Below are 72,089 nucleotides of genomic sequence, written 5' to 3'. Positions count from 1 at the left end.
TGCAAATGTGTACATTTGGGGTTTTGACAAAAAAGCTAATTTTTGCAACAATGTTTCTCCGTCTCTCGCACCATATCAGGGAATTTCTCATGTCGATTGCAAACCCCGACAAAATCCTTTCCCCTCATCATTTTAATTCTCCTGCGGCCACATAAATGGAACAATAGCTGGACTCCTTGTCGGTGCCGAGACAGAGAAAATATTGCTTTATCTTTCTATATTTGACTAATATTATTTCACAGCTTCCAAATAATACGAGGCACTGTCTACTTTGTTGTGCTTTTCCCTTCTGCAGAGGACAGGCGGGGCGGTGTCTCAGGGCGAGGAGGGAAGCAGACCGCGGGGGGTGCTGTTTCTCCGGCCGCAGAGATCGTAGGTCCCTTGGCAAGGACCTGGATAGAATAACATTGGGCAGCTTGTAAAGAACATTGAGTCATATCATTGTAACAAGCGGGGCTTTGTGTGACAGCGGCGCCCAGATGTACAGCGCACTCCACTCTCCTCCACTTATTTTCTCTCTTTTCTTGTTTTTTTTTTTTGTTGTTTTTTTTTGCTAATTTGGCAGGGCAGTTGGCAGCCCCTTGGTGATGGACCCCAACAGCATCTGCAGGAAAACCAAGCGCCTGGCCGGCAAGCAGGCCGAGCTGTGCCAGACCGAGCCAGAGATCGTCAGCGAGGTGGCCAAAGGGGCCAAGATGGCCGTGCGGGAGTGTCAGTACCAGTTCAGGTCCAGGCGGTGGAACTGCACCAGTCACAACAAGTATTTTGGAAAGATCCTGCAGCAAGGTAACCAACCTCATGTCAGCCTTCCCGGAGGTGTCGAAGATTAATTGCTGGCTTGTAGGGCGCCCCTCCCCCGTCGTAGTGACTTACAGTATTTCATCACTGTTTATATCTGACCCCGGGCTGGAATCATTCTCACTATTTCTGGAAGTGTCTATTATTATATTATTATGGTAATTATGAGCTGGAACAGACGGCGGTGACTCAGGATGAATAGGAAAGACAATAAGTGATAAACAATATACGAAACAACCGCTTATATAACAAATCCCTAAATGTATTATCACTATTATTAGTGCTCGTGATCACCAATGTGCGGCTCGCCAGCTGTGCCAACACCTCCCCATGCCCTGACAGCCTGCAGTAGTAACATCGGTGCCATACACCATATACAATGTAGCTTTAGCTAAATAATATTGTAACAACAGAATATCAGCAGCACAATGGAGCTCATCATATAACAATATGGAGGATGAGGAGATGTAGTGATATCAGATAAGGAGTGCCGGGGCCAGGGGGCTTAAATGGGGCCAAAGTTTTCTCTTACACATAAGGAGACCTCAATACAATAAATGGAAAATGGTAGATGGGTGGGGGTTTGGTATAGATTTTCCTTTGGGTGCAATACAATACAATAATGCACACAGTGATGTCACAGTACAGAGATAATACACACAGTGATGTCACAGTACAGAGATAATGCACACAGTGATGTCACAGTACAGAGATAATACACACAGTGATGTCACAGTACAGAGATAATACACACAGTGATGTCACAGTACAGGATAATACACACAGTGATGTCACAGTACAGGATAATACACACAGTGATGTCACAGTACAGGATAATACACACAGTGATGTCACAGTACAGGATAATACACACAGTGATGTCACAGTACAGGATAATACACACAGTAATGTCACAGTACAGGGATAATACACACAGTGATGTCACAGTACAGGATAATACACACAGTGATGTCAAAGTACAGAGATAATACACACAGTGATGTCACAGTACAGAGATAATACACACAGTGATGTCACAGTACAGAGATAATACACACAGTGATGTCACAGTACAGGATAATACACACAGTGATGTCACAGTACAGAGATAATACACACAGTGATGTCACAGTACAGAGATAATACACACAGTGATGTCACAGTACAGAGATAATACACACAGTGATGTCACAGTACAGAGATAATACACACAGTGATGTCACAGTACAGGATAATACACACAGTGATGTCACAGTACAAAGATAATACACACAGTGATGTCACAGTACAGGATAATACACACAGTGATGTCACAGTACAGGATAATACACACAGTGATGTCACAGTACAGAGATAATACACACAGTGATGTCACAGTACAGGATAATACACACAGTGATGTCACAGTACAGAGATAATACACACAGTGATGTCACAGTACAGAGATAATACACACAGTGATGTCACAGTACAGGATAATACACACAGTGATGTCACAGTACAGAGATAATACACACAGTGATGTCACAGTACAGGATAATACACACAGTGATGTCACAGTACAGGATAATACACAGAGTGATGTCACAGTACAGAGATAATACACACAGTGATGTCACAGTACAGGATAATACACACAGTGATGTCACAGTACAGAGATAATACACACAGTGATGTCACAGTACAGAGATAATACACACAGTGATGTCACAGTACAGGATAATACACACAGTGATGTCACAGTACAGGATAATACACACAGTGATGTCACAGTACAGAGATAATACACACAGTGATGTCACAGTACAGAGATAATACACACAGTGATGTCACAGTACAGAGATAATACACACAGTGATGTCACAGTACAGAGATAATACACACAGTGATGTCACAGTACAGAGATAATACACACAGTGATGTCACAGTACAGAGATAATACACACAGTGATGTCACAGTACAGGGATAATACACACAGTGATGTCACAGTACAGGGATAATACACACAGTGATGTCACAGTACAGAGATAATGCACACAGTGATGTCACAGTACAGAGATAATACACACAGTGATGTCACAGTACAGGGATAATACACACAGTGATGTCACAGTACAGGGATAATACACACAGTGATGTCACAGTACAGAGATAATACACACAGTGATGTCACAGTACAGGATAATACACACAGTGATGTCACAGTACAGAGATAATACACACAGTGATGTCACAGTACAGAGATAATACACACAGTGATGTCACAGTACAGGATAATACACACAGTGATGTCACAGTACAGGGATAATACACACAGTGATGTCACAGTACAGAGATAATACACACAGTGATGTCACAGTACAGAGATAATACACACAGTGATGTCACAGTACAGGGATAATACACGCAGTGATGTCACAGTACAAAGATAATACACACAGTGATGTCACAGTACAGGGATAATACACGCAGTGATGTCACAGTACAGAGATAATACACGCAGTGATGTCACAGTACAGGGATAATACACGCAGTGATGTCACAGTACAGGATAATACACACAGTGATGTCACAGTACAGAGATAATACACACAGTGATGTCACAGTACAGGATAATACACACATTGATGTCACAGTACAGGATAATACACACAGTGATGTCACAGTACAGGATAATACACACAGTGATGTCACAGTACAGGATAATACACACAGTGATGTCACAGTACAGGATAATACACACAGTGATGTCACAGTACAGGATAATACACACAGTGATGTCACAGTACAGGATAATACACACAATGATGTCACAGTACAGGATAATACACACAGTGATGTCACAGTACAGGATAATACACACAGTGATGTCACAGTACAGGATAATACACACAGTGATGTCACAGTACAGGATAATACACACAGTGATGTCACAGTACAGAGATAATACACACAGTGATGTCACAGTACAGGATAATACACACAGTGATGTCACAGTACAGGGATAATACACACAGTGATGTCACAGTACAGAGATAATACACACAGTGATGTCACAGTACAGGATAATACACACAGTGATGTCACAGTACAGAGATAATACACACAGTGATGTCACAGTACAGGATAATACACACAGTGATGTCACAGTACAGAGATAATACACACAGTGATGTCACAGTACAGGGATAATACACACAGTGATGTCACAGTACAGAGATAATACACACAGTGATGTCACAGTACAGAGATAATACACACAGTGATGTCACAGTACAGAGATAATACACAGTGATGTCACAGTACAGAGATAATACACACAGTGATGTCACAGTACAGAGATAATACACACAGTGATGTCACAGTACAGAGATAATACACACAGTGATGTCACAGTACAGGGATAATACACACAGTGATGTCACAAAACACTAATAATGTTGCCATAGACCTATAAAGGACACATGATGCAGAGTAATACATATGATAGTATTATTTTAGCACTCCGTGTTAGTAGTAGTTTTGCACCGTACAGTTCTATTATATAATAATTATTTGACAGTATTTCGGGCACTATATGATATATTTTGGTATCATTTAGGCATTATGTGGCAGTATGACAAGGGCACTACACAGTACTATTATTTAGGTATGGTATGACAGTAATAATTTTGTATGCTATGGTGTATTGTTTATTAGGCGCTGTATGGCAGTATTATTTATGCACTATGAAACAATATTATTTAGGCACGGTTTGCTAGAATTATTTTTTTAGACACGACATAGCAGTATTATTTTGGCGTTCTTTGGTGATACTTTTTAGGGTCTGTGTGGCAGTACTATTCTTAGGGGGAGTTCACACGGAGTTACGTGCCGCGAGATTTGGCACGTAGACGCCGCAGGACCCTTTGCATTTATTCACGGCCGCAAACTAGCGCGGTGCATACGATCCCCGCTCCCATTGAACTCAATGGGAGCGTGTACGGCACGCAAAGGGTCCCGCGGCGTCTACGTGCCAAATCTCGCGGCACGTAACTCCGTGTGAACTCCCCCTTACACTGTTCAGCACTATTATATAGCCATTATTTGACAGTATTATGTTGGCACTATATAGTAATACTATTTAGACTCTATATGATAGTATTATTTTGTATTCTGTGACGGTATTATTTATGCACCGTACAGCACTATTATTTAGGCACAGTTTGACAATATTTTGAGCACTATATAGTAGTATTGTTTATGTACTATATGATAGTATTATCTTAGCATTCTGTGGAGGTATTATTAATGTACTGTTTAGCAGTAGTAATTGAGTACTGGATGGCGGTACTATTTAGTCACCATATAATACTATAATTTGGGAAATGAATGAGAACAGATCTCCACAGTTTATGCTGAGGGGGTCTCCTCAGATCTGGACCCCTCCCTAATACTATTGGCACGCTACTGGGCATCATTACCAAATCCTGTTCCCCATAGAGATCAATGTTCAGACTGATACAGATTCTGTTTTACCTTGAGTAGCGGTGACATTAGACTCACCCTGGGCAGTAGTACTGGACACATCAGGGTGGTCTATCCTAAATCTGTCCAGTAAAATCCTTTAAGGAGAGGGTTTCACCTTTAGGTTCAAAAGTCAATTATTAAGACTTTACAGATGCGAATCCCAAATGTCTGTGATGTAGAAATGATGGGTGAGAGTCCACGACAGACACCTCTCAGTGTCCTCCGGGATGTCAACTGGGCCAAGATGGAGCCCACAAGAGAGGAGCGCCACACGCCAGATACTTGTAACCCTTCCTCGGGGGATCAGTAAATCACACGGCAGACAAGAAAACATTCTTTTTCTTTATTAAACCCGCACATTGTCTTGGAGCATTCGTAATTACTTCATTACACCGGGGGAACATGTCTAAGCAGTAAAGCCGAGGACTTATGTAAAATGGAGCAATAATCGTATTCCTGCCTGCAGGGAAGAAAGACGCGGCAGGGAGGAAAACTCCAGAAGTGCCGGCAGCTCCTGCATCCAGCTCAGGACAGAAGTAACCTTGGGATTACTTTGTATCAATCACATATTATGCTCTAGTCACATCCAGAGCTGTACTGAAAATGCCTGGATGAAATTCCATAATGCAATGTACTGTTTTGCAAGACGCCTAATGAGAAGACGGCCACTGCTGTATTTAAAGGAGTTTTTTAGGATTTACATATTGATCATCTGTCCTTAGGCTCGGCCATCAAGTTGATGGGGGTCCAAGCACCAAACACAGCGCAGTACATTGTATAGTGGCTGTACTTGGTATTGCAGCTCAGTCCTAGTTAGGTCATGTGACTGGTGAATGTGACATCACTGGACCATAAGGCGGTGGTAGTAGTACGCACCTGAGCACCACTGCCCCTTCAAGGAGCTGCTCTGCGGGGGACCAAAGTAGATATTAGATATTCATGACCTCAATATTTAATTCCCAGAAACCCCCCATAAACACTACATTTCCCAGCATGCCAGTCAGCAGGACATGTTGCTTCTAATAGGAAGAAGCGAGGGACATTGAGATCTTGAGAATAGTGAATACAGCTCTAGATGGGAATGTACCCTGTTTCTCCAAAAAATAAGCCCTACCCAGAAAATAATCCCCGATCTAGTATAGACAGCTCACTACGAGTTACAAAGCAGCAGTGCAACTCTCTGCAGGCACCATATAGCCATCATATACACTAATACATTATGAATGGAGATAAATAAAACCTCCATCCAAGGGTTTATTAAGGATACCATGGACCCCGGGCTGTTCAGAAAGCTTAGTTCCTCCGATCCTTGTGACACAATAATGTCCCATAGTGGCCCTCTGCGCAGTATAATGTTCCATAGCAGCCCCCATACAGTATAATGTCATCTCCACAAACTATAATGTCCCATAGTGGGCCCCATACTGTATAATGTCTTGTTTTTGTATGTCAGTGGCCCCCTACATACCGATCTTGTCTTCTGTACTGGGATCATTGGCATCTATGTATATAATGTGTATAACCGCCTATATACTGGTGTTGCCTTGTGCGTCGCACCGCGTGGCTTCCTCGTTGCAGACGCCTCCTCACTGCTATTTCCACATTTAGATGTAATCAGTCTCCACTGAACATTTTTTCTTTTATTTGACGGACATAAAAAGTGAGATTGTAAAGTGAGCATGATGCGAATGGAATGTCCCTGACGCCTTCCTATACGTCTGATCCGTGAGTTATAACTTTGCCTTAGGGGACCTGCTGAAGGATTCCTCAGAGACTGCAGACCTTATGGAGAAGCTGTAGAGCAGCCACTGCCAACCTGAGGCTTCCCAGCTATTGCAAAACTACAAATCCCAGCATGCACGCTAAGCCTCTGCCAGTCAGTCCGAAATATTCCAACCGATAGGATACTTTGTGTTCTATGTAGTGCAGGACCTTAGTGGGCAGGGCAGGACGTAGGTCCTGCACCACACATAACAAGTCACTTCACTTTGGCATGTTCTCCTACTAGCGCTCCCTCATGTTACTGATCTAACTCCCATTATCCAGCGCTCCATAAGATCTATAGTTGGTGTCTGCAATAATTTACTTTAGTGGAAATGAAATAGGACATTTTGATATGACTCTTATTATTGCTTCCAATGACAAATGTTCCGGGTGTCAGCACAAGTCATGGTTAACTGCGCCCAATAAATGCGGCTGGATACGATCGTCATTAAATGTCCGGGGTAAGCGATGAATCCGATCGCCGTAATTGTCATAGACGTTCATTCATATTTGGAGCGATGTGACAGATCCTATTGTCTCCAGAGGACGGGCAGGGCAATTATTAGGAGATGAAATAAGTCTAGCGATGCCTCTGGCCGTATCCCATTACCCCCTCTGTATATTGTGACTGGCAGCGCCCCCTCTTTGGCAAAACTGTAAAATACAAACTTATGAACATTGGCCAAGAGCGGAAGACTGATAGCGTAACACGAGGAGATACAATTTGCTACAGTTTAGTTCCGAGCTTGTATAATATGTATCATTTCCAGGGGCTGATTTGGCCTGGAAAATATTTAGGAAATTATTGGGATCTAAACATGGAGCTAATGGTTGGTTTTATTCCTTGCAGATATCCGGGAGACGGCCTTTGTTTACGCCATAACAGCGGCCGGGGTGATCCACGCGGTGACACAAGCCTGCAGCATGGGCGAACTGATGCAATGCGGTTGTGAAGTGACGCGGAACTGGGCGCCACCGCCGCCTCTTGCTATTGGACCAGGGGCAGATGGATCCGCGTGGGAGTGGGGAGGCTGCGGCGATGACGTGGAATACGGCTATGAGAAGTCGCGACAGTTCATGGATGCAAAGAGGAAAAAGGGGAAAAGTGACATCCGAACCTTAATCGACCTTCATAACAATGAAGCAGGAAGGCTGGTAAGGATTCTCTGCAGTAAAAGCAGAAGTACAGAAAGTAGTAACAGAACCTCAGTTGGAGATTCTTACAGTAAAGGCTACAATTACTTCTGACAAGACACGATGGGACTTGTAGTTCTATAACAGAGAGAGATTTGCTGCGCCAGTTTGTCAATCTATATAACAATACACATAGGTTGGTAAGGATTCTCTGCAGTAAAAGCAGTAACATAGAAAGTAGTAACAAGATGGAGATCCTATAGCTCCCACTGTTTCTGAGAAGACACAATCTGTCTTTTTATGACTTTTAGTTCTACATAGAAAAAATTGCAATTTATTGACGACAAAATTTTGGGCAGTTTTACAGTGAGTTCTGTGTACCCATGTTGATCAGATGTTCGTGGCTTCTCCTAGTAGCATCATATTTTGTTGAAGATTATTAGAAAACATATCTGTTTTCTTCCAAAACAGTGCCGCCCCTGTTCCCAGGTCGTGTCTGGTATTGCAGCTCAGCACCATTCACTTTAAGGGAGGAGAACAGCAAAACCAGCCGCAACCTATGGACAGATGTGGTGCTGTTTCTGGAAAAAAAAAAAAAAAACAGCCATGATTTCTAATCCTGTATATACAATTCCTTGACTTCTTAGGTAGCCACTGGTCCATCCTTTTGCCCCACCATCAATTAAAGAGGCATGTTGTGGCCTACAGGGGGAGATATAACAAGTTGGGTATTATTTGTTGGTCTACTGATTGTTTATGCCCATTAATTGTGCCCTGGTCATATAGAAGTACAAGTCCCAAAGTCCATATAGCACATGGTTCTGTTGGTGGACTGTGCTGCAGATTCTGCCGCTTTATACTGGTGACCCGGAGGGCCAGGCTTCAGCTCTGACCTTCTAGCACCATAGTGCAATCCCCACCCACTCTGCTAATCCCCCCCCCCCCCATGTAGCTGTAGTTTCTGTGCAATATCCCTTTAATTACATCAACAAGAAGAATAGAATTTTGCTCCCAAAAATGTGAAGTGCCATATAATATGATGATTTATGAGAATAGTCTAGGCCGGGCTGTCTGCGCTCATTCTCCGCTGTCACTCACAGCTACTGAGGAGCAGGGAGGACAATGGATTTTGGCGTTGTGCTCCGAGACCTGTGGTTTCCTATCCAACATCATCAGAAGTATTTTAATTAAAGAGCGAAGAGAAGGAAGAAGCTCCATGAATCACGAATTAATGAGCAATGAGCGATGGATCAGGGAGGCAGAGGCAGCCGTGTGGCCCTGGAGAATTCCTGGGGGTGGTGGGTTTTGCCTGCAGGGGATCCAAGGTGCATTCCATGAGAGAAGCATCTAGGTGTTATCTCACCAATCTATCTCTGCACCTCCTCCCTGTCCTCTCCATCTCTCACTCCCTTTTTTTCTGTGTCTTCAGCTTAATTTACATTTGATTTTCCTATACATTAACACATATGTACAGCATAACACCGTATATACTGGGCAGTTATGTTTAATATATAGATAAATATAACCTACAAAGATCTGAGTCACACCATATATACTGAACATTGTATATTACTTATTCCGTACAGATCCTGTATTATACTCCAGAGCTGCGCTCACTATTCTGCTGGTGCAGTCACTGTGTACATACATTACATTACTTATCCTGTATTATACTCCAGAGCTGCGCTCACTATTCTGCTGGTGCAGTCACTGTGTACATACATTACATTACTTATCCTGTATTATACTCCAGAGCTGCGCTCACTATTCTGCTGGTGCAGTCACTGTGTACATACATTACATTACTTATCCTGTATTATACTCCAGAGCTGCGCTCACTATTCTGCTGGTGCAGTCACTGTGTACATACATTACATTACTTATCCTGTATTATACTCCAGAGCTGCACTCACTATTCTGCTGGTGCAGTCACTGTGTACATACATTACATTACTTATCCTGTATTATACTCCAGAGCTGCGCTCACTATTCTGCTGGTACAGTCACTGTGTACATACATTACTTATCCTGTATTATACTCCAGAGCTGCGCTCACTATTCTGCTGGTACAGTCACTGTGTACATACATTACATTACTTATCCTGTATTATACTCCAGAGCTGCGCTCACTATTCTGCTGGTACAGTCACTGTGTACATACATTACATTACTTATCCTGTATTATACTCCAGAGCTGCGCTCACTATTCTGCTGGTACAGTCACTGTGTACATACATTACATTACTTATCCTGTATTATACACCAGAGCTGCGCTCACTATTCTGCTGGTGCAGTCACTGTGTACATACATTACATTACTTATCCTGTATTATACTCCAGAGCTGCGCTCACTATTCTGCTGGTGCAGTCACTGTGTACATACATTACATTACTTATCCTGTATTATACTCCAGAGCTGCGCTCACTATTCTGCTGGTGCAGTCACTGTGTACATACATTACATTACTTATCCTGTATTATACTCCAGAGCTGCGCTCACTATTCTGCTGGTACAGTCACTCTTCAGTACTGATTATGACCAGTAGGAGACTAGGAAATTCCAATAGATATTCCTTAGCCAACAATGTTGTAATACCTCTTAAGGCCTCTAGGGGAACAATGAGTTTGCAGTCCTGATTACAGTCATTAGGGGGCTAGAGAATTCCACTGGATTTTCCCTATGGCGGGCTGTGGATCTTCAGCAGATTGTCCCCAGATATGTTACTTCTGCACCTGACTCCATGTTCCTCTCTTCCCATTCGCACACTATCTCCCTGTAGACCTGATTTTCCTAATCACATGAAGTGCTAGCTGTCTCCACTCGCTGTCAGCGCCAAGCTGTTGATCTGCTGACACATTGCTTTAATATTCCACAGTCAGCACTTTGCTATTCCAGAACACAACCGTTCCAACATGTGGCTTCTGCTACCATCTAATTCCTAAAATAAATCGCCATTTCCTTATTGTTTATTATGTTTGAGGACACTTGAAGTAACGGGAAATGAATACTCCCATCATCCGAGGTGGCCGAAATCCTCAATGCACTGGAGGCTGAAGTCATAAACCCTCATGAGCGGGGGCACAATCTATAGGATTCCATGGAAATTTCCTGACTTTCCATCATATGGATACCATGTATCACCGCCAGATGTTAGCTGTCAGCAAGAAGTGTCGCACTAGTTCACAGCACAGCAAAAAATGAAGAGACCTTAGGCAGAGGTCCCGGAGTTCGGACCCCCGTGATCACAGCGCTGCCTGACATTATAGAAGGGGAATAACCCTGTAATGTTCATACAGCACTTTTCTCTCCGCATGTTTCTTGCGGAAACCACACGGACCCCAATATAGTCTATGGGTTCTGCAGGTTTCCTTGGGTAACCAATTTTTTTATTCCTATAGGTTTCTGTTAGAGGGGTTCCCCAACAGAAACCCAAACACAGATGTGAATAGGATCTTACATTTTACCTGAAATGATACATTGTATCAGACTGGTGTCCAAAGGCTGTACCAGATACAATTGTAACAAATTCTATCGATATCTATCTATCTATCTATCTATCTATCTCCTATCTATCTATCTATCTATCTATCTATCTATCTATCTCCTATCTATCTATCTATCTATCTATCTATCTATCTCCTATCTATCTATCTATCTATCTATCTATCTATCTATCTATCTATCTATCTATCTCCTATCTATCTATCTATCTATCTATCTATCTATCTATCTATCTATCTATCTCCTATCTATCTATCTATCTATCTATCTATCTATCTATCTCCTATCTATCTATCTATCTATCTATCTATCTATCTATCTATCTATCTATCTCCTATCTATCTATCTATCTATCTATCTATCTATCTATCTATCTCCTATCTATCTATCTATCTATCTATCTATCTATCTATCTATCTCCTATCTATCTAGAGAGGAGCTCCCTGTGTCTTGTGTATTATTCAGACAGTGCAGATTCTCCTTCTGTAGACCTCATACTCTTATGCTGTATAACATCACCCCACAGACCTGATACCATTTTGTCTAGATACAGTTTGAGTAACGACACTTGGCACTGTACCCGAACCCCTCCAGGCCGTCAGATTTGCAGGTTGAGCATTTATATGTCAGGATAATTGTAGGTTCGAAATGTTTCGACTTGTTTGACTGATAATATATATTGTGCAGGGATCCAGCGTTCCAATGTAAAGGATAGAAATCTATATCTCATTGCAGTAACGTAGGCAAGGAAACAACCGGGGGCTACAGTAATAGGGAAAAGTCAAGAGCGCCCCCTGTGCTCGGGACCAGAGAGAAACTGTAGTCAAGGTTCTACAGGATTATGTCTTAGTAATCATGGCATCTAGAAAGCATAACTCTAAAAAGTGATTATTCATTTATAGGGTTCCTATAGAATTAACCAACATAAAAAGTGCAGTCACTGTGTACATACATTACATTACTTATCCTGTATTATACTCCAGAGCTGCGCTCACTATTCTCCTGGTACAGTCACTGTGTACATACATTACATTACTTATCCTGTATTATACTCCAGAGCTGCGCTCACTATTCTGCTGGTACAGTCACTGTGTACATACATTACATTACTTATCCTGTATTATACTCCAGAGCTGCGCTCACTATTCTGCTGGTACAGTCACTGTGTACATACATTACATTACTTATCCTGTATTATACTCCAGAGCTGCGCTCACTATTCTGCTGGTGCAGTCACTGTGTACATACATTACATTACTTATCCTGTATTATACTCCAGAGCTGCGCTCACTATTCTGCTGGTACAGTCACTGTGTACATACATTACATTACTTATCCTGTATTATACTCCAGAGCTGCGCTCACTATTCTGCTGGTACAGTCACTGTGTACATACATTACATTACTTATCCTGTATTATACTCCAGAGCTGCGCTCACTATTCTGCTGGTACAGTCACTGTGTACATACATTACATTACTTATCCTGTATTATACTCCAGAGCTGCGCTCACTATTCTGCTGGTACAGTCACTGTGTACATACATACATACATTACATTACTTATCCTGTATTATACTCCAGAGCTGCGCTCACTATTCTGCTGGTGCAGTCACTGTGTACTTACATTACATTACTTATCCTGTATTATACTCCAGAGCTGCGCTCACTATTCTGCTGGTGCAGTCACTGTGTACTTACATTACATTACTTATCCTGTATTATACTCCAGAGCTGCGCTCACTATTCTGCTGGTACAGTCACTGTGTACATACATTACATTACTTATCCTGTATTATACTCCAGAGCTGCGCTCACTATTCTGCTGGTACAGTCACTGTGTACATACATTACATTACTTCTCCTGTATTATACTCCAGAGCTGCGCTCACTATTCTCCTGGTGCAGTCACTGTGTACATACATTACATTACTTATCCTGTATTATACTCCAGAGCTGCGCTCACTATTCTGCTGGTGCAGTCACTGTGTACATACATTACATTACTTATCCTGTATTATACTCCAGAGCTGCGCTCACTATTCTGCTGGTACAGTCACTGTGTACATACATTACATTACTTATCCTGTATTATACTCCAGAGCCGCGCTCACTATTCTGCTGGTACAGTCACTGTGTACATACATTACATTACTTATCCTGTATTATACTCCAGAGCTGCGCTCACTATTCTGCTGGTACAGTCACTGTGTACATACATTACATTACTTATCCTGTATTATACTCCAGAGCTGCGCTCACTATTCTGCTGGTGCAGTCACTGTGTACATACATTACATTACTTCTCCTGTATTATACTCCAGAGCTGCGCTCACTATTCTGCTGGTGCACTCACTGTGTACATACATTACATTACTTATTTTGTACTGATCCTGAGTTACATCCAGTATTATACTCCAGAGCTGCGCTCACTGTTCTGTAGTCTTTAGACTTGTATATTTATATTTTCCATATCTTGTCTTTCTGCAGGCTGTAAAGAACTACATGAGGACGGAGTGTAAATGTCACGGTCTCTCCGGTTCCTGCACGCTCCGTACCTGCTGGAAGAAGATGCCTCACTTCAGGGAAGTAGGAGACCGACTGCTGGAGAGATTTAATGGAGCCTTTAAGGTTATGGGAGGGAATGACGGCAAGACGATTATACCGGTGGGGCACAACATCAAACCTCCTGACAAACAAGACTTGATTTATTCCGCCGACTCTCCTGATTTCTGCCAAGCAAACCGAAAAACCGGTTCCCCAGGGACGCGGGGTCGTGTTTGTAACAGCACCGGTCTGGACGTTGGGGGATGCGACCTGCTCTGTTGCGGCAGGGGGTACCGGGAGGAGACTGTGGTGGTGGAGGAGAGCTGCCTGTGCCGCTTCCACTGGTGTTGTGTTGTAAACTGCAATAAATGCACTGTCAGAAAAGAGCTGAGTATGTGCCTATGAGAGGGACGGGGAAGAGGAGGGAGCCCCGGAACGGCTCTCGTCATACGGAGGCACCTGGACGTCGACCAAAGACTGTGGCATAGACGCCCCCTCTAAAACCAAAGCTGGTTGACTAACGTGACATGGGAAATATGTCAGCTCTGAGACTGGACCGGTCACATAATTGTGCCTTATAGCGGATGTATATGGATACGTTTCAAGGGCGCGTCCTCAAAAATGACTCAAAGGGGCAAGAAAAGCAGTATCATGTTATAGATAATATATATATATATATAATTATGTATGTAAATGTATACACAAAAGCGTCATATGGTATTGCCACAAAATGTTGAGCATGTAATCCTGTGGAATTGTCTTCGAGATTTGCTAATGGGGAACCTACACTGGCCCCGACACCGAGGAGCATCTCCCCCATGAAAACAGAGCCAGATTCCTTCTTCTGCTCCTAAATCTGCAATGTAGGGGTCACCAGAGACCCATCTGTGCACAACCAGATGAGGGGGCGACATGGGGCTAATGTTTGGTCTCACCTTGGCACTATAGGAGGTTCCCAATTTCTTGTAGGGTCTTTCCCATAAGGTGGCCATAGAAGAACTTCCATAGTGAGGTATATGGAGGGATTGTTCGACTCCAGGGGGTCCGGCAGTGACTTACACTGTACATGTGTATGAAGGCCGGAGGAGCTGGGAGCAATGCTGGTCTAATGTGCATGCCCAGCCTTAGTCATGGCCGCCATTTTTGGTTGGTAGGTCAAACATATCAGCTTACTATCACAGCCAGTCCATAGGGTCAGCACAAAAACTCACTTAGCCCCCAACTGTCCATGGCAGCCATCAGATGTCGCTCCTTTGTGGTAGTGGGCTCATAGAATGTCCAGAAGGACTGCGAAATGTTAATATTAAAAGGATATTTCACCTTCATGTTGGATCCAGCGGCATCTCCACTAGGATAGCTGTGACCAGCGAGACACTTCTCCTTGTAGGGCCACCATGTAATAGAAGGACGTCTTAAGTCCTCCAGAGCAGGAGCCACTGTTACAGGGTGTGTTTTTGTAACATTTAAAGGGATGTTTCCATCTTGTAAAGTGAGGACATATTGCCAGGATACGTGATCCCTTTATGATCTAGGGCCCTAAGAATGAAGGGACCAAAGCACTCGCTTTAAGTCTTGTCTCGTCCACTGCTCTCCTGGGTAGTTCAGCACCGCTGTGCAGTGGGTCTGGCTGCAGTTTGGGAGCGCTGCTGTGGAGGGAAAACTGTGGAGACGCAGCCTAAAACTGTGAGGTCTCAGAGGTGAGACACCTGGTGATATGTTGTCACTTTACTAGATGGGAACAGGGTCAGGTTAGCCCATCAGTGTAACAGGATCCTCCGGGGGGCCAAGGCTCTAACACAGCAATGGTCCAGCAGAAGACGCCCACATGTGAAGGGTACTACGGTCCATTATCAAGGGGATGTTGGAGTGGACCCCCAGAATCATTTTATTTGTTGGTCTGACACTGGATGGGAATATCCCTTTAAGACTGAACATGATGGACATCGTTACCGGCGTGGGCTTTCAGCAATCTTCCAGTCCTCCGGTGAGCTGAGCCGCCATCTTTGGACCTTCTAGCCTCAGAGCCCCTTTCTATATACTCAGCACTTGTTCTCCAGGTAAGGGGTCTGGCTCAGAGATCGGTCACTGTGACATCTTCCATCTTAAATGTGAAAGATAAATTTTAAGCATTTGCCCTTAATCTTCCAATCTGAGAGCCCGAGGGGTTGGTCTGGTTACAGCAGGGGCATCCTTATTAATAGGGGGGATCTCTGGTTTCATGACCTTTAATTGTACCATGAAAATGTCTGCAGCTTTCTAATTGACTTTGTGCTCGAATTTCTCAAGACCTCTGCTTGCTGTCAATCAAATCCGGAATCCGAGAATGGATTTGCACCGCACGGCTCTGACCATACTGGCATCATGGCCTCCATTATCGGGGACCACTGCAGGTTAGGATATGACTAATTCTAATAATGTAGCAGACTATTATGTTCATCTTCATATCTACAGCAATGGAACAGATACTAACGCGATTATGAACAGAGATGTAATGCTGCTACAGCTGACAGTTTGCTACAATTGCATCTGATCCAACCGACAGTGCAGCCCATGAGGGGTTCTCATGCGCCATTATGTTCCGAGTATTATGGGACATGTTCTATCCAGCTCCATGATAACAGATCAGAGCGGAACTGATACTTTTGACCTGCACTGATACATTGTAACAAAGTATCAGAGCAGGAAACAGGATGCACTTAGGACAGGACATCAGGAAGTTGCCACTCCTGGGACATTTGGCAAGTATGTTACAAGTATGATTTAGAACTGTTTAGATGGGATACAATTGTAACAAACCCTCAGATGCGAGAAGTATTAGGCCTGGATGTTCCCATTCACTGACAACAAGCAGAGGTCTTGACAATGCAGAGGATCGAAAATACAAAATACTACAAAATTGTAAAATTTCCATCCTGTAACGTTCGAGCTTTGTTTTGGGGTCACAATGGGAGATGTTTCGTATATTCGCACAGAACATGATCCCGGGCTCTATATACACTGTGTATATTATGCCCTCACCACAGGAGGGCGCTGCGATTGTTGCTTATTGTACAGGATTTCATTGCGGTCTCGGTTTCATGTAATCGCCATTACTCTCATTGTACAGACGCCATCGCTACCAGAAATGTGTGTATTATAATCCTGTATTTTTAATAATAAAGTTATTTAAGATGTTCCTCTTGTTACTGGATGAGAATATAAAGAGGTAACAAAGAAGTTATACAATGTCGAAACATTCTCCATTCACAGCTAAAGCTGCAATTAGAATGTTAGGGAGTGGAACTAAAGTGTTGTCTCTTTCCAATAGGATTTTGAATGCAGCTCTGGAGGTAACTAAAGAAGACATGATCAAAATCGGCGTCAATTTTGCAAAGTTACTCAAGTTTTGATGCAGAGGGAAGCTAACTAATGCTGAAAGCAGAATTAGCCAAGGGCACAATATATTTACATATAAAGTGATGCATTATGGGAATAGGTAAAATAAGACTAGTTGTGTATAACTCATATGTAGGTATAGTGATGAGGATAGTGCCCCCTGCTGACTGTACCATACAGCACCATACTGGGCAGACAGAGAGCTACATCTGTGGATTGTAGTGTATGGTGGTATCTGTGGATTGCAGTGTATGGCGGTATCTGTGGATTGCAGTGTATGGCGGTATCTGTGGATTGTAGTGTATGGCGGTATCTGTGGCACAAGGATCACAAATGTGGTCATAATTTATTGAAAATACAGCAGCATACTGTCACAGTCATACCGCATGCACCAAATACCACCATTCAGAGCCAAAGCATGATATATTGTCCAAACTAATACCGCCATGCAGCATCTAAATAAAAGTGCCATCATTTACTGAAAATACGGCACCATAAAGGTATTACTGTCCATTACCAGGATCACTGATAGTACAGTACTTAACTAATACCACCATAAAAAAAATTATGATTGTCATAAATAATACCGCCATACAGTGTCCAAAGTGCCATCATTTACTGAAAGTACAGCAGCATAAAGCAGCACAGTATTATTATACATTACCAAGGTAACACAATTTTCAGCTCTCAGCTATTTGCAGCATTCAGAGCCAATACATACTGTCTAAAATAATACTGCCATCCCGCCCTCCAAATAACAATGCCCTAATGTACTGAAAACAGCACCTTAAAGCACTACTATAATACTATAGGTGGAGACACAAACCGCATTATACTCCAGGGTCTCTTCAGCTCACCCGTGTTCCCTGGAGTCTCCTGGTTTGCAGGTCCCCTCGCCCGCTCACCCTGTAGTCGCCATCATTCAGCTGCCGACTTATTAGCATTCACTGCACTGTGTCAATATTAATGACGAAATCCTCGAAACATGAGCTGCAGGGGGGAAGGAATGAGCCCCACAACATACTGCATACACTAAGCTGTCACCCTACTGACTGAGCCACAAGCTCCAAAGCATTCAGTATTTTCCTCTTCTCTCTCCATAGATTTATTTCCCTGTATTATGTATCAGTCTGTAGAGAATCTCTATATGTCAGTACATTATATGCTGAAGTAGATATTTATACAGAGATATCTCTACATAGTAATACATTATACAGGGAAAGACAAATAGGAAGTTTCTATCTCACCCAAGTGCTTCAGTCTTATCAGTCCAGGTCACTACTTCTCTATAATGTCCTATATGATCTCTAGGATCCCACTGCAGCCTCAAAAGGAATGAGAAATACAAAGTGCTTATTATTGTGCGGCCTCAGGCTAAGGGTGCGCGTTGTTGGAAAGGAATATTTTTGACAGATACAGAAACTTTTGCTGCATTTCAAGATGGTCTTTAATGCATTTTCCCCCTCTGAAATTCCGCTGTATAATTTCAGCTGTGTTTTACTATCTGTGGCCTTCAGCTCACCACTAACCACAACCTGAGGCTTCTCTGATGGAGTGCGAGGCAGGGAATAAACCCGTCACATGGTGCAGACTAATAGTGAGCTACAAGTCGTCTTAGGTTATGTGAAAAGATTTGCCCTCTTAAATATTTTCCTATTTCTTTCACTACATAATGTATAGGTGTGTATATATATATATATATATATATATATATATATATATATATATCATATTCTCTACGTGCTCGCACATTATATGCTTAAAAATATATTACTAAATGACAGTCACAAAACATAGAAAGTAACAGACGTACTTGATTTACTGTAGCACACAAAATGGATACAATGTTTCACATGAGCACTAAATAGCTTTTACGTTATGGAACTATTAGCAATCCGGGTGTAATATTATTATTGGGAGTCTGAATTTATGCAGCTATCCACTCTTTTTAAAGGCCGCACCTTGAAAAAGCCCCTCCCACTTTTGATGAAAGCCTCAATTTGCATATCACCCTGTGAAGGGCTCTCTTATGTTCCTAGGAGCCCTGACAGTGTCATACACTATGTATTATAGATATATATAGTCCTAGGAGCCCTGACAGTGTCATACACTATGTATTATAGATATATATAGTCCTAGGAGTCCTGACAGTGTCATACACTATGTATTATAGATATATATAGTCCTAGGAGCCCTGACAGTGTCATACACTATGTATTATAGATATATATAGTCCTAGGAGCCCTGACAGTGTCATACACTATGTATTATAGATATATATAGTCCTAGGAGCCCTGACAGTGTCATACACTATGTATTATAGATATATATAGTCCTAGGAGCCCTGACAGTGTCATACACTATGTATTATAGATATATATAGCCCTAGGAGCCCTGACAGTGTCATACACTATGTATTATAGATATAAATAGTCCTAGGAGTCCTGACAGTGTCATACACTATGTATTATAGATATATATATAGTCCTAGGAGTCCTGACAGTGTCATACACTATGTATTATAGATATATATATATAGTCTTAGGAGCCCTGACAGTGTCATACACTATGTATTATAGGGATATATAGTCCTAGGAGTCCTGACAGTGTCATACACTATGTATTATAGATATATATAGTCCTAGGAGCCCTGACAGTGTCATACACTATGTATTATAGATATGTATAGTCCTAGGAGCCCTGACAGTGTCATACACTATGTATTATAGATATATATAGTCCTAGGAGCCCTGACAGTGTCATACACTATGTATTATAGATATAAATAGTCCTAGGAGTCCTGACAGTGTCATACACTATGTATTATAGATATATATAGTCCTAGGAGTCCTGACAGTGTCATACACTATGTATTATAGATATATATATAGTCTTAGGAGCCCTGACAGTGTCATACACTATGTATTATAGATATATATAGTCCTAGGAGCCCTGACAGTGTCATACACTATGTATTATAGATATATATAGTCCTAGGAGTCCTGACAGTGTCATACACTATGTATTATAGATATATATAGTCCTAGGAGCCCTGACAGTGTCATACACTATGTATTATAGATATATATAGTCCTAGGAGCCCTGACAGTGTCATACACTATGTATTATAGATATATATAGTCCTAGGAGCCCTGACAGTGTCATACACTATGTATTATAGATATATATATATATATACTCCTAGGAGTCCTGACAGTGTCATACACTATGTATTATAGATATATATAGTCCTAGGAGCCCTGACAGTGTCATACACTATGTATTATAGATATAAATAGTCCTAGGAGTCCTGACAGTGTCATACACTATGTATTATAGATATATATAGTCCTAGGAGTCCTGACAGTGTCATACACTATGTATTATAGATATATATATAGTCTTAGGAGCCCTGACAGTGTCATACACTATGTATTATAGATATATATAGTCCTAGGAGCCCTGACAGTGTCATACACTATGTATTATAGATATATATAGTCCTAGGAGCCCTGACAGTGTCATACACTATGTATTATAGATATATATAGTCCTAGGAGTCCTGACAGTGTCATACACTATGTATTATAGATATATATAGTCCTAGGAGTCCTGACAGTGTCATACACTATGTATTATAGATATATATATAGTCTTAGGAGCCCTGACAGTGTCATACACTATGTATTATAGGGATATATAGTCCTAGGAGTCCTGACAGTGTCATACACTATGTATTATAGATATATATAGTCCTAGGAGCCCTGACAGTGTCATACACTATGTATTATAGATATGTTTTAAACCCACCTCTAGTATTAGGATAATGCCATCATAGAGAGACAAAATATGACATTTTGCCCAAAATAACACCGCCATATAGTGTGCAAATAACAGTGCCATACTTTACTGAAAATAGCGCAATAAAGAAGCACTGTACTACATGACATTACCAAGAAAAGATAGTTTTTCAGAACTCAGCTAATACAATCATGCAGAGCCAAAATATGACATGTTCTCCGAAATAATACCGCCTCAAAGTGTCCAAATATAGTGCAATACCATACCCAAGAAATACAGCTGACTTCCTTTAATAGAACATACAGATGCATATATTCTCTGTCTATCATGTAAATAAGATGATAAACTAAAATTTGAAGGTGCAGAAGTCGGAGAGGAGATATTCAAGTAAGAAACTACAGACAAGTGACAGCAGTGGATGATATGTGAGTGTGATATGTAAGAGCACATTGTGTATTCTGTTCTATGACCATCTGATATGGTGGTTTAAATTATCCACCGTATTCCACCATATAGAACCATAACAGCACTAACAGCGTCATGATGAAATAATTGTAGACAAATCTATTTCAGCACGCCATTCCAATGTTGTCCACTAGAGGGGGCACAATACCTGCTTATAAAGCTGCGTGCACACAGTGCGCAGCACCTGCAGTCACAGGTTACTGGGCTGGATGACAATATATCACACTCTGGAGGAGGCGGCAGACGAGATATATTAATGTAATGGCCTGATGCTGGAAATACGGCGACGACTTCTCCTATAAATAACGTTCTAGGCCAGTAACCCCGGAGATAAGCCCTGATAGCCAGTCCATGGCTGACTGCTGCAGCGGCTCTTTTATGGCTACTGGAATAAAACATCTTGGCATTTTAATAAATATAATTGTGACTGGCGATATTACCGGGGGAGAGGGTTACACAATAGGGCGAGCGGTGCCAGCTGCAAACCAGCAACTCACTCATGTCAATGGGAGTTTTCAGGCGTTGCTGCCAAATCCGAGAAATCATAGAAGTATGAGACAAGTGACAGGCAGGGCAGAGGAGGACAGAGCACTGCACCTCCTAGATTCGGGTGGGACCTGCACATTATAAGCCCCATATGGGCGGGCCGGCCCCTGTTACATTGCATTAGGGTATCTGGTCATGACAGGTCATCCGGGGTCCCTTGTGGTCGCTGTACTGATAAAGTGCCTGACAGCTGTGCTATATGGTGTGTTGTAAGGCCAGACCCGGGCCTATAATGCCGCCATCTACCTGATCTCGTGAGTGCGCTCTATATCTCTGCACATTCCTGCTTCCTTATGTAATGTCCCCCAAGTAAGCTCGGCACGCACTGCGCTCCATGGTGTGTCTTGTATCACTGCGATGAGATGTGTCAGAGATGAATCACAACTTACACACCAAGACAGATCCTGTCTAAAGAAAGTCATTAAAAGCAAGAAACGTAAAACGAAAAGTCACTGAAACAGTCATTTGGGAATTGCATCATAAGCAACTGTACAATAGGACGATATTATCAGATGTAATCCCATGTAAAGAAAGAGCTAAGACTGGAAATACTGATAACACAACTAATAACACTGATAACACTACTAATAACACTGCTAATAACACTACCGCTATCACTGATAACCTGATGAATACTATTACTGGTAACACTATTATTACTATTACTGGTAACACTACTATTACTACTACCACTACAGTTACATTAATTCATTTATACTACTTATTGTCACGACCTGTAGACTTGTATAAGGGTTGTGTGTTTTTCTGGTGGGGTTTGGATCTGGTGGTCTGGGGTCTTTTGGTGGTTTCCTTGCCATTGGGCCATCTGTTTGGGCATTGAGTATAGGCCTTCAGAATTTACTTCAGGTTTTTTGGATCGAACCTCAGGTGCTGGTTGTTACCATTATCCTATGGGACGATTCTGGGCCCTTTATTAGGAGGAGGGCTGGCTTCACTTGTTGTCGTTTTTTGTTGTTACCAACTGGAATTCGTGGCTCTGGGAGGAGAAGTGGTTTGTGGAGATACAACTGACTAGGCAGTGGTGTGAGTGTTGCCTTGTGTGTGAGTCTGGTTTGTCCCCTCACACTTTACTCAACCATGTCCTTCAGTTCTGTTTGCCTGGCTCTATCTTGTTATTTGTGAGGTTTGGGTTCCAGTTTGTTTTGCCCCAGTCCTGTGTTAACTCTTTCCTTACCTCATTCTCTTGTTACGTATTGTGTTGTGCTGCGTGTCTGTTGTCCAGAACATCCCGTCCTGTTTGTTTTGTCTGCAGCTGCACCTCGGTTTCTGTAGGGGTGACCACCTTAGTATCCCCAGTCCCTAACTCTCTTGTAGCTCTTGCCATGTCGGCTAGGCCTTCGTGTTAGAGAGCCAGGAGTTGTCGGTGCCAAGGCTAGCTTGGGAACAGCTGACCACCACCCGCAGGCAGGGAGTAGCCAGCCGCCAAAGCGTCAGGGGAAGTCTCCTTCCCCTATTCCCTTAGCGGTGCAGTCTGAAGTACAGATTCTGGTTTTGGGTATAGACACGAACATAACACTTATCCTGTACTGATCCAAAGTTACATCATGTATTATACTCCAGAGCTGCGCTCACAATTCTGCTGGTACAGTCACTGTGTACATACATTACATTACTTATCCTGTATTATACTCCAGAGCTGCGCTCACTATTCTGCTGGTACAGTCACTGTGTACATACATTACATTACTTATCCTGTATTATACTCCAGAGCTGCGCTCACTATTCTGCTGGTGCAGTCACTGTGTACATACATTACATTACTTATCCTGTATTATACTCCAGAGCTGCGCTCACTATTCTGCTGGTGCAGTCACTGTGTACATACATTACATTACTTATCCTGTATTATACTCCAGAGCTGCGCTCACTATTCTGCTGGTGCAGTCACTGTGTACATACACTACATTACTTATCCTGTATTATACTCCAGAGCTGCGCTCACTATTCTGCTGGTGCAGTCACTGTGTACATACATTACATTACTTATCCTGTATTATACTCCAGAGCTGCGCTCACTATTCTGCTGGTGCAGTTACTGTGTACATACACTACATTACTTATCCTGTATTATACTCCAGAGCTGCACTCACTGCTCTTCTGGAAGATAAGGGCAGGGTACGATGCCATCCGATTGGAGATAGACAAACCTCTGAAGATTTATATTGTTTCAGGATAAGATTATCTGACTCAAAGTTTAGTTTTGAATCACCCCAAGTGCATAATGTCACCAAGAAGAGGTAAGGGAAAGTGAGTATAATTGTTTTACACCTCCCCGTGGTCTGAAGAGACTCCGGAGTGTAATAGCTTCTGGTTAATTGCTGATACAAAGATTCCAGTTCAAGACAAACATCACATTTTTTTGAATATTAGTGTCGAACATGCGTCATTACTAGAGATGAGCGAACGGCGTTCGATCGAATATCAGGCTGTTCAAGGTATTCGATTCCAATCGAATACCATGTGGCAAATTCACAAAAAATTCGATTCCCCTTCCTCCTTCCCTGGCGCTTTTTCTTTTTCACCAATAACTGTGCAGGGGAGGTGGGACAGGAACTACGACAACGGAGGCAGTGAAAAAAATTCGGAAAAAGTAATTGGCGGCCGAAATCAGGTGACCTCCAATTTATATGAATAGTGGATTTCAGATCCGGTTCATATGAGACTGTGAACTATGTGACTGTGAGACAGGGACAGATGGGGGATTACCTTTATTTAGGGGGCAATGTCACTCACCCAGCTCTTTGGGGCTCTATCTGGTCGGGATCCCTGTCAGCTTGCGATATGCCGGAGCTGACTCTTTCCCATAGGAATGCATAGACCAGCGTTGATTGGCCGAATGCCATACAGAGTACAGCATTCGGCCAATCAACGCTGGTTCTGCCAGAGGAGGTGGAGTTTAAGATCGGTCCACAGCAGTCTACATTGTGGTCCAATCTCAGATGTAGCAGATGTAGTTCAGCGCAAAGCTCAGCGCACAGCTCTACTACATCTCAGGTATAGCAGAGTTAAGCTGTGCTCTGACCACAATAGAGACTGCTGTGGACCAATCTTAGACTCCGCCTCCTCCGGCAGAACCAGCGTTGATTGGCGGAATGCTGTACACTGTATGGCATTCAGCCAATCAATGCTGGTCAATGCATTCGTATGGGAAAAAGATCAGTTCCTGCATTATTAGTGGCGTAATACAGTGACTTGGGCACGTTAGATGCCCCCAGACATGCTTCCCCTGCTGTCCCAGTTGCATTGCAGAGGTGTTGGCATCATTTCCTGGGGTGTCATAGTGGACTTGGTGACTCTCCTGAATCTAATAGTGGTTTCCCGTGAAACAAAGTATTTTTCCCCATAGACTATAATGGGATTCGATATTTGTTCGAATAGTCGAATATTGAGGGGCTATTCGAAACGAATATCAAATATTTCACTGTTCGCTCATCTCTAGTCATTACATATTGTTTCGCCCATCACTACATCCAATATTTTAAGGGTTAAGCTATACAGTAGTTAGCAGGTCTTCACCTACCCTGATATAGGCTGGCACAGGTGAGCTAACCCTTTGCCTCCGGATCTTTGTAGGATTGAATTCAGGCATAATGTACAACTAATCCCATCCTCAGCAGAGAGCGACTGCACCGATGGAATTAGCTAATCCTCCCACTTTGCAAACAAAAACCAGCACGAGCACAACCTTGGCAGTGAGACCGACTGATCTAACCCCTGCCGTGCTGGGCGAGTCACATGCGGTGTATGGCCCTGCACTGCCGAGAGGAAGACACCAAGTCTAACTCAATTCAAAAATATCATTAACCCTAAAACTATTATTAGAACATAAAAGAAACATTAAGTATCTGTGTATAAAGAGCGATGTAATACACAACATCAGAATTATAATAGTTACTGTATATTCCTGTACATAGGAGTAGTATTATAGTAGTTATATTCTTGTACATAGGAGTAGTATTATAGTAGTTATATTCTTGTACATAGGAGTAGTATTATAGTAGTTATATTCTTGTACATAGGAGTAGTATTATAGTAGTTACATTCTTGTACATAGGAGTAGTATTATAGTAGTTATATTCTTGTACATAGGAGTAGTATTATAGTAGTTATATTCTTGTACATAGGAGTAGTATTATAGTAGTTATATTCTTGTACATAGGAGCAGTATTATAGTAGTTATATTCTTGTACATAGGAGGTAGTATTATAGTAGTTATATTCTTGTACATAGGAGCAGTATTATAGTAGTTATATTCTTGTACATAGGAGTAGTATTATAGTAGTTATATTCTTGTACATAGGAGTAGTATTATAGTAGTTATATTCTTGTACATAGGAGCAGTATTATAGTAGTTATATTCTTGTACATAGGAGCAGTATTATAGTAGTTATATTCTTGTACATAGGAGTAGTATTATAGTAGTTCTATTCTTGTACATAGGAGTAGTATTATAGTAGTTATAGCCTTGTACATAGGAGTAGTATTATAGTAGTTATAGTCTTGTACATAGGAGCAGTATTATAGTAGTTATATTCTTGTACATAGGAGTAGTATTATAGTAGTTATATTCTTGTACATAGGAGGTAGTATTATAGTAGTTATATTCTTGTACATAGGAGTAGTATTATAGTAGTTATATTCTTGTACATAGGAGGTAGTATTATAGTAGTTATATTCTTGTACATAGGAGGTAGTATTATAGTAGTTATATTCTTGTACATAGGAGTAGTATTATAGTAGTTATATTCTTGTACATAGGAGTAGTATTATAGTAGTTATATTCTTGTACATAGGAGTAGTATTATAGTAGTTATATTCTTGTACATAGGAGTAGTATTATAGTAGTTATATTCTTGTACATAGGAGTAGTATTATAGTAGTTATATTCTTGTACATAGGAGTAGTATTATAGTAGTTATATTCTTGTACATAGGAGGTAGTATTATAGTAGTTATATTCTTGTACATAGGAGTAGTATTATAGTAGTTATATTCTTGTACATAGGAGTAGTATTATAGTAGTTATATTCTTGTACATGGGAGGTAGTATTATAGTAGTTATATTCTTGTACATGGGAGGTAGTATTATAGTAGTTATATTCTTGTACATAGGAGTAGTATTATAGTAGTTATATTCTTGTACATAGGAGCAGTATTATAGTAGTTATACTCTTGTACATAGGAGGTAGTATTATAGTAGTTATATTCTTGTACATAGGAGTAGTATTATAGTAGTTATATTCTTGTACATAGTAGGTAGTATTATAGTAGTTATATTCTTGTACATAGGAGGTAGTATTATAGTAGTTATATTCTTGTACATAGGAGGTAGAATTATAGTAGTTATATTCTTGTACATAGGAGGTAGTATTATAGTAGTTATATTCTTGTACATGGGAGGTAGTATTATAGTAGTTATATTCTTGTACATGGGAGGTAGTATTATAGTAGTTATATTCTTGTACATAGGAGTAGTATTATAGTAGTTATATTCTTGTACATAGGAGTAGTATTATAGTAGTTATATTCTTGTACATAGGAGGTAGTATTATAGTAGTTATATTCTTGTATGTAGGGGCAGTATTAAAGCAGTTAAAGGGGCTCTATCATTAGGAAGAGTCATTTATAACTAATCACATACTTGCATAGCCTTTAGAAAGGCTATTTCACACATACCTTTTGTATGTAAATTTCCTCAGTAGTTTTTGAATAAGCCAGTTTTTATTCATATGCTAATAAGCTTCCAGCCAGCACAGGAAGTTCCCAGCAGCACTGCTCTTTGCCATTCTTTCCTATTAGTGTGTGCAAACAGGAAGCAGGAAGTCATCAGTAGCAGCAGCCTGTGCTGTACACATACATAGGAAAGAATAGCAGAGGGTGCACGATGAGACTTCCGATGCACCAAGAGGCTAATTAGCATATGAATAAAAATGGGCTTATTCAAAAACCACTGAGATGATTTACATACAAATGGTAGGTGTGGAATAGTCTTTCTAAAGGCTATGCAAGGATGTACTTAGTTAGAAATGACTTTTCCTAATGATAGAGCCCCTTTCAGTTATTCTTCATTATTATATTAGTTCTATAATAGTATAGAGTGATATTCGTATGATGAAGTCAGTGTGTGGCAAAACATGGGTCGGGTAGCGTTTTTTACACCCCCTACCTTCTGGGATTTTTCTACATTCGTGCTGTACTTTCACCTATTTGACCTCGTGAATTCAGGAAACTTTCTGGTGCATGTCAGGTGCTAGTTTTGCCTATTATTCTTATACTGTTTGTGTATACTTATCTATTATGATCTTCATATGTGGTTTATTCATTACTGTATGTTATTTGTATATCTGCCTATGTCGACTCTCTCTTAGGTATCTAGGGTTTGTGGTTTCAGTAGCGTTGGTCACGTTTTTGTGACCTTTTCACTGTATGTTCACCTTCTAAGTTCCATATGACATGACTGATATTTTGTAAGAATAAAGTTTAATATTTATATACTTTGGTCACTACATATCTTTTTGGGGATTTAATATTTTAACCCTGTCAGAGTTTTACTCTTTACCTTCCTCTCTTTGACAGCTCCTGTACTCCGATCGGGCCACACTTTCTGCTTCAGGTCTTAGGGCTTTCCCCCCGGCCATTATCATATTGCCTATTGCTTTGCCCATTCTGTCCGTGCAGGTCTCTGGGTGGGTCTGTTTTCCTGCTCTGGGGTTCTGTAAGGTTTCCCCAAGTCCTGATGACTATTTTAGTCTGCATTGGTTTAGCTGACAGATGCTGAAGTGTGTGAACATGGATGTCCCTATAATTGTGGTTCAGCATCTGCAGGCGCATCTTCCCACCAACACAGCTGTGTAGCTGCAATCCTACAACTAAGTAACTGGAGCGCATGGAAAAATCACCGGAAGAAGATGAGATGAAGGATGACTTCTCCTGAGCTCTGTGTACACGAGCGTCACTTATTCTGTAAACATTAATGAAAGATCGTAACAACCAGAGAATCCGAAATAACAATAAATAGTGAGACCAATCACTACTGAGACCTAGGAGGAGCAACACAACTCCATTATATGATTTGTATGTCATAATGCTGCATGTGACATCACTATAATTACTTACTTCATATATAGTGTGTGTACTGTGACGTCACCGTGTGTATTATCTCTGTACTGTGACGTCACCGTGTGTACTATCCCTGTACTGTGACATCACTGTGTGTATTATCTCTGTACTGTGACATCATTGTGTGTATTATCCTGTACTGTGACATCACTGTGTGTATTATCTCTGTACTGTGACATCACTGTGTGTATTATCCTGTACTGTGACATCACTGTGTGTATTATCTCTGTACTGTGACATCACTGTGTGTATTATCCCTGTACTGTGACATCACTGTGTGTATTATCCCTGTACTGTGACGTCACCGTGTGTATTATCTCTGTACTGTGACGTCACCGTGTGTATTATCTCTGTACTGTGACGTCACTGTGTGTATTATCCTGTACTGTGACGTCACTGTGTGTATTATCCCTGTACTGTGACATCACTGTGTGTATTATCCTGTACTGTGACGTCACCGTGTGTATTATCCCTGTACTGTGACGTCACCGTGTGTATTATCTCGTACTGTGACGTCACCGTGTGTATTATCTCTGTACTGTGACGTCACCGTGTGTATTATCTCTGTACTGTGACGTCACCGTGTGTATTATCTCTGTACTGTGACGTCACCGTGTGTATTATCCCTGTACTGTGACGTCACCGTGTGTATTATCTCTGACAGTTGCCGCCCACTTGTACAATTATGACTAGTTTCCATGTAATCTTCCAGAGTTTGTATCTCTTGAACATGTGGATGTATTTTCGGGGGCGCAGTGAGAATCACATGAGCATTTTGTACTTGGTGACAGATCCTCTTGTAAGTGTTCATGGATTAGTGAGATCCCATTACAAGTATTGCTATGAGGCCCCATCTTTTCTTTATTTAGAGGCTGTTCACCCTTGCGCTGCTGGTCGCCCACTGTGATTTCCGCCGAAATTGCAGGAAATACAGATTGTGGACGGCTTTTTGGTGGACAGTTTAAAAACCCATTCATTTTCTTTCCTACAGTGTCCCTGTACAAACGCTCACACTCTCACACATTGTTTTTTCGCACGGGCAGATAGTCAGACCTGCAGGACTTTGTGTTCATACAACCATCCCAGTGTCACGGCGGAGAGGCTGTGTATGGGCACCGTAGGAAAGGAATGGGCTGTATCACATATGATAGGCTTAGATACAGCAGCCCCTTCAGATAGTAACACAGATTATAAACTTTCCAGCACACTGTATGACATGTGGCAGGATTAGATACACCGGCTCTGCAGACAGTATTACGCTCGGGTTTAGACATATCATCTCAGTATACAGTAAGACACGTGATAGGATTAGCCATATTGGTTCAGAAGACAGTATCAAACCTGTACGGCTCAGATACACTATCAGACCTGATACATTGGTGCAGCAGACAGTATCCCATGTAATACTCCTAGATACACCAATTTAGCAGACCGTATCACACATAGTAGTCAGGTATACAGCGCGCCAGACAATACCACATATGACAGGCTTAGACATATGGTAAGCTTAGATACTGCAGTTCAGCACAGAGTGTACACATAAGAGTTGGATACATTGTTTCAGCAGACAATATCTCACATGGTAGGCTTAGATACACTGTGCAGCAGACAGTAACACATACAAGAGGCTTAGATACACTTTCTCAACCATCATTCAGCACAGTATGACATATGATAGGCTTAGATACAGCTATTCAGTATACAGTATGACACATCAAAGAGTATGATATATGCGAGTCTTGGATACAATTTAACCTAAATCTCGAATTCTTTATTATCCTAAACTGGAATTGGTTATGTCTCCCGTCTATAAGGTGATGGCATTCCTCATCTCCAGAGCGGAGGCCATAATAGTCAGGAATCTCAGGATATTTGGGGTTAGTTTGGCTTCGCTCCCATTCACCAGAGATAATAAGCAGCCATCGCTTTCTGCTGAGACTCTCACCCAACGACCAATGAAAAACCTGCTATTATGTGACTTCAAACACGGTGGCGGCTTTAACCCCGACAGGGAAATTACTGCCAGATCCCACAGAACAGAGCGAAGCCGCCTCGGATGGCAAAGAAAACATTAGGTAACCTCTGAGCCCCCAAGTGTCAGCGGCACCGGCCCCATCTCCCACAGCTACCCTCCGCGGGGCAAGTCTGTGACATAGTACTAAATAGATAATCCCTTTTATATGGCCAGTGCAATACTGGGGACTACAAATATCAGCATTCCCTATCTTATTACGTCTTGCTTATAGGCTAATGTGAATAAATGACAATCTGTTAGACCTAAAGGAACACAAATCTCTCTCCTGTCCTGATCCAGTGTGACAGTGTATCAGTGTGTGCTCCATGAATTAAAGGGATATTCCAGGATTGTTATTCTTTGGATAACTCATCAATATGAGATTGTTGGGTGTCCAACACCCGGCGCCCCCACTGATCAGCTTTTTGAAGAAGCTGTAACACTTAGGTGTATACCAAGAACAGCGCCGTACATGACTTAATGGTGATGTCTGGTATAGCAACTCAGCCTGATTCACTTTACAGGACTGAAGTCACTCCCGAACATGAGGCCACATTACCTGACCCTTTAACCAGCTGACCGGTGAGGGTGTCAAGTGTTGGACCCCCAGTCATCTGATATTAATGACTTAGCCTAAGCATATTGTAGTTCTTCAGTATATAAATCCTGAATAACCATTTTACTGTACAGATCTTCAGTCACATTCACATCTTCAATGATTCACAAGGGATACATTTCACCTGCACTGATACATTGTAACAAACTATCAGTGCAGGAAACAGATTTGTGCTGTTCCAGTGTTCAGTTCACAGAAGACACGCTGGATACAGCCCCTTCACATGGAGTAAACGCATTTTTACTTTAATGGCATTTTTTTTACACGTGTAAAAAAACACGTCAAAATACACATCAAAATACACGTGTAAAATGTCATTGTAGTCAATGGGAGTCTGATTTTTACACGTGTATTTTGCCAAAATACACGCGTGTTTACTCCATGTGAGTATTAAATGTTTTACGCCTAGACTGTAAGCTGCAGTTTTCACTCTGACCACTAGGAGGATTCCTTGCTATTGATTTTGTGTCTATGACTTTTTTTAAGCTTGTAAAGCGGTTGCTTGTTATATCATTACTGCTTATGTAATAAAACATGTTTCCATCCAGGCTCACCCAGAGGGTCTATTACCAGAAGTTCATTATATGCCTAATATATCTCACAGCTGGGAGTTTGCTGCAATGTTGGAGACCTTTTGATAGTGTCACAAAATAAACTTCCCCAGTCCTATCCTTTCACTGCAGTATGAAATATAATTCTCGCACATTCTGCTTAGAAAATACATGGGCAGTGCAAGTTTCCCTCCTGTCTGGGTAGTTTGCTGCAATGTATCAGTGCTTGCTTAGACTGGATACAATCATTGCATAGTCTATGAAACTGACTGGGCCCTGATACATTTTACCTGTGCTGATACATTGTAACAAACTCTAAGGCCGGTTGCAGACGACCGTGGCCATGAATTAAAAGCACAGGTGGCACACGGGGAACACTCACATGTCCCCCATGTCCCACCCGTGCACGGGCTGTGTTTTCACGGTACCTTTCATTAAATGAATAGGAGCCACGGAAACACAGGGCCACAAAATAGGAGAGAGATACGATAAGATAATCCTTTAATAGTCCCACAATGGGGAAATTTCAGAATATATGACCTCTTCTATATTTTGTGGCCCGGACTGTTGGATCAGAGAGAGATTTGTACTTCTGTATTTACCTCCCATAGTAATGTGTGACAAGTGCAAGATTGGTTCTGCACGCATTGCTTTTTTGTTTGACACCAATGGAGACCTGACAGATTCCATTATAGCCAATGGGGTCAATCAGGATCTCGATATGCCAGCTATTTTAGTGGTCCGCCTGTTTGTTGATCTGTTTGTCCAACAGACCAGAACAACGGACAGCCAATGCAAGTTTGAACCTAACCTTAGCAGTGATGTGCTGTAGTCGGGTACATTGCTGCTGGTGTGCAGTAACCTCTGCAGCCATGACATACCTGACCATTGCATGTGAATGGTGGGGTGATGGACAGGACAGGTTTCGTTTTACCCCTTCCCTGCCCCTTCTTTGTATCTATTCCATCTCTATATAGCTCCTCCTGTCACCCAATCACATTATATTTACAGTTGGCCCCAGGTCCTCAACACCTCCATACCCCATTGCCTAAATATTCGCTCAGCTCTCATGTAACTCCTGTGTATCCTCCTGTACTCCCATCATCCTCAGCCTGATGACAAGCTCTAATTACCCTGAAACCTTACACTTTAGACTATTACCAGCCAATAAACGGTATCACTTTAATTACACGTTTCCACAAAGACATCCCATAATTTACCGCACTTTACACCTGACGCAGGTCCTGCTGCCAAGCTAAACCAGTAACACAGTAGGACAGATGTATCAATTATATCAAGAGACACAATCATTTAGTAGTCAGGTTAGTTCATGACTTCTACTCCAGTTACTTCCAAAGCTGCTTTCAAAACACTGCTGGTGAAGATCGGACATGGGCAACAGTTTAGCGCCACCTTATGGTCAGTCATGGGATGGAACAGCTTAGCTGTGATTCTGTATCTGATACATCGCTCTGTGGTCTCAGGGAACAAACAGAATTCTGAATGTAGCTTTGGACCTGAATAAAGAAGAAAACATTGTGCAACTACAAATCATGACCAAAGCTCCGGCTTTACAATAGTTATAGGGCGATGACTGACATGAAATATATTTTGGGCCAATTCTTCACCGCTTTCAAGGTCTCTGCTTGCTGTCGGTGAATGGGAACATTTTGTTACAATTGTATCAGTCTACACAATCCCCTGTGACTTATTACTTAAACTGATACAATGTAACAAACCATCAGGGAGATCTTCTTCAGCTCATACACCTGTACACTAAGATTAGGGACCCCTGTCAAGTTCCTTAAAGGGGTGTTCTAAGTATAAAATAAAATGGCAGCTTTCTTCCAAAAACACCCCCAGTCCTGTCCATAGATCATGTGTGTTGCTGCAGTTTGCCCTAATTTACCTATCTGTTGCTGATCTGCAATACTAGACATAACCCCTAGATAATGATGGCGCTGTTTTAAGAAGAAAGTAACCGCACTGCCTCCTGTTGTCACCACTAGAGGGAGATCTCTATGCAGATGTGTAACTTGATGCTCCTGGGGCCCTAAGCAAATTCTCTAATGGGGCCCCCACTTGTTATCTACTATGCTGTAGAGGGGACCCCTTAGTTTTTATGGCCTGGTAGTGATTGTTACCTATAAATCCCTATAGCTATGCCATTGTATTTATGTATCTGTATTCAGGGGCGGACCTGTCACTTAAGGAGACCCCAAGCCAAGTTATTAAATTCGATTACTCCACCAGGTGGCCCCAATATTTTACTTACCCCTCCCTGCCTCTGTCCTCCCCACCTCCATTTGAGCCTTCAGTGCAATGTACGTTGCATCCCAACACTATGCAGCGCACCCTGGAGACCAAAGCAGAGGTAACCCTGGACAGGAATGGGGATAGTAAGTAAAATATTGGTGGCTACCTGTTGGAATAATCCATTAGGTAGTGGCCATTTTAATATGCAATAATGCACCCACTGCTACGGGCCCCCTTTCATCTTCAAAGCTCCATGCAATTGTGTGGATTGCTTCATGGAGAAATCAATATGTGTATATATATATCACACCCACTGATATGACTAGAACCTGCACACAGCGCTCCCTCCAGTGGTGACAACAGGTAGTGAAGGTTTTTACAGGTATGACTAGGATTAGCGCCCTCTCTACTACAGAAACGGAGCATCGGAGCCTGATAATGTATTTTAGGAAAGTGCTCCGAATACTTTTTACTGCTGATTTCTTAGAAGCACAAGCCGTGATGGACGCGTCCCTTTAAGTCTCCTGTGTATGTAATTAGTGCTGGGGCAGTAAATATGTGAGCGATGTAATTACACATTGTGCTGCACTTCTCGGGCTCTTTCATCATACATCACAATGATAAAATCACAGGTCTGCACAATGACACAGCGCCCATTACACAAAACCCGGGCGAGTTACATTGTTACTGAAATTCCTATTATGTCGTTGACGCAGATAAAAGCATATTTGCTGCGGGGAGCGAAATTTACGAGCGGTCGCTGTCAGCGGCGGAGTCTGGTGCAGCGCTGCATCACAGGGAACCCTTACATGTTACTATATGTTGTCATGAGAGCTCCAGGCTGCAGGGGAGAAGTGCGGGACCTACCTGGGATCACTCATAGGACAAGAATCTGGAATATTCACGTAGGAGCGGAAAGGCAAAAACATGTGTGTGCCAGAATGCAAGTAAACATACTAATCCTAATTCACAATCCCTAACCCCAACACCATTTGCTAATCCTAACCCACTAGCCCTAACTAAGTAATCCTATTCCTATCTCTACTCCACTAACCCTAACCCATATTGTTAAGCCTAACCCTATTCCAGTCTTCTAAAGCTAACCCAAACCCACTAATCATAAATCCTAATGCTAACCCCAATCCTGAATTCTAAACCTATCCAAGTAACCCTAACCCACTATATCTAGCCCCTAACTATAACCCTAAACACAATCCACTAATCCTAAAACTAACCTCTAATGCTAACCAACGAACCCTAATTCACTACTCCTGACCCTATTACCTATTGCTGAGCTTAACTCACTAACCCTATATCTGTCTCTAACCCGCTAACCATAACCCCTATTGTTAACCTGAATCCTATTCCAAACTATTGTTAACCCACTAACCCTAACTGACTAACTATAACCCACTAACCCTATCCGTAACTACTTACACTAACCCTAACTCACTAATTCTAGCCCCTAACCATAACCATCTAGCCCCTAACCATAACCCACCACCCCTAAATACCACTAATCCTATCCCTAACTGTTAAAGCTAACCCCTTAATTCTAGCCATTCTAGCCCCTTAACCATAATCCACCACTAATCCTAAACCTAACCTCTAACCCTATCCCTAACTCCTAAAGCGAAACCTATCCCACTATTTCTAACCCCTAACCCACCAACCATAATCATGACCCACTAATCCTAAACCTAACCTCTAACCCTATCCATAATGCTAACCCTACGTGTTCTATCAATGTCATTACATTTCCTCCATGTACGGTACCTTATATTGATCTCGTACTCCACTGACATCCAATGCCACCAATCTCCCACCAGATACTGATAGATATCTATTATCTGCACTAGTCAGGGGGAGGTTTTATAGGTTTTAGGGATCGTCTACAATGGACACGACTGTAACAAGTCCCCGGGTGTAAACGTGAAGCTTCTCATTCACCAACAGCAAGCGGAGATGTTTAAGCTTTGCAAGTAATTCATCACAAAGTCTATGAGAAAGTCACAGAACTTTCCACTATACAATGTAACCCCGGCCTCAGTGTGTTATGTGTCTCATCCCAGGATCATCACTTCATCCCTGCACAGACTTCTGGGTAATAATCTGTCTCCTATGATTCCCTCCAGCAATGAACATGTTAACAGGAATCCCCAAGTTTCAGGTCCTGCATCCGCACAAGTCTGGCTGTGAATTCTTAGGAAATTGTCCATGACAAACCTGCAGAACCCATCCCGAGACTTTCTCCTGTATCCTCGCTGTCATACACAGTCGGGCCGCAATCGTTACATTAACCCATTCAGTGCTAAATGTCAAAACTTTACTGTAATTCCTCGCCACTTTCAAGATCTCTGCTTGCTGTCAGTACATGCAAACATTCCTGTTTATCTGCACAGGTTAAAAACGACACTGAGTCTGCAGCACAAATCTTACCCTGCCCTGATAATTTGCTACAATGTATCAGTGCTCTTACCTACATCAGTCTGTTTATCTTATGGGAGGAAACAGATACATTTGTAGCAAATAAATAAACTCTGAGCCAATCAGATGTCTCTCCACTACAGACTGATTCCTCTCCTCTCATGCACAGAGAGAAGCTGAAGCTGCATCCCCCTCCTCTCCCCATCCGTCTTCTATTTAGGATTTTATACTAGATGGAGTTTTTGGTAGCTTTCTCACACTGGGCCCTACATGATGCTGCACAATGTGTTGGTCGTCTTCAGACTTCATAATGCCATGCACACGGTCAAGCAGTCCAGTGCCAGAGGTAGCAAAGCAACCCCAAACCCTCAGGGACCTCCGCCATGTCTGACTGTAGGGGGCGTCTTCTTCTCTTTTTCCCTGTAATCTCTATGTTGAGGCCTTTTCCTACTTTTGTCTCCTCTGACCAGAGAACATTCTTCCAGAACGGTTTTGGCTTTCTCAGGTAAGTTTTGGCAAACTCCAGCCTGGCTTCTGTCTGTGGGTAAGAAGTGGGGTCTTCCTGGGTCTCCTACCATACAGTCCCTTCTCATTCAGACGCTGACACTGGATAGTACGGGGTGACACTGTTGTACCCTCGGACTGCAGGGCAGCTTGGACTTGTTTGGATGTTAGTCGAGGTTCTTTATCCGCCATCTGCACAATCTTGCGGTGAAATCTCTTGTCCATGTTTCTTTTGCGTCCACATCTAGGGAGGTTAGCCACAGGGCCATGGGCTTTACACTTCTTGATGACACTGCGCACGGTAGACACAGGAACATTCAGGTCTTTGGAGATGGACTTGTAGCCTTGAGATTGCTCAGGCTTCCTCACAATTTTGCTTCTCAAGTCCTCAGACAGTTCTTTGGTCTTCTTTCTTTTCTCCATGCTCAATGTGGTCACACAAGGACACCGGACAGAGGTGGAGTCAACTTTAATCCATTTCAACTGGCTGCAAGTGTGATTTAGTTATTGCCACCACCTGTTAGGTGCCTCAGGTAAGTAACAGGTGCTGTTAATTACACAAATTAGAGAAGCATCACATGATTTTTCAAACAGTGCCAATACTTTTGTCCACCCCCTTTTTTATGTTTGCTGTGGAATTATATCCAATTTGGCTTTTTGACAATTCTTTTTGTGGTTTTCCATTGAAGACAAATTAAATGAAGATAATACCAAAGAATTTGTGATTGCAATCATTTTCTAGAAGAACACGAGGATTATCTGAAAGAATTGCAGGGGTGCCAATACTTTTGGCTAACACTGTATACAAATGATCACATCTTCACAAACAATGGCGTCACTTCTCTATATTTGGCCTTGCTCAGAGGGCGAGCTCTTCCTTGTGCAATGTCAGAGCTGTGCTATGTACTCTAAGCCAATCAGATGTGACTCCTCCCCTCTAACATTCTGCAATCTCATAGACATAGAGAGTGATAACCTGCAGCTGCTTACCCCTCCTCTCCCCTCTCCTGGGTTTTACACTAGTTGGATTGTGGCTGAGGATATTTACAGAGACCCCGCAGGAAGGAAGATTTAACTTTCCCCCTAATAATATATATGTATAGAAGTATAATCTTCCAAGCAATTCTAACAATACCTTCACTTTTCTAGTCTGGTCTTCTTCTCTTTTGGGGTTGTTTTGCCCATGGGCCATTCACATCAGTCTGCTATTCCCTCTTTCAGGTGATTCATAGGTAAAGCGGAACTGGCGACATGGACTATTTCCGTCACGGGCATTATGTAACAGCGCGGAGATTAAATAAAGACTTGTCTGTGTTTACTGCTATTTAAAGGGGAAGTGCAGCTTTACCAAAAAGTTCCAAATGTGAATGGATACTGAGCGGAGGCCATTGGGGAGCCCCTGACCTCTGACCCTGCAGGGCGGCTACAATCCATAAAGGGGGGTCTGATAAATAAAATAGGAAGCTCTGAAAGGGAAACGCGTCTTCTCCCCCCAGCGACGGCCATAGGAGCTGCGGCATCTTCGCTCTCCTCATACTGATCCCTCCTTAAAGGCAAAGTCCCACTAACTATGCAGCTTCTAGGAGGGCTCGTCCACTCACCCTTAGGCACGAGCTTAGAAGAGGATATTTCTACCTTAACATGTCAATGCCATCTATAATCCTTGAGTCATCCGAATCTCTCAACTTTTCGAAAAATTTTACTTACTTAGTCATATCCGACTGACAACCAAATACAACTGGTATTTATGGCATGGCAGCTGACACAGAGGTTGTCGCCCCTTGATCAGGCTTCTGAATGGCAAATGTTCCTATTTATGCTGAATTTCGGCAGGAGTTCTGTCTGACAACCCTGGGAGGTTTTGCAATGGTGTGAATATTGCTTGTCACCAAGACTGTGGAATGGAAAATCCATTTCTTTAAGGAGTAACAAATGCCACAATACCTTCTAGTACCTAAAAGGTAGGTGTCCCAAAATACCTAGGAAAGCAGGCTGACAACCTCCATGAGAGTTTTAACGGTAGGAATCTTGGTTGTCAGCTAGCTTTTATAGACATCTAAATGCCAATCCTTAATATTTATGGTGTAGCCAAGTTCCCCTACCATGTACTTAGAACTAAAAGAATCTGTCTGACAACCCCGTGAGAATTGTAGTGCTAGGAATATGGGTTGTCAGCTCGATTTCCAGGTTCCTTCCATGGCAAACCATATTATTTATGGAGTAACAGACCCTGCACTTCCATCATGTTGCCTAATAAGTGAAAATCTGTCTGACAACCCTTGTCCGAGCAGCACTGGCCGGATATTAGTTGTCGGCAGCTTTCTCATTCTTTGCAGACAGTTCACCACCATATTATTGCTTAATAAAGCAGATTTGTCACCCAGGAGTCTAGGACAGAAAGGTGACACCCCACACAAGAGATGTACTGGTGGGGAAATTGGTTGTCAGCTACCTTTCCCAGACTCCTGAATGGTAAACCCATTTCTTTATGCGCTAGCAGATCCCCCTACCCACCCCGTACCATATTATCGCCTAATAAAACAAATTTGTCAACCATAAAGACTAATCAGACCTGCAAGAGTTGCTCTAGGGGAAGAGGGTTGTCATCCAGCTTTCCCAAACTCCTGAATGGTAAATGTCTTTCTTGATGTAGTAGCAGAGCGTGAACTACCCTATTAATGTCTAGCAAAGCGGATTTGCCAAGTGGGAGTCTAGGAAAGAAGGATGACAACCCCTGCTAGAGTTGTAATAGCAGAAATATTGGTTGTCAGATGGAAAAGCTGCAGCTCAGAAACAGGGAAAGCTCAGAGATCCAAAGTTATTGGAGGTTCTGTTTTATTTTAGAGGGAATCGCTGTTGAATGGCTTCCTAGGTAAGTGGTGGGTATAATGAAGCGGGATAACTTGTGTGGCGAGTGGAATACTTGCTCCTGTCAACAGATGATAGTAGGGGAGGGAAGGACGGAGAAGGGGGAGCGTGTGACTGTCAGTGCAGAGAGGGTAATTTAAAGAGGTGGAGAGTCACAGGGGAAGTGCAATGAGGCAGTATCAGAGCGGCGCAGCAGGAGAGCGCAGAGCTGTGTGTGTGACAGCAACCCCAACCGTAAACTTATAGACTGCAAGGGGACACAACGCTCAGCACCCAGGGATCAGGAACCACAAGGACAAGACTGGGAGGTGAAGCCGCCTCAGCAACTCCATAGGAATACAAGGAATTCTAAGGACCCCTATGACAGAGATAGAGGCGTCTGACACCAGGGTGACCAGGACAGGAGAGCAGGGGTTCAGTTCCAGGCACCGCTGATCCTCACTCTGGACTCCTGGAAGTGGCAGGAAAGGAAAAAAAACGACAGATCCTTGACAGGTCTAGAAAACTTCTCTCCAGCGGAAGAAAGAAAGATGAACCCTGGAGACATTGAGTTACATATCAATGAAATTAGGAAGCAGGGAAGAGAGGGGTAAAGGGTGACGGGAGCATCCCAGACACTGGAGAGAGCGGCACCATGGCACCCTGGCACCTTCCTGGCATCTTCATTATCCTACTGGGACTCCTGCTCTCCATGCAGAGGTAACGCCGGCCGTCTCATCTGATATACACAGTGACAGAGATGTAGCAGCGATGGGTTTGTCATTTAACTCTTTGCACTGTTCTCCATCATAATCGATCCAATGTAAAACAGGAGATAACACACTGTAATGATCATACGTCGCCCAGCTCTGCTTCATCTGTCTCTGCCGAGTGCCAATCACTTCTGCTACATCTCCACGTATATGTCACGTAGAAGACAAATCTCTGAGCTGGGAAACATGGTAATGACAGTGCGTTATTATGTGTTTTACATAGGACTGCAGGTAAATCGACTGCATTATCGTAACTCAAAGATCGATGATGATGATCAAACAGGGCAAAGAAGGAAAAAGAAACTCAGTTCTGCTACATCTACATGTGAGTTTGTCATTTTATTCTTTGCACTGTTTGAGCATCGTAATCAATCTATGCGTTACGATAATGCAGTAGATTTATTTGCAGTCCTATGTAAAAATGGAGATCACACACGATTATTGGCTCTGCTAAGTGACACAGGCGTAGTTGTCCATGAGTTTGTCACATGTTGGGACTGTGATCTTTGTGCACTATGATGACCCTGCGGGGTAAGATAACACAGTAGATGTATCTGCAGTCCCATGTAAACCTGACAATATCAGAGTGTGATACCGGTATAAGTCAGGCCATGACAGATGTAGCAGTGCTGAGTTTATTTTATAGAGGGTTGATCATCATGAAGACTCTCTGAATTAAGTAGGTTTAAGTTCAGTCCCATGCAAAACGGTACATAGCATGTTGTGAACATTATCCTGAGTCTCTTAGATCTGCTACATCTGGCTCTGCTAAGTGGCAAAGTGAGTTTGTCATTTACAACATTGAGACTGCACTGTTTGTGCACCATGGTGGTATTAGAGTATATATATATATACCTGCAGTCCCATGTATACTTACCCATAACAGAGGGTGATATTATCATAAGATAGGTCAAGACACAGATGTAGCAGTGCTGACTTTATTTTTGGGGGTATGCATTTATTGATGACTCTCTGAATTAACATAATGTAGTAGGTTTACCTGCAGTCCCATGCAAAACTGCACATGACATTATAAGAGTCACACAGGGCTGGCTCTGCTAAGTCAGAGAGACATAGTTGTCTATGAGTTTGTCACTTACATCTTTGGGACTGCGCTCCCTGTCAATTAAGATAATAATGGTGTACCTGCAGTCCTATGTAAACTTGCCAATACCAAAATGAGATATCCTAAGTCAGGCCAAGACACGATGTAGCAGTGCTGAATTTATTGTATCAGTTATGCAACACCATGATGGAGGTTTCCAGCAGTCCCATGTCAAATTGCACATAGAACACAGAAGTGACTAACCCTGCCACACACATGGCGGATAGATTGAGTATCACTGGGTTTAGGTTATTTTTTTAGACTACGTTATTCTGCAGTTCTGCTCTGCTACATCTGGACAGAAGTGAAACATGTAGAAACATGTAACAAATGTGCAGGAAACAAGTCTGTCTGCTATTTGGGGTCTATAGTGATGACATCACAGGGGTCTTGTCCCAAAGATGTGTCACATTCCTTTCTGTTTCCCAATATGGAGGAACACGTCACAAATAATCATAAGATAACACTTTTGTGAATTTGTTCTTCCCTTACATCATATCCAACCTGTCATCGTTGTAAATACCATCATCATATCGGATACATACGTTATATGGCGACCACCCAACCCCACCCCCGATTAGCAATATAGAGAAATGAAAGATTCCATATTGTGTTGCAACAAATGTTCCAATATTAAGATCCTTGGTCACGTGACCCTCATCGCATCCTTTATGGATATATAAGGTGACCTGATTTAGTATTGTGATGGCTTCTTTTCACATTGCCTGCCCCATTCTATTCTACGTGCTGGCAAAGGAGGAAATTCGGAAAAGTGGCGAAGCGGCCAGATTGTTTTGTTAGTCTATAATGGTAGAGCTTCGTGTAGATTTGCTGATCTCAGCTCTTCCCCCGACTACAAAGCCTCACAGATACCTTGTTGGATCCAAACCACAAATTGTCCACATGTTTCGATGGTGGCGAAGAATGTGGTGGATTCCGCTATTCTGCTTATACCGCCATCTACACGGCGAGATACAGCGTAACATGTCCAAAAATGGCAGAAATCGTAACGCTAGCATGGAATATTGTAGCGCAAAAAATTAGATTTTCATTTTTTGATTTTTTATATTAATATTATACATTAGATTCTGTGAGTATTTTTATTTTATTATTACTAAGGGGGCGCGGTGGGGGTGGGGTGGGGGCGCAGGGGCCGCGGAGGGGGGGTTGTGGACGCAGGGGGCGCGGTCTGACCATACGCCACTTTGGAGTACATCTAATGACATTAGTACTGGTACAGGGAGGTCACATGATGACATCACATTATAGGGAGGAATCAGACGCCTGCTCTTTGGTATTTCCAGTGTTAACCATTTCCTCCCCATTCAGAACTTGTATTTAGCAGGACCTTAGTTATTTCTGTTCCTGGGAAAGCTGGGTGATATCTAACGTCAACAACCAACATGGCCTCCCTCCTCCCGCAGGGATCACCAGATGCACTACACGGACATGTATCCCTGGATGTCATATGGCTGACTATCCATTCACAAACCTGGGAAAGCTGGGTGTAAAAGTTGTAATAGCAGCCATATACCCATCAACTCAGCTCGCCCAGGCTCCTGTGTAAGACGTATAGATAGAAATACATCCCCCTATTCTCATCAGACTGAATACACCTGAGCAGAGTGACAACTCTTTTGGGAATATTAAGGGAGGCCTATTCTATTTCCTCACCCAGCTTTTCTAGATTCCTGACGATTCTGTCTAGTTAAACAGTGTCATAGTCCCACTTCCATAGGCAGACCTGCCATTTAGGGGGCTAAAAAAGCTGGGTGTGGATGCCGTAACGCCAACTACATTTGTTATCACCCATCTTTCCTAGGATCCTGAATAAAAAAATCTGTCTAGATATGAAGCAACACATTTGCCAATTCAGACTGCCATTCAGGAAACTGTGAAAGCTGAGTGACAGTTGTGAGTGCTGTAATGGCAACTCTATTAGTCATTACCCAGCTTTCTTAGGCTCCTGTTAGAGATTTCTGCCAGTTATGCAGCAACACATTCCCCATTCCCATAAGACTGCAAACCTAGGCAGCCTTGCCATTCAGAAAACTGAGAAAGTTGGATGAACATTGTTGCGACTGCTGGTGATTATATCATGTATTATGCAACTTTCCTAGGATCCTGCATGAGAAATCTATCTAGTGATAATGCAGCATATTCCCTTTTCAAATGTAGCTGCCTAGTTAAATCGACTACCATTCAGGAAACTGGGAAAGCTGGGTCGCAACCCTCAGTAGTTCTGAATTGGCAAATATATTTGCTATCACCCAGCTTTCCTAGGCTCTCATGCGAGAATTCTGTCTAATTATGGAGCAAACCATTCCCCACTCTCATATGGCTGCATAACCATACAGACCGGCCATTCAGGAGACTGAGAAAGCTGGATTATCATAGTTGTAACTGAAGTAATGGCAACCATATTGTTTATTACTCAGCTTTCCAAGGACCCTGCATGAGAAATGTGTCATGTTATGCAGCAATAAATTCTCTTCTCACATTTCCCTGTATGATTAGTCAGGCCCAGAGTCTGAGAAAGCTGGGTGAGCGCCCATGTGACAGGCGGCCATTTGGATTGTCACTCAGTCCATTGATGTTTATAGGGAGCTCGTTATATATATATATATATATATATATATATATATATATATATATATATAGTCGCTGACTACTCAGGCCTGCCAGTTACTATATATTATTTGTCTTAGTCTAGTGAAGCCTAGAATATTAACCTGAGAGGTTCCAGATAATGGATTATGGGTAATGTGGACGATCTGGTCGCACCGGGTACCGCGGCAATTACTGCGGGTTATAAATCTGTCATATCCTAACAACCCGACACAACCGGTTCCCTCAGTCTGGGACGATCCTGATATATGAAAACCACTAAAACCCCCACTGACCTAAAACATGTCACAGCTGAGGGGTTGTTACAGTTGTATCCAGTACAGACAATACTCTGTGAGCTGAGTGTAGCAGCAGTACCAGCAGCTTCTCTCTGGTCCTGATGGTTTGTTACAATGTATCAGTGCAGGGAAATGCAGAATGGGTGCTGCGGCCTCTGAATCCCAAGCACAGCGCTGTACATTGTGTAGTGGCGGTGCTTGGTATTGCAGCTCTGCACCGTTCACTTGAATGGGACTGAGCTGCTGCTGTACCATGTGATTGATTCATTGACACAGGGAAGAAGCCATAGCTCTGATCCAACAGCTGATCTGTGGGGGTCCCAGGTTGTCAGACCCCCAGTGACCATAGATTGATGACCTGTCCTAGGACTTACACTGTATTATATTATTTATATTTGGTATATTAACCCTTTAACATCTCATGAGGGGATCATTTGATATACAACCATGAGTCATCCAACATGGCGGTCATTGTGGCTCAGATTGTCAACTGACTTTCCTACGGTCCTGAAAGGTAAATAAGCCTAGTTATGCCGCTATACGAGTGTACGGTTGTATTATTGCATATTGGATATGAGGAGCCGTCTGTTCAGATTCATATTAGGTATCTGGATTGCATTGCTATGGAGTACAATATGGCGGTATTATTGAGGCACCGCTCCTGTTACATTGTGCACTATTATGTAATCCTGCCGTAGCACTTCTAATTAACTTTATATGATATATATATATATATATATATATATATATATATATACTGTATATATATATGTTGGCACAGCTCAGGTGTTCACTATATAGAAAAACAAAAAATGGAAGTCGGCACTGGAGTGCCGACTTCCATTTTTTGTTTTTCTGTTCATATGGCCTGGACCGGGAGGTATGAAGCCTTGAGCACCCAAGCTTAGTATTTCTAGAGTATCTCACACTATACAAGCACTTGGTACGGGGGCTGTGTTCACTTTCCATATGTTTCAAAGTTCACTATATAGTACCATTACTATTACAGTACTATGTAGGCACTATTAGGCGTCATTGCAAGGTGTTATCTAGGCAGTGTATGGGATATTATTTGGGTCATATTTGTATTGCATTGTAGTATAACACAATCACCATATGCAGCCATTACCGTATATAGCAGTGTTATGTTTGCCCAGTATGGCCACTAATATACGTGCGCTGCATATTATTGTGCAGACACTGGAACTATATGTGAGTTCGGTGAGGCACTGGCATGTATTCGCTGTATAGTATGGCAGTACTTTATGGCAACCGTATGGCACTTTTGTCGATATCGTAGGATTTTAAGTGAACATCTGTAGGAATTGATTGTGTATTATACTATAGTAGTGTTATAGGAGCACCATATGGCACTATTTTGTTGACACTGAATGGTAGACTCCACTAGTAGGATACTGTACATGGCAGGCGCACAATGTATACTGTAGTCATATGATATGGACATAATGCGGCACTATTATGTAGGCACTATAGGTGAGGGTTATGTTTGTACAGTATAGACGCTATTATGTGTCCTCTACATGCTGCCGTCCTGTACTAGTATGGGACTCTAGGTGGTTGCTTTATGGAACTGTTATGGATTCACTTTGAATTATTAGGGGCACACTCTGTACTCTAATACAATGATTTGGACACCATATGGCACTATTTATACTGTTATGTTTGTACAGTACAGTATAGTATCCGCCACATGGTGCTGACATCTAGACTGTACTAGTACGGGACTCTGGTTATTGTATGGTACTGTTATGTATTATTAGGTGCACACTGTGTAGTGTAGTATAATTATATGGGTACATTGTGGCATTATATGGTAGTGATACAATATACACATATATTATATGTCTCCCACCTGGCGCTATCATCTAGATTCTACCAGTATGGGACTCTAAGTGGGAATATGGTCCTATTATGAGTTCATTGTATTGCAGTATTATATGACTACTAATTTGTGGGCAGTATACGGTAGGGTTATGTGTCTCTGCTATGTGTTCACTACATTGTTTTATCTAGACCCTTTATATATTTCTATGTTATATTTTATTTTATATGACACCGTTATGTGTTCAATATATTGCGGTCTTATATGGCCATCATATGGCACTGTTGTGTGGACAGTATATGGTAAGGTTATGTGTTTATAGCAGAAGGATTGTTATGTGTTCACTGTACTGTGTTAGTTGGACACTGTATGTGGGTATTGTATGGCACTGCTATGTGTTCACTATATTGCAGTATTATATGGCCACCATTAAAAAACAAAGGGTCTTAGTACATTACTATGCACCATGGCCCGTACAGTCTGGGGATCAGGGTTTTGAGGTGCATATACAATAGACTGCCCGCTTGTCTGGTGGGTATAGGACTATATAATATAAACTGTATACAGAACCGTCTCCACATATCTGCACAGAGCTGTAGGAAATCTGAATGGAAAGCCCAGTTAGAGCTGCAGGGTTGGGGACCATGTTGATTGTCACCCAGCTTTTCCAGAGCCTGATAGAAAAGTAAAGAAAATATTTTATATACAATGTAACATAATCCCGCAGGCTACGTCACAAAGTTACTTTCTACACATTGTAACAAAGTCCTGTGTCGCTCAGTATGAGAACTAGAGAGGAGTGTCGTTTTAGTAGTGACCACCCTCCCTGCCCATGGCACACAAGAAGATACCAGGCACATGGTAAAGAGCTGGCATTGGAGCCCGAGTTACACCTTTAATTGTTCTTTCACATGTCTCTTAAAAAAGAAAAATAAGTACTTGTCATTAACCTTGTACACCCCTCCGGCAGGAAAAGGGTTAAACAAGGGGTCAAGCAACGCAGACTGGTTTTGGAGGAGGTTGCCCAGGAACGGGTAGGACTTGCACACATCAAAGTGAAGCTCCTGAAGCACAAGGCTGCCCCTCCTTTCATCAGGCTGGGGGCGGCCGCAGGGCCCCTCTCCACGTGCTGGGGGGCGCACAATGGAAATTGACTTTGGAAATGAGAACTTGTGGCCCGTTGTGAGGGGCGAGGGCACGGCGAAGCGTAAATAAAATATGTCACCACTAAATTGTGGACGGGAAATGTATCTGAGACTTGGCTTTGATCAGGGGAACACAGGACGTGGAGGGATCACTGGCTATTTTTGGCTGGGTTCTCGTTTCATCTGCTCAGGGAATGGCCTCGCTTTGATCTAAGGGCCATGAATACAATAAAACAGCAAACTGGGCCAGGGGGGGGGGGCACAAACTTATCCCATGTACCCCTGTAAAGTGAGAACGCACAAGATGGGGCCACGTGTGAAAGTGGAGGGTATCCGAGGTCAAGTGTGATTCCTGTCCAGTCCGTGTGCTGCAGACCCCTCCTCACATTATACATCATGGGTCACATGATCAGATACACCTGTCACACATGATAGGCTTAGATACACCTGTAACAATATCATACATGGCAAGCTTAGATAAATCTGTTACTGTATCACTCATGAAAGACTTACTGGCTGATTGTAACAATAGGCTTAGATACCCCTGCTACAGTATCACATGACACCCTTACATACAATCTGAACTGGCTTAGATACACCAGTACAACATAATAGGCTGAGATACAAAAGATTCATAGACAATAGCATACATGCTAGGATTAGATACATTGGATCAGTACATAGTATCACAAATAATAGCCTTAGATACACTGGGTCAGTATCAGACATAGTAGAGCTGAATACTCTGGATCAGTCATTTGTATCACAAACAATAGAATTAGATACAAAAAGGACAGTAAATTGTATCACACATATTACACTTATATACACGTGATCAATAAACAGTATCACGTAACAGACACATACAGTAGCGCAGTACACGGTCTGTGGCGACACATAGATTCCCATTATCAGTAGCGCAGTACACGGTCCGTGCGGTAACATGGCGACACATAGATCCCCCATTACGGGTAACTCTGCCCTCTGTGTGTTTTTGAGATGAACATTTTAGTGTATTTTCAGGTCTGTGACAGACAACCTGGAAAGTATGTGAAATATTGCGTTATTCCTGGCGACTGTCCGGGGGGCACATCTCCGCTGTCTGTCCTCGGCACCTGCACTTTTTCACCATAAATTGTCGAACATCCGTCAATCCGAGAAATCCCGTCTGAAAGAGACTTAATTGTTTTAATGGGGCAGAGACAGCACTTGAGAAGAAGACACCTTGGGGCTTGTGTAGATAAAAGCCTGAGATGTCTGCACAATGTCAGGCAGGGACAGGTAAAGGAGCCAGATTGATATGAAATTTACTAAACATTCCAGGTAAGTAGGAGCTCAGATCACTGAATAAAGGCTCCACGCGTTTCATCTGACCTCATTCAGGTCCCTCGATCTCCTCATTTGTTCAGCCATCAATAGTGACTTGTACACAATGGGCCGATTCTTACCGCCAGGTGTTTGTGTTTAATGCTGTCAGGTGAGACGGGCGTGCTTACCGCCATGGCCTGTCAATCAGGACGGCTATATAAACTCTAACCTTCATTCCTCACCCTGATCTTCCTTCATTTTTCAGATCATTGACCAATGAGATTCTGGGCCTGAAGATACCACCGGAGCCGGTACTGAACGCCAATACCGTGTGCCTGACGTTACCGGGCTTGACTCGCCGTCAGATGGACGTGTGCATGCGGCATCCAGATGTGGCAGCGTCGGCCGTACAGGGGATACAGATCGCTATCCATGAATGCCAGCACCAGTTTCGGGATCACCGGTGGAATTGTTCCAGTCTGGAGACCAAGAATAAGATACCGTACGACAGCGCCGTGTTCAGCAAAGGTGAGCGCAACGCGTTAAATGATAGCCTAAGACCACGCTTAACTGCAGATATTTCACATTTGGCTTCCAGTCCCCGGTTACACGTGGTAAGTAGTTTGGTGGGGAGAGGAGTTTCTCCAAGGTGAGGACCTGTGCCAAGGTTTCTTGTAAGACATCCATGCATTATATTTATTGTAATGGCCACCTTGCAATACTTTATTACCCCTGTGGAGGAGCTGTAGCGTAATGAAATATTTGCTGACAACTCGTTTAGGCTAAAGCCCCACATAGCAGGCTGCAGCAAAAACGCACTGCAACAAAAACCGCGGCGGCAATGTATCGTGTTTTTCCTGCAGCGTTTTTCAAAGAAAGTCCATAGAGGAACCTGCTGGAAATCGCTGCGTTTCCGCTGCAAATATTTTTCCTTTAATGCACTGGGGTTTAGGAATTTTATAACACAGTTCTTAAATGTTAGCAAGATTTGAAGAGACCCCCCCCCCCGCCCCCATAAAAGGTTGTGACTATTGATAACTCCTGTGTATGGAAGGTATGTGGAACCATCCGCAGTGATCCTGGAGGAGCGCCGGCCTTATACTGGAGGTCTCTGCACTAACAAAAAAGTATCCCATGGTCTCGCTCTTGTTGCCCCTCTGCTCCTGTGTTCTACATGCCCTACAGTAAAGAAACAGCGGCTACCATTGCCTCTTTGTTATTGCCAATCATCCTATTAATATTATAAATGTGAAAGTTTGTGGGTTTGTGAGTTTGGATGTTCGGATGTTTGTTCCTCAATCACGGAAAAACCGCACCACCGATTTGGCTGAAATTTTCCACAAACATAGTCATTACACTCGATTGCGCAATAGGCTACTTTTCGTCACAATAGCGCACATACGTTTGTGCCAGGACCCCCACAAAACCCAAACTCACATCACTATCTCTGCAATCTCACACACTTTGGACCATAGCAAGCCACAAAATTCCTATTGCCCTCTGCAGCCTCGCCTCTAACCCCACACAATCACATATACATAAACTTTACCACTTTGCCCCTCACCTTAGCGATACTCCAGGAGGTTCTCTTTAACGCCCTGGAGCAGCCATATTTGCCGACCCCCACCGCTCTGACAATCCGCGACACCGCCCACACATGTCAATACCCCTAGGAGGTCTAATAAATGCAAAAAAAAAAAAAGTTTAAAAAAGTAAAAAAAATATAAAAAATAAAAATAAAAAGGATTAAAAATTCAAATCACCCCCCTTTCCCTAGAACACATATAAAAGTAGTTAAAAACTGTGAAACACATACATGTTAGGTATCCCTGTGTCCGAAATCGCCCGCTCTACAAAGCTATACAAATATTTTTCCTGTTCGGTAAATGCCGTAGCGGGAAAAATGGTAAAAACTGCCAAACCGCCATTTTTTCACTGTTTCGATTCTGATAAAAATTTGAATAAAAAGTGATCAAAGCAATAACATTTCCCGAAAATGGTAGAACTAAAAAGTACACCCGGTCCTGCAAAAAAAAGACACCCTATACATCCTGTACACGCACGTATAAAAAAGTTACGGCTGTCGGAATATGGCGACTTTTCGAAAAATAATTTTTTAACACAGTTTTGGATTTTTTTTTAAGGGGTCAAAATGTAAATAAAACCATATAAATTTGGTATCCCCGGAATCGTAACGAAACACAGAATACAGGGGACATGTCATTTTGGTTGCACAGTGAACACCGTAAAACCAAAGCCCGTAAGAAAGTCGCAGAAATGCATTTTTTCTTCAAATCCACCCCATTCTGAATTTTTTCCCTGCTTCCCAGTACATTATATAGAATAAGTAATGGTGGCATCATAAGAAAAATTTGTCCCGGAAAAATTAAGACCTCATATGGCTCTGGGAGCGGAGAAATAAAAAAGTTATGGGGTTTTGAAGGAGGGGAGTCAAAAACGAAAATCAAAAAATGCCATCGGCGGGAAAGGGTTAACTTCAAATACTTCTGTCCCAAAGTCACTATGTAAAGTTTCTCACAACACCGTATATATAGCAGCTCAAATACAAAGTAACTGCAACACAAAAGTCTCACGTATTCTCTGAAATAGAGCAAAAACAAGATACAAAGTTACATTTCATATCCCATACCTTATACACAGTACGAAAACCTTACCCGCGCCTGTATATACCCACTGCTACAATCACCGCAGACCAAGTCGCGGGTACCAGCTAGTCTAGTATATATATGGAAATCTGACTTCCATGATGTAATTAGGATGCCAGTGCCTAAAGTATGAACACCAATATATGTTTGTTTGACTGAGACTCTGTCTTCCTAATTACATCATGGAAGATAGACTTGCACATTCTCAGTCAGCGCCCTCTATTGGTGTGCATACTTGAGGCACTGGCATCCTAATTACATCATGGAAGTCAGATTTGCATATTCTTCCCATGTTCCTTTGCACAGTGGAGCGCTCATGGCTTAATAAGACTCCACACACCTATATGGTGGTCTCTCCCTATAGAGTGACGATATCCCCTCAACCTAGTATATATACACGTTTACAGGGTGGACACAGGACAGCAGACGCCTGTATCTGACCTCTGACCCCACATTCTCTGTCTTCAGGATTTGAAGGGGGATCTGAGTCTCTTCTAATCTGATCTCTGCACAATAGGAAATGCAAGATGTCTGAGATAAAGATCAGAAGTGGCTGTATTATAATTCATGCAAGTGAAAGACATGTGCACCCTAATAGATCTGCTCCTGTCACCCCAAATATCAGCCTGTCATTGTCCTGTACCCCAAGTATCAGCCTGTCATTATCCTGTACCCCAAGTGTCAGCCTGTCATTATCCCGTACCCCAAGTATCAGCCTGTCATTATCCTGTACCCCAAGTGTCAGCCTGTCATTATCCCGTACCCCAAGTATCAGCCTGTCATTATCCTGTACCCCAAGTATCAGCCTGTCATTATCCTGTACCCCAAGTATCAGCCTGTCATTATCCTGTACCCCAAGTATCAGCCTGTCATTATCCTGTACCCCAAGTATCAGCCTGTCATTATCCTGTACCCCAAGTATCAGCCTGTAATTATCCTGTACCCCAAGTGTCAGCGTGTAATTATCCTGTACCCCGAGTATCAGCCTGTCATTATCCTGTACCCCAAGTATCAGCCTGTCATTATCCTGTACCCCAAGTATCAGCCTGTCATTATCCTGTACCCCAAGTATCAGCCTGTCATTATCCTGTACCCCAAGTATCAGCCTGTCATTATCCTGTACCCCAAGTATCAGCCTGTCATTATCCTGTACCCCGAGTATCAGTCTGTCATTATCCTGTACCCCGAGTATCAGCGTGTAATTATCCTGTACCCCGAGTATCAGCCTGTCATTATCCTGTACCCCAAGTATCAGCCTGTCATTATCCTGTACCCCAAGTGTCAGCCTGTCATTATCCTGTACCCCGAGTATCAGCGTGTAATTATCCTGTACCCCGAGTATCAGCCTGTCATTATCCTGTACCCCAAGTATCAGCCTGTCATTATCCTGTACCCCGAGTGTCAGCCTATTATCCTGTACCCCAAGTATCAGCCTGTCATTATCCTGTACCCCAAGTATCAGCCTGTCATTATCCTGTACCCCAAGTGTCAGCCTGTCATTATCCTGTACCCCAAGTATCAGCCTGTCATTATCCTGTACCCCGAGTATCAGCCTGTCATTATCCTGTACCCCAAGTATCAGCCTGTCATTATCCTGTACCCCAAGTATCAGCCTGTCATTATCCTGTACCCCAAGTATCAACCTGTCATTATCCTGTACCCCAAGTATCAGCCTGTCATTATCCTGTACCCCAAGTATCAGCCTGTCATTATCCTGTACCCCAAGTATCAGCCTGTCATTATCCTGTACCCCAAGTATCAGCCTGTCATTATCCTGTACCCCGAGTATCAGCCTGTCATTATCCTGTACCCCAAGTATCAGCCTGTCATTATCCTGTACCCCAAGTATCAGCCTGTCATTATCCTGTACCCCAAGTGTCAGGCTGTCATTATCCTGTACCCCAAGTATCAGCCTGTCATTATCCTGTACCCCAAGTATCAGCCTGTCATTATCCTGTACCCCGAGTATCAGCCTGTCATTATCCTGTACCCCAAGTGTCAGCCTGTCATTATCCTGTACCCCAAGTATCAGCCTGTCATTATCCTGTACCCCAAGTGTCAGCCTGTCATTATCCTGTACCCCGAGTATCATCATCTCATTGCGTTCATCCGTCTCAGTCTCCTTATGGGGAAAGTGATTTGTGAGCTCCTTTGACTGCTGTATAAATGTGAGCGCTGCTCTGGAGGTGTCACGTCTTGTATGTAACCACACACTTTCTGGATGTTACTCCCTGACATCTCAACCTTCCTGCCAAATTGTTGGTTTTCTCACAAATCTATTTTGTAGCTACTGTAAATCCGCCACTCTCCAGTTTACAAGGTGCAGCACAATGCGGCTCAGACGTGGAAAGTTTTACCCTTCAGCCAACTCCATAAAAGTTGTTTTACAAATAGAAGTGGCACTAACGGGAAGACGAGATGTGACTGGTGATATAAAGCTGCGGCCGCCATGACTTCATATCATTTATTTATACTCTGGTCAAAACATCTGAAATTAATAGAATCCCTCCACACCCTAAACCTCCACTACGCAATCTCTGCTCCTGAAATACTCTGCACAGCTGGAGGCTCCTAGTTAATCTTTTCTGACTAGTGGACTGCGTTCTTGTTGCTCTGATGCCCCTTCTGGTCAGCACAGTCAAGGGGCCGCATGTCCACGATTTTGCAGCTCGTCCCATCCAATTGCAGCACTAGGAACATATTAATAGGATTTGCTATGACTTTATGATTAGTGAAGGACTGTCCACTGGGACCCCCGCCCATCCTGAGTACAAGAGGGCTGCAGCAGTGGTCTATTTCCCTACACAGTGACCTGTCATCACTCCTGATGTGTATGTCATAGTAAATAAATGAAATAAGGTGGAGGGAAGGGGGTCCCTGCATAGTCTGACACCATCCTATTGGCCCTGCCGGACTGTAGGGACAGGAAAATTACATCACCCACTTGGGTTCCAGGAGGAATAACATAATGCATAATGCATAATTAAAAGAATGGATGCTCCAAGATTGTACTTAATGGGGTTGTCCGGCCCCAATTTGAGCTTTCATAGGATAGATCATCAGTAAGTGATCTATTGGGGTCTGAGCCCGCACACATCATCTGTTTTAGGAGGCTGCGAGTGAACAGGCAGAGCGTGCAGTACCACTTGTACCCAAGTAACAGGAGTGGCGCTGCAGTTCACTGCGACAACCACTATGCAGTGGACAAGGCTGTTACGCTGCTCCTATTACTTATATAGGAAGGGTTCTGCATGTGTCCAGCCTGTCCAGTGGCAGCATCCACATCCCAGAGGCAGATAGAACAGATAGTTATCCAGACTCTTGCATGACAATCCTTCCTACTTCTGTATTAACAGACCTAATACTGATGACAACTGATGGTTTGTTACAATTGTATCCTACACAATCCTCTGTGAGCTAAACCCATCAACAGTACCTGCACAGATCTCTTATCACATCTTGCTACAATGTATCAGTGCAGTTCACATGTCTCAGTGTGGAGTCCATAATCTAGATTGGATACAAATGTAACAAACACTCATCTGTGTGATATATTAGCTGTGTATGTTTGTGCGTCTCTGGATATGACAGAAAGCAGAAGTGATACACAAAGTATATTAGAAAACTGCAGCATTTTCCAGTGATTTTCCGCAGAGATCCACTGAGTTGTATGCAGTCGGCCATGACATGTAGTCGGTGCCGCTTGTTTCTACGTCCCGGACTGCTTGACACCCCACATATCACATACTGATGACCCATCTATACTGATTTGGGGTCAGAATACCCTTTAAATAGTCATGTCAGATGAGGTGACAGGTCATCTTTAAATGAGATCTCCGCATACCCAAGATCTCCACATACCAAGTCCATCTACTGGAGATGAAGGAGGGATCTTATAGCAGCGCCTCGTGAGGGGGTCAGCGGAGGAGAGGCGCAGAGGTGTGAATAGAGACACCGTTTAGCTCCAGCGCCTGCTCACACAGATGCTGCCGAGTCCTCGGTAATGGCTCGGGGCCCCTCTGGGGACCATGGGCTCTGTACAAAATGTGCCGGTGAGGTCCTCAGCCCAAATGTGAAGTGACAAGGTCTCCTCAATATTTAATCCCTTTTTCCCACTTCCTCACCATCAGCCCAGCGGTGCGTGTATCTCGCTGCTGAATAATTTGTGCCTCGGATATTTATACACACAGAGGAAAGTAATTCCTTCACGTTCTGTGTATCGGATCGCCTCGTGATCGGGGACGTCCATGAGACGTAGAAACAAGCGGCACCGACTACATGTCATACAACTCAGTGGATCTCTGCTGAAAATCACTGGAAAATGCTGCCGTTCTCTAATATAATTTGTGGATCACTTCTGTCATATCCAGAGACGCACAAACATACACAGCTAATATATCACACAGATGAGTGTTTGTTACACTTGTATCCAATCTAGACAGTCATCTATGGACTCCACACTGAGACATGTGAACTGTATTGATACATTGTAGCAAGATGTGATAAGGGATCTGGGTATGGATACAATCTGGGTAGGATACAATTGTAGCAAACCATCAGTTGTAATCAGTATTAGGTCTGTTAATACAGTAAGGATTGTCTGACAACCAATGTTTCCACCATCATGGCCCTTCTATTGGTTGTCAGGCAGATCTCCTAGGGTTTATTAATAGATAAATAGAAATTATTTTGTTTGCGGAGTCTCCACCATTACGGTTCTCCTAGGGGTTGGCAGGCAGATTAGCTGACAACCAAAATTCCCACCATTATAGTTCCCTAGGGGGTTGTCAGGCTGCTTTACTAGACCCTCAATGAATAAATCTGCTTTGCTGGGCAGTGTAAAGTATCTGCTGCTCCATATAAAATGGTTTTGCCATTCAGGAGGTTGAGAAAGTCTGGGAAGACTGGCTGACAAACATTGTTTGAGCTTTAAGGGTGTTGTCAGCCCACTATATAACGGTGGATTAGAAGATTTCTTAGTTTTAGGGTCATGAGATCCAATGCTATATGTATATATTGGATGCAGCCCCCCCCCATACACGGATGTGCACAAATTCCACAATCTCCTTATTTTCTTTACATTCACCGCACGCCGGGTTCGGGGTTTTTTTTTTATCTTGTTGTAGGAGACAGAAGGTGTTTGGATGAACTGCGACAAGTTGGGATACGTGGTTGGTTTTCAGCCGAGGCAGGTTCACCTTCAGTTTAGGTGGAGTTTGGATGGAGGAAGGGGGGTATGTGTTGGTTGGATAGGGGAGACATGTCCGGGCCGGTAGACTGGGGAAGGACGGCCTTGGCTGGCTCTCCAATCACTTTGCACAGGAAGGTTGGTAAACAGAAGAGTCGATAAAGAGGATTAATGTAAAGAATGTCATGGAAGGAGCTGCCAAAACCTGAAGAAAAAAAAAAAAAAACACACGACCCACTGCGGCGACCGCCAGGTGGAAAAAACAAGACGAGGAGCGACCACCTGAATCTATAGAGCCCCAGTATAAGGAGCAGAAACATCACAAGATGGAGAAACATTGGGGGCGATCTGCTCCGACACGAAGCAAACTGATAAAATCTGCAGCTGCAGATCTGAGGGAGGCGAGCGCGGGATGACAGCTGTTAATATAATGTCACAGGAAGGAATTCACATGTAAAATTATTAAGACCTCAGGCACATTGACTAATGCAACTGCTATTACTGCCTGCCATAACCACGACAGCCCTGAGCTCTGGAGGGGGCAGCACTCCTAGAGTCAGAAGCAATGGAAGAGGCTGCGACACATTCAGCAATACTTTGTAGGATATAGGAGCAAAAAGCCCCCAAACAGTGCGCGCGGTATAATATACGTGACGGAACTCGGTGGGCGTGGGATACTTTACAGTTGCTAAATTTTACATTTTATATCTCTTAGGCAAATTCAGTTCTCTTTAAAAACTGTTCTATATCTTAGGAGAGAAAGAAAGAAAACATGGCAGACAATCCAAATGGATTCACTTAGTTCCCCAGGAACGGAGAATCCTGATAAAACTTAAAGGGAATATCTGAGACCTGACTAAGGATCTTATTGTGGTGCTTGGTACATAAGTAAGTGGTCGTAAGGCGTCTCTGAGTCATGTGCGGGGTCATGTGACACAGATCTCTGCAATATTTCCAGGCATGTAAATAGTTAATATGAACTTTGTCTTTAAGAAACACTTAACAGCCGCGGTGACTTGTAATATTCCTACAATTTACAGCAGGTTCGGCAGCTTTGCAACAAGTTCTGTGTTTGATGTCACCTCCTCCACCAACTCTGCTGATTCCGGCACAGTTGGAATTTTTCCTCTAGTCTCCACCATTCCTGAGCAATCAGTGCAGTTAGTTTTGGATCCTGATATTCTAACTAGACTCCCTAATGTCAGGGAGGAAAACAGGCAAGGGACGTGGCATAGAGCTCCAATCAGTGTAAGAGTTCTGAGTCACGCCCCTATCCTGCTCCTGCCTGACACCGCCCATCTGACATTAGGGAGTCTAGTTAGAATATCAGGATCCAAAACTAACTGCACTGACTGCTCAGGAATGGTGGGGGCTAGAGGAAAAATTCCATCTGTGTCGGAATCAGTGGAAGAGGGGATATTAAAGGATGAAAAGAGCTGGAGTTGGTGGAGGTGGTGAAAGGTCCTCTTTTAAATCCAGATGCAGTAATCCCATATGGACCTAATACTTCAGACCGCTGAGGGTTTGCCACAGTTGCATGCAGTCCATTGACCTCTCTCACTTTCTTCTCCAGGCTTCAGAGAGAGCGCCTATGCTTACGCCATTGCTGCTGCCGGAGTGGTGCACGCCGTCTCCAACGCTTGTTCCATGGGAAAATTAAAATCGTGTGGCTGTGATGAGAAGAGGCGAGGAGACGAGGAAGCCTTCAGAGCTAAACTACACAGACTTCAGATGGAAGCCATGAACCGGGGGAAGGGCATGGTACATGGGGTAATGGAGCACATGCCTGCCGAGGCACCAGGACCCCAGGACTCTTGGGAATGGGGAGGCTGCAGCCCGGATGTGGAGTACGGAGAACGATTCTCCAGGGAGTTCTTGGATTCTCGGGAACTGTACAAGGACATTCACGCTCGCATGAGACTGCACAACAACCGGGTGGGCCGGCAGGTGAGTCTGTCATCTGTACTGCTTACATTGGCATGGATATATGGTGCCGGGGGAAGGAAAAGAGGGCTGCGCATCACTAGATCATATGGAACAGCAGCCCACGCAGACAAGGCAGATCCTGAGAGCTAATAACATTCTGTGATTCCTACAGCCACCACTAGATGGCACTTACTGCAGTTCACTGTATAAACAGTATGCAGTAAACTCTTTAGCTCCCCCTATTGGTGGTGACTGGATGACAAAAGTGACGCATAAGTCCAGAGGAGGCCGGGGGTTGGAGTCCTGATCTCTGAGAAGAAATTTTCTGAAATGAATTGGCACCAAATTATGGATTACAATGGAATAGAACTGTAATCTGTCCTACCCAGTGGCCGGTCATGTTGGGAGTTGTTGTGTTTTGTATATCGAGAGTATAATAGAATTATATTAAGGTCATCTTCAGTAGCCAGGTTATGCTGGGGGTTGTAGTGCTCTGTGTATAGAATATAACAGAACTGTATTACGTCATGTCCACTGGGCAAGTCTTGTTGGGGGTTGTAGTGTTCTCTATAGATAATGTAATAGAATTGTATTATGTCCAGTGGTCAGGTCATGTTGGGGGTTGTAGTCTTCTATGTATGGAGTATAGAAGAATTGTATTATGGTCATGTTCGGTGGTCTGTCATGTTGGGGGTTGTAGTGTTCTATATAAAGAGTGTAATAGAATTTTATTATATCCAGTGGTCAGTCATGTTGGGGGTTGTAGTCCTGAAGACTTATATTATGGTCATGTCCAGTGGTCCGTCATGTTGGGGGTTGTAGTTCTGAAGACTTGTATTATGGTCATGTCCAGTGGTCGGTCATGTTGGGGGTTGTAGTTCTGAAGACTTGTATTATGGTCATGTCCAGTGGTCGGTCATGTTGGGGGTTGTAGTTCTGAAGACTTGTATTATGGTCATGTCCAGTGGTCGGTCATGTTGGGGGTTCTAGTTCTGAAGACTTGTATTATGGTCATGTCCAGTGGTCCGTCATGTTGGGGGTTGTAGTTCTGAAGACTTGTATTATGGTCATGTCCAGTGGTCTGTCATGTTGGGGGTTCTAGTTCTGAAGACTTGTATTATGGTCATGTCCAGTGGTCGGTCATGTTGAGGGTTGTAGTTCTGAAGACTTGTATTATGGTCATGTCCAGTGGTCTGTCATGTTGGGGGTTGTAGTTCTGAAGACTTGTATTATGGTCATGTCCAGTGGTCTGTCATGTTGGGGGTTGTAGTTCTGAAGACTTGTATTATGGTCATGTCCAGTGGTCGGTCATGTTGGGGGTTGTAGTTCTGAAGACTTGTATTATGGTCATGTCCAGTGGTCGGTCATGTTGGGGGTTCTAGTTCTGAAGACTTGTATTATGATCATGTCCAGTGGTCGGTCATGTTGGGGGTTCTAGTTCTGAAGACTTGTATTATGATCATGTCCAGTGGTCGGTCATGTTGGGGGTTCTAGTTCTGAAGACTTGTATTATGGTCATGTCCAGTGGTCGGTCATGTTGGGGGTTGTAGTTCTGAAGACTTGTATTATGGTCATGTCCAGTGGTCGGTCATGTTGGGGGTTGTAGTTCTGAAGACTTGTATTATGGTCATGTCCAGTGGTCGGTCATGTTGGGGGTTGTAGTTCTGAAGACTTGTATTATGGTCATGTCCAGTGGTCGGTCATGTTGGGGGTTCTAGTTCTGAAGACTTGTATTATGATCATGTCCAGTGGTCGGTCATGTTGGGGGTTCTAGTTCTGAAGACTTGTATTATGATCATGTCCAGTGGTCGGTCATGTTGGGGGTTCTAGTTCTGAAGACTTGTATTATGATCATGTCCAGTGGTCGGTCATGTTGGGGGTTCTAGTTCTGAAGACTTGTATTATGATCATGTCCAGTGGTCGGTCATGTTGGGGGTTCTAGTTCTGAAGACTTGTATTATGATCATGTCCAGTGGTCGGTCATGTTGGGGGTTCTAGTTCTGAAGACTTGTATTATGGTCATGTCCAGTGGTCGGTCATGTTGGGGGTTGTAGTTCTGAAGACTTGTATTATGGTCATGTCCAGTGGTCGGTCATGTTGGGGGTTGTAGTTCTGAAGACTTGTATTATGGTCATGTCCAGTGGTCGGTCATGTTGGGGGTTCTAGTTCTGAAGACTTGTATTATGATCATGTCCAGTGGTCGGTCATGTTGGGGGTTCTAGTTCTGAAGACTTGTATTATGGTCATGTCCAGTGGTCGGTCATGTTGGGGGTTCTAGTTCTGAAGACTTGTATTATGGTCATGTCCAGTGGTCGGTCATGTTGGGGGTTCTAGTTCTGAAGACTTGTATTATGGTCATGTCCAGTGGTCGGTCATGTTGGGGGTTGTAGTTCTGAAGACTTGTATTATGGTCATGTCCAGTGGTCGGTCATGTTGGGGGTTCTAGTTCTGCAGACTTGTATTATGGTCATGTCCAGTGGTCGGTCATGTTGGGGGTTGTAGTTCTGAAGACTTGTATTATGGTCATGTCCAGTGGTCGGTCATGTTGGGGGTTGTATTTTTGAAGAATTGTATGTCATGTCCAGTGGTCGGTCATGTTGGGGGTTGTATTTTTGAAGACTTGTATTATGGTCACGTCCCGTGGTCTGTCATGTTGGGGGTTGTAGTTTTGAAGACTTGTATTATGGTCATGTCCAGTGGTCGGTCATGTTGGGGGTTGTAGTTCTGAAGACTTGTATTATGGTCACGTCCTGTGGTCTGTCATGTTGGGGGTTGTAGTTCTGAAGACTTGTATTATGGTCATGTCCTGTGGTCGGTCATGTTGGGGGTTGTAGTTCTGAAGACTTGTATTATGGTCATGTCCAGTGGTCAGTCATGTTGGGGGTTGTAGTGATCTAAGTATACCGTTTAATAGACTTGTATTATGGTCATGTCCAGTGGTCGGTCAGGTTGGGGGTTGTAGTTCTGAAGACTTGTATTATGGTTGTGTCCAGTGGTCGGTCATGTTGGGGGTTGTAGTGCTCTAAGTATACCGTTTAATAGACTTGTATTATGGTCATGTCCAGTGTTTAGCTGATGTTTGGAGTTGTAGTCCTCTCTGTTTGGGTGACAAGCCTTGTACTACTGAGCACGGGGCTCGGCCTGCATTTGTATCTGCAGTTTGTTTAGTCTGTGGATAAGTGATCTATCTGATCCTTGGAGCTACCACTCAGATTATTCCCTGCTCTCATCTTTCTAGCGGTCCTGGGCTTAGGCGTTGGCTGGGGAGTAGTCGCTCTGATCTTCGCACTGTCAGATGTATGGCTTCTCTTCTGTTCTTCTCTCTGCTGTGTTTGATGTTAATGATCGTCTTCTGTAATTATCTAAATCACCTGTACAAGTGTAAGTCCCAGCTGTGATCAACGCAGCCGACATGCCAAGGAGCTGGAGGGAAGAAACGTATCCAAAATGGCTCCACACAGGTGCAGAAGAGGTGCGAGGTCATAGGAGTAACATGACGTGGAGGACGCATAGGCTCATGAGCAGTGCAATGTCAGACAGAACATACATGTGATGACATCATACGATCTACATAGTGATGTTATCCAGCTATTGGAAAGCCATTAAGACAGGTGAACGGTTACTGCAGCTCACAATGGTACATTACACTGAAGCTACATCTGCAAACATATGTGTCTCCATGGTTAGAGACTACAAACAAACCCTGTATAGTCTGTTGTTATGCTTCCTTATTAGGGTTGAGCAATTGGGATCGGATTCTGATCGTCGATTGAGTAAATTTCACGATCGCGATTGGAATTACGATCCCAATCTTTTCCGGCGGTATTGAGGTCGGAGGTTATCTCAAGATCGGCTCAACCCCAATCATGTATATATCATTAACAGGATTCAGCGATCGGGAAAGATCAGATCCCGATCGGCGATCGAGCAAATTTTACAATCGGGATCGGCTGGAAAAATGATCGGAAATCAGATTTTAAAAACGTCCCTGAAATTTCAAGATCGGCTCAACCCTACTCCTTATGTTCACCCATTGCTTCATGATAATGTGCACGTTAAAGTAAGAAAGATGGAAGAGCACATGTGGTTTGTAGTCTATAACCGAGGGGACACATAGGTCTGCATTGGAGCTGTATACACAAGACAGCAGGAGTTGGTTTTAAAAGGATTCTACCATTAAAACCTTTTTTTTTTGTGGCTAAGACGTCGGAATAGTCTTTAGAAAGTCTATTCGTCTCTTACCTTTAGACGTGGTCTTCGTCGCGCCGTTCCTCAGAAATACTGTTTTTTACCGGTATGCAAATGAGTTCTCCTGCAGCGAAGGGGGCGGGCCCTAGTGCTCAAACAGCGATGAGGACGTCCCCACCGCTGCCATAGAAGGGTCTCCAAGCGCCGCCACCTTCTTCGTCCGCCGCGTCATGTTCAAAGTCTTCTTCCAGTGCAGACTCGTAATCCAGCAGAGCAGAGCAGACTGCGCAGGCGAACAGGCCACGGGAATATGGCCGCTAACAATACTGTGCAAGCAGCCATTTTCCCGTGACCTGTGCGCCTGCGCAGTCTTCTCTGCTCTGCTAGAAGTTACGAGCCTGCGCCGGAAGAAGACTTTGAACATGACGCGGCGGACGAAGAAGGTGGCGGCGCTTGGAGACCCTTCTCTGGCAGCGGTCTCATCCCCCTCATCGCTCAAATAGAGAACTCATTTGCATACCGGTAAAAAACGGTATTTCCAAGGAACGGCGCGGAGGAGACCACGTCTAAAGGTAAGAGACGAATAGACTTTCTAAAGGCTACTCTGACGTCTTATCCACAAAAAAAAAGTTTTAATGGTAGAATCCCTTTAATCATGACTAGTAGTTAATAAAGTTGTTTCATTGTTTATTCTAGTAAAAATTTGTTCCAATGTGACATGACTGGGTTATATTGGGCGTTCGAGTGTTCGTCGTGTTCTCCTCATTTAAGTGAATTTAGCGGCTATGCAAAGCTATGTGTCTCCATTGTAACAGACTACTAGTAAACCAGGTGCAGTCTGATCATTCTTTACGCCATATATCCCCTTTCTTTTGCATATTTCCCAAATGACAGTAAGTCATAGGGTGGCGGGATCAGACTACAGGTTTGTTTGTCGTCTGTTACCATATAGACACACGGCTCTGCATTGGAAGTGAGATTGTTAGATCAGGAGATTTGCAACGTTGCTTCACTTTAGATACATTATAATAAATTAGTTACGCAGCCTTTGTTTCCGAAACAATGAAATCTATTTTTTTCCCCATGTATCTGGTTAATTCTCCGTCACACACAGATTAGAAGTCACTGCCAAAATCACTTCCTGATTATCCAAAATGGCAACGTCCCATCACGTTACGAAACGGCTGAATAACATTGTGCAATGCGCTTTGATCTTGTCATCGGCTCCACAACATGACAAGTGTGTCCACTGTTGTGTAAACACAGCAGACAATGGGCGGCCATTGTGTTCAGGACGGATCCGCAGGAAGTGGAAGTTTGTGCAGAGGGAGATCAGAACTGGACTGAAATATCTGTATGGATTAGATACATCATCGGGCAGATACATACCTGATATAGATGGCGGTCATATTTATGATGGGCCGTGCACCAGTTCTCTAAGGGTAAAGGATTTAGCAACAGCAGAGTCGCCTTAAGAAACCCTAAAGCAGTAGTGATGGTAACGTTATATAATCCAGGCCTGGTGACATGGTTCTGGTTCTGGTGCCATGTATAAGCACTTATGACATTTTCCAGTGACAAGTTCCAGTAACATGATTCAAGGTACCTAAATATTATGTGACATGTATTGCTGAGTGCTAGGGATTTGGTTTTTGGTGACATATGTCAAGTGTCAACGATTCCATGATAATCCTGGTGTCTAGAATACTGGGCCACATTATACCATCACAAGCTTGTTCTCAGTAACACAATGGCGCCGAGTGTCGCTCCTAGGGTTCATATATCATGTGACAGGTGGTGCCAAGTGGCAATGATTTAGTCCTGAACCTTCACGGTTCATGGTCAGGGGGCGTCTGGTGCCAAGTGTCAAGAATTGAATGATAACCCTGGTATATATAGCACTAATGTAAGATGTGGTGCCAGTGTAAGGACCTTGTATGCCTCTGATGAAGCTGAATACTATGGTGCCAAGTGTCAGTATCGTGGGCTCTGCCCCTGCCGCTAAGTGAACGTTGCGGGTGTCAGTGATACTATAATGTCCTGTCCTGTATTATAACCATCTGCTACAATGTAACAGTTTTAGATGGCATTTGTTCTTTATACACAATTACTGGTCATTACAATGTAACATAGTAGATGAGGTTGGATATAGTCCATCACGTCCAACCTATAACCCTACAATCCCTACAGTGTTCATCCAGGGGAAGGCAAAAAACCCCATGAGGCTTATTTTGTTCTCTTAAAGGAGAACAACCAAAATCTGAAGGTCATTTTAGGCTGAGATATGATACGTCATCAGCACCACAAGCAGGATTATAATGATAGGTATTACCTCTATAGGAAACACAGGATCCACCATTGATAACAGGTGATATCGCCCCTCCCCCAACCCTATACAGTGATCTCTTCACAGGTCATAGAGCATGCCCACAACTCAAAGGAGTCGTCTGCAAACTACAGCTCCCTATGCTCCATGAGGCTGCCATAAAGCAAATCTCTGAACTGGTGTAAACAAGATGGCTGCCCCCATTTATCAGTATCTGATCATTCCCTTTAAGACTCTGAATAACGTGGTCCATCCCGTGACATCTTCTGTATTTATTACGCAGGCTGGATAAGTGTCAGTGACACAAGATGTTTGTCATGCCCCAGAGCAGAACTGAAGTGTGACCCTTAACCCTTCTCCTACTTGACCTACCTGTGACCTCCACCTTCACCTGCGGGGCGCGGACCACTTTTCAGAAAACAACTTGTCAGGGGAGCTTTAAGCTTTCATACCAATTTGCTCCAGGCTTGTTTCCATAAATCTTTAAGCCTTCCTTTTATTCGCCAAGTCTCATATTGACAGTTCTAGAAAAAAAAAAGAAAAAAAAAAGTTAACCCTCCGTTGCCCAAAAACGGCAACTAAAAGTCTTGGGGTTTTTTGTTTTATTTCAATGGAGCCCAAGCGTTTCAAGATCTCCACTTCGAGATTTATATTTTCTGTATATGATTATGGGGATGAGCATCTTACAATGACAGATCAGAGAAACGCTTTACAGTAGACACGTGGAGGTGACTCCTTGACATCTATGGGAAAGGTTTGTGGGCATGCTCTGTGACCCCGGCAGGGAAGGGGTGAGATGGAAACATCACCTATGGTCAGCTATTACCCTGTGTTAGCTATATAGAGGTGTTACCTGTCATTGTAATCTTATCTGTGCTGATAATGAAGTGACTGCTGAGAAGTGATCTCTACAGAACAGGAGGTCTCAGACTATTGTGAGGCTCAGTGCCCAGAGCGCACCATCTCAGTCATTTTTAAAGTGACCCTTTAAATGACCACCGGTTTGAATGGAAACGATGGGGAGGGGGACGTGTGATTGTGAGCTGAGCCCCTGCAATATAGAAATTAAAGGGGATGTTCAGGATCTGAGTTATCACAGGATAAGTCATCAGTATCAGATTGGGACAGAATCCCAAGCAATAAGGTATACAGCTGACATAAGAATGGGGCTGCAGTTCAAGGTCAGGCACCCAGGCCCCTAGCTGATCAGCTGTTTGAGTGCTGCGGACATTTCACTGAATACCATGCGCTGTACAAAGTGGCTAGGCTTGGTATCCCAGCTCAGCCCATTCACTTAGGGGGCAAAATGGCCCGGATTTTGGCGGAATTCATGCGGTGTCCACGTAGGATTGCTGCCAGAATCCACGTGGTTAAAAAGCCTCCTGATAGAACTCTATTGAGAGGCTTTTTAACCGTGCAGATTCTGGTGGCAATCCCGCACGGACTCCGCACCACAATCCGAGCTGCAATCAGGCCATGTGACCAGTGAATGGGAAGCAAATGCCACTTCCAACAACTGATCTGCGGGGGTCCTGGGTCATCAATGAATAACTTTTGGAAAAGCTCCATTAGGCTAAGGCCCCCACATAGCGTCTCGCAGGAAAAAAGCGTTGCAGGAAAAACTGCAGCTACAACGCATTGCAATTTATTTCTCAGAGGTTTCCTGTGCGGACTTTCTGTGTCCGTTGTACCTATAACCGCTGCTGTTTCTGTAGGTATAATCGACATACGGCCTCAACGGTTTTGTAAATCGCACCGTGACAGCTGTGTGTTTTCCTCCTTGCAGTGACTGTATAACGCTTCCACGGTATTTCTGGCACGGTGTTTATGCCACGTGGCCTTAAGCCTGGTAACAAGTGATTACACTGCATACAACTGTAACGAACCCTCAGCTGTGAGAACTGTTATTTCTTTTTTGAGTATTCAGAGCGTGTCATTGATTTCCTTTGCTCATTTCCCAGGTTGTGATGGAGAATATGAAGAGGAAGTGTAAATGTCACGGCACGTCCGGCAGCTGCCAGCTGAAGACCTGCTGGCAGGTGACTCCTGAATTTCGGATGATTGGCTCCCTGCTGAAGGACAGGTTTGCAGTAGCCACCCTAATCCGGCCCCATAACCGTAATAACGGACAGCTGGGTCAGCTGGACCAGACTCACGCCCCCTACAGGAGGCGAGCCGGCATCACAGACTTGGTCTATTTTGAGAAGTCACCGGATTTTTGCGAGCAGGAGCTGGACTTGGACTCAGCGGGGACGCAGGGGCGGATCTGCAACAAAACCAGCCCAGGGATGGACAACTGCGAGAGCCTGTGCTGCGGCCGCGGCCACAATATCCTAAGACAGACGCGCAGTGAGAGGTGTAACTGTAAATTCCACTGGTGCTGCTACGTGGTGTGCGAGGAGTGCCAGATCACAGAGTGGGTGAGCGTGTGCAAGTAACGCCGCCATGTAACACAACGCCAACCGGACCAGGGGCCCACGGAGACATGGATCTGCTACGTGGCTGGAACGTCCTCGCACCAGACTAAGGTTATCTGCAATATGTGTCATTAAAGCCGCCACGTTCTCTACTGTGGACGCATCTTGTAAGGGTTAATCTCTCCAATAGTCTTAGACCTCATGCACACAGCAGAGTGATATGGCGACACACGTCCATACCATACCTCCATAATACAGCCTGGAGAATTCTATGGCCTCCACAATGTAATATGGCGACATACATCAAGCTTTCATCTGACCATGTTGATTTTAATAAATACTTTGCTTGGCTGCTTCCCTCTGTTGTTCCTCCTGGACAGTGACCAGAAGGCCCTTGTCAGTGTCCAGTCTGTGCGAACAGTGACAATCTATGTAGACAATGGGAACGCCCAGTTGTGAATTTATTTAGACATTGACAGGGGGAATAACAGAGGGACAGGACAATGCAGAAATACTGGTATGTATGAAGACAAGGAGCTCAACTAAATCTTTCAGCCATATCTGTTTCTGGGAAAGCTGGGTGATCCCAAACATGACAGGTACTCAGCTTTCCAGGGATCTAATGTCAATTTTAACTAGCTTATGTATGCAGTGATTTTTACTGTCAGACTGATCGTCACTCAGGAGACTGGGAAAGTTGGGTGAAAAAGCCTTTGGAAACTGAGACAGGTTTGGTTGCAGAAACGTCTGTAGTTGTTCCATCCATCTGACTGGGGTTTGCAAAAATAAAAATTTGTTTGCCCCCCTCCAAAAGTATCCCATATAGATGAATGGAACTAATTTTCATTTGAATAAACTTCTGCATCAGAATCTGCGTCTTGTGAGCGAGCCTTAAGAATCAGACCGCACAATGTGATTATTATGATGTAATACTCCATATAGACAGGTGTGGCGCCATTTCTATACTTCTCCAACTCCTATAGACCCTAAGGCCGGACTCGTGTGGGTGCTGACACCTACACTCACCGGCCACTTTATTAGGTACACCATGCTAGTAACGGGTTGGACCCCCTTTTGCCTTCAGAACTGCCTCAATTCTTCGTGGCATAGATTCAACAAGGTGCTGGAAGCATTCCTCAGAGATTTTGCTCCATATTGACATGATGGCATCACACAGTTGCCGCAGATTTGTCGGCTGCACATCCATGATGCGAATCTCCCGTTCCACCACATCCCAAAGATGCTCCTCTATTGGATTGAGATCTGGTGACTGTGGAGGCCATTGGAGTACAGTGAACTCATTGTCATGTTCAAGAAACCAGTCTGAGATGATTCCAGCTTTATGACATGGCATTGCATTATCCTGCTGAAAGTAGCCATCAGATGTTGGGTACATTGTGGTCATAAAGGGATGGACATGGTCAGCAACAATACTCAGGTAGGCTTTGACGTTGCAACGATGCTCAATTGGTACCAAGGGGCCCAAAGAGTGCCAAGAAAATATTCCCCACACCATGACACCACCACCACCAGCCTGAACCGTTACCGATACAAGGCAGGATGGATCCATGCTTTCATGTTGTTGACGCCAAATTCTGACCCTACCATCCGAATGTCGCAGCAGAAATCGAGACTCATCAGACCAGGCAACGTTTTTCCAATCTTCAATTGTCCAATTTCGATGAGCTTGTGCAAATTGTAGCCTCAGTTTCCTGTTCTTAGCTGAAAGGAGTGGCACCCGGTGTGGTCTTCTGCTGCTGTTGCCCATCTGTAGCCTCAAAGTTGGACGTACTGTGCGGCGTTCAGAGATGCTCTTCTGGCTACCTTGGTTGTAACGGGTGGCTATTTGAGTCACTGTTGCCTTTCTATCAGCTCGAACCAGTCTGGCCATTCTCCTCTGACCTCTGGCATCAACAACGCATTTCCGCCCACAGAACTGCCGCTCACTGGATGTTTTTTCTTTTTCGGACCATTCTCTGTAAACCCTAGAGATGGTTGTGCGTGAAAATCCCAGTAGATCAGCAGTTTCTGAAATACTCAGACCAGCCCTTCTGGCACCAACAACCATGCCACGTTCAAAGGCACTCAAATCACCTTTCTTCCCCATACTGATGCTCGGTTTGAACTGCAGGAGATTGTCTTGACCATGTCTACATGCCTAAATGCACTGAGTTGCCGCCATGTGATTGGCTGATTAGAAATTAAGTGTTAACGAGCAGTTGGACAGGTGTACCTAATAAAGTGGCCGGTGAGTGTATGTGATGCCGTATGTCCCTGCAGTGTAATGAAGGGTTAACAGCAGTAGGCCGAAGCGATCACCTGGTGCGTACGTTGCAATAAACAATTATTCCGTCTGACAGCCAGAACGTTCTGCGGATACTTCGAGCTCATTACATGTAAACCTGAGATTAAATATAAAACTTCACACCTGCTCGAATCCCCCGAGGACTCCTGTACACAATCTGACATCTTCCTGAAGGACGGGATGACACATCGTCTGCGCCGCATTCCACGAATACTTCCACAGAATAATGTTTGTCTATAGGTGACGGTTTTATTTATTTTACCGGATAGCATGTGACTTCCCAGCTGTTGTCGAGCTACAGACATGCTGAGACTTGTAGTCCGAGCTGCAAAGTCACGACTTGCCCGGCCCCCGGCGTTGGTCTCTGCTGCTATGGCCGCGGAGCGTTGCCTGAGATTTCTGACTTTCTAATGTGGAGCTGACGGCAAAAATGTGGTGCGGCGAAAAACAGTTTGAGGCCGAGGCCCCACGTGGCGGCGGAAACTCAGATTTTTTTGTTGTAAATTTTGCTGCGGTTGTTTGAGCCAAAGCCGGGAGTGGATTGAGCAGGAGGGAGAGATAGAAGAACTTCCTTTCGTAGTCACTATTGGGTTTGGCTAAAATAAAACACAGCAAAATCTGCAACAAAAAAATTGTGTTTCTGTAATGTGGGGCCTCGGCCTTAGAATCAAACTTCCATCCTATTTTTGTGGCGTTTTTCTGCTACAGTTTTTGTAAAATCAGCAAAAAAAGTTGCAAAAATTCAAATGTCTAATAATAAAAAAAATGCTAATTTCTAATAGACTTTGTTTCCATTTCTCATCACATTGAAGATCTCTACCTGCTGTCAGCGCAAGGAAACGTTCACGTTTATTATGTCCAGCAGCTCATAATAGACCTAAGACTTGTCACAGCTGAGGGTTTGTTACACTTATCTCCAGTCTGGACAGTCCTCTGCAAGCTAAACTAGTCAGCAGCCCAATGATTGCTGGTCCTGACAGTTGTTACAATGTATCAGTGCAGGTAAAATGTATCAGTCTGGTTTTAAGGCTTTGTTACTAAGGCAAAAAATTCTTCCGCAAGGAGTCCTCAGAGTCCATGGGGTCCCCTGGTTTCTGGGGGTAACCACTTTTTAAGAGGGTTAGCTTTCTGTTTTTGGAAAGCCAAACTCTAGTGTGAACCCATTTTTTTTTCCACTGGATATCATTGTAACAAATCG

At 43.3% G+C, this 72,089-nt stretch overlaps 2 protein-coding genes across 2 annotated transcripts; both read left to right on the top strand.

The window, feature by feature from the left end:
* Positions 1 to 572: 572 nt before the first annotated feature.
* WNT6 (Wnt family member 6) lies at positions 573 to 14,895 on the top strand. Its single transcript, XM_075284637.1, has 3 exons — positions 573 to 786; positions 7,923 to 8,227; positions 14,198 to 14,895. The coding sequence occupies exons 1-3, from the start codon at positions 588 to 590 to the stop codon at positions 14,657 to 14,659; spliced, it is 966 nt and encodes a 321-aa protein (XP_075140738.1). The 5' UTR covers positions 573 to 587; the 3' UTR covers positions 14,660 to 14,895.
* Positions 14,896 to 41,200: 26,305 nt separating this feature from the next.
* On the top strand, positions 41,201 to 68,679 carry WNT10A (Wnt family member 10A). Its single transcript, XM_075284626.1, has 4 exons — positions 41,201 to 41,515; positions 50,141 to 50,403; positions 59,303 to 59,676; positions 68,131 to 68,679. The coding sequence occupies exons 1-4, from the start codon at positions 41,451 to 41,453 to the stop codon at positions 68,605 to 68,607; spliced, it is 1,179 nt and encodes a 392-aa protein (XP_075140727.1). The 5' UTR covers positions 41,201 to 41,450; the 3' UTR covers positions 68,608 to 68,679.
* Positions 68,680 to 72,089: the final 3,410 nt, after the last annotated feature.

This window comes from Leptodactylus fuscus, chromosome 8 (assembly GCF_031893055.1).
Source record: "Leptodactylus fuscus isolate aLepFus1 chromosome 8, aLepFus1.hap2, whole genome shotgun sequence".
Classification (NCBI taxonomy): Eukaryota; Metazoa; Chordata; class Amphibia; order Anura; family Leptodactylidae; genus Leptodactylus; species Leptodactylus fuscus.
This window is presented reverse-complemented; position numbering and strand designations above follow the sequence as displayed.

Bases quoted from the DNA above. Each gene is read 5' to 3' on its own strand.
- WNT6 (XM_075284637.1), top strand. From the start codon at position 588: ATGGACCCCAACAGCATCTGCAGGAAAACCAAGCGCCTGGCCGGCAAG. The intron at 787-7,922 runs GTAACCAACCTC...TATTCCTTGCAG, and splicing joins TGGAAAGATCCTGCAGCAAG to ATATCCGGGAGACGGCCTTT. The intron at 8,228-14,197 runs GTAAGGATTCTC...GTCTTTCTGCAG, and splicing joins ACAATGAAGCAGGAAGGCTG to GCTGTAAAGAACTACATGAG.
- WNT10A (XM_075284626.1), top strand. From the start codon at position 41,451: ATGGCACCCTGGCACCTTCCTGGCATCTTCATTATCCTACTGGGACTC. The intron at 50,404-59,302 runs GTGAGCGCAACG...TTTCTTCTCCAG, and splicing joins CAGCGCCGTGTTCAGCAAAG to GCTTCAGAGAGAGCGCCTAT. The intron at 59,677-68,130 runs GTGAGTCTGTCA...CTCATTTCCCAG, and splicing joins ACAACCGGGTGGGCCGGCAG to GTTGTGATGGAGAATATGAA.